The 71,536-nt window shown below is 38.7% G+C and overlaps 3 protein-coding genes across 14 annotated transcripts in view; all 3 read right to left on the bottom strand.

Moving 5' to 3' along the window:
* The window catches only part of coro2aa (coronin 2Aa), a 41,037-nt gene extending 10,596 nt beyond the window's left edge, over window positions 1-30,441 (bottom strand). The window contains exons 1-3 of one of the 4 annotated variants that reach the window (XM_008422996.2): window positions 29,987-30,441; window positions 16,445-16,490; window positions 2,514-2,714 (exon numbers count right to left, since the gene is read on the bottom strand). In XM_008422996.2, the coding sequence (XP_008421218.1) occupies window positions 2,514-2,714 (201 nt within the window). In that variant the 5' untranslated portion in view covers window positions 16,445-16,490; window positions 29,987-30,441. Of the gene's footprint in view, window positions 1-2,513; window positions 2,715-10,456; window positions 10,743-16,444; window positions 16,491-18,615; window positions 18,702-29,986 lie in introns of those variants that run through there. The other 3 variants (XM_008422982.2, XM_008423003.2, XM_008422989.2) reach the window with 3 other exon arrangements.
* Window positions 30,442-33,265: 2,824 nt separating this feature from the next.
* On the bottom strand, window positions 33,266-52,167 carry uso1 (USO1 vesicle transport factor). 6 transcript variants are annotated; one of them, XM_008423026.2, is made up of 26 exons: window positions 51,939-52,167; window positions 50,868-50,954; window positions 50,714-50,778; window positions 50,111-50,187; window positions 49,852-49,863; window positions 48,570-48,670; window positions 48,379-48,481; window positions 47,717-47,772; window positions 47,506-47,626; window positions 46,613-46,791; window positions 46,374-46,514; window positions 45,553-45,641; window positions 45,323-45,477; window positions 44,648-44,853; window positions 44,525-44,545; window positions 41,147-41,257; window positions 39,695-39,813; window positions 38,945-39,126; window positions 38,735-38,856; window positions 37,675-37,813; window positions 37,344-37,504; window positions 36,430-36,489; window positions 35,669-35,767; window positions 34,640-34,741; window positions 34,350-34,544; window positions 33,266-33,925 (listed from the first exon to the last, which is right to left on the bottom strand). In XM_008423026.2, exons 1-26 carry the CDS (start codon window positions 52,002-52,004, stop codon window positions 33,863-33,865), a joined length of 2,832 nt encoding a protein of 943 aa, XP_008421248.1. In that variant the 5' UTR covers window positions 52,005-52,167; the 3' UTR covers window positions 33,266-33,862. The 6 variants fall into 6 exon arrangements, with proteins under 6 accessions (XP_008421248.1, XP_008421239.1, XP_017163055.1 ...); XM_008423017.2 differs by lacking the exon at window positions 33,266-33,925 and adding an exon at window positions 34,236-34,288 and having other exon boundaries at window positions 34,319-34,544; XM_017307566.1 differs by lacking the exons at window positions 33,266-33,925; window positions 44,525-44,545 and adding exons at window positions 34,236-34,288; window positions 42,031-42,045 and having other exon boundaries at window positions 34,319-34,544.
* Window positions 52,168-53,619: 1,452 nt separating this feature from the next.
* g3bp2a (G3BP stress granule assembly factor 2a) lies at window positions 53,620-70,144 on the bottom strand. 4 transcript variants are annotated; one of them, XM_008423067.2, is made up of 13 exons: window positions 69,969-70,144; window positions 67,415-67,533; window positions 67,250-67,331; window positions 66,852-67,025; window positions 65,799-65,889; window positions 65,573-65,678; window positions 62,583-62,763; window positions 60,951-61,052; window positions 59,914-60,016; window positions 59,774-59,833; window positions 59,173-59,301; window positions 58,965-59,092; window positions 53,620-57,062 (listed from the first exon to the last, which is right to left on the bottom strand). In XM_008423067.2, exons 2-13 carry the CDS (start codon window positions 67,507-67,509, stop codon window positions 56,784-56,786), a joined length of 1,530 nt encoding a protein of 509 aa, XP_008421289.1. In that variant the 5' UTR covers window positions 67,510-67,533; window positions 69,969-70,144; the 3' UTR covers window positions 53,620-56,783. The 4 variants fall into 4 exon arrangements, with proteins under 4 accessions (XP_008421289.1, XP_008421298.1, XP_008421304.1 ...); XM_008423076.2 differs by having other exon boundaries at window positions 58,974-59,092; XM_008423082.2 differs by lacking the exon at window positions 59,774-59,833.
* Window positions 70,145-71,536: the final 1,392 nt, after the last annotated feature.

Below are 71,536 nucleotides of genomic sequence, written 5' to 3'. Positions count from 1 at the left end.
AAAAGAAAAGAGCTGGAATTGGATGAATCTCAGTTTGTCAGCCTTCAGTATTGGTAAATCTGTCCTTGATCGGCTTCGATTATTAATCTTCAAGTCAAATACTGCAAGATAAACTAATTTCTGTTCATTAAATTCACAAAAACTGGAAATTCCCTCTTTCTATTTATGAAAAACAACATAAGATTCCTGTAATTCTTGGTTTTTGGAGGAGAGATTGCTGCAAAGCTGAGACTGGATGCCGCTGACGCGAACACTGAGCTCCTGTCTGCTACCTGAATCATTTCACACACAATCTGAAAATATGTAATTACATTTTTAACAAAATGACCAACTCAAATATGACGATTTCGCTTTTAAAAATGTTTGATTATTTCACATAGTTGTGGCAATAAAACAAATGTAACTTTTACACACAGGTTTCTGTTAAATAGAAGAAACGCCTGACATCTGATCGGCCACTAAGAGTCTGATCTGGTTTGCAAAGTTTGATTTGACAAATTAGTTTAAATTCAGAAACAATTCAAAGTCAAAGCAGCTAATCTGTGTTTATGACATTTGGTAATAAATGGCCAGTTTTGGATGATGTTACCAAATTCAGCCAGTTTTTCCACAGAAGGCGACCTAACGACGATCCACGTTTTTTTTCCTGTTTGCACCTCCAGAGAAATCCAGACATGTTGACACAGATGTACGGTTTGGTTTGGAGGTAAAAGAAAAAACTCCTCTCCAACTTTCAAACATATGCCAGGTATTTTTTTATTGTGAGCTCCGTGCAGCATTGCTCAGATTAATGTCCCTGCAAGGCATTTATTAGACTTCACCAGACCTGACAGATCCAGACACGCAACACGGCTTTCTGCTGCCTCATTCCACATAAATCAGCAAAAATCCTTTTGGCAGAAATGAAAATTTAAAAAATTAAGATAATTATGAGTGAAAAGCCAGTCAGCCTGATGCTCAGGGAGAATGGAGATGGATTCCTGTTTTGACACCAAAACAAAACTTTGACATCTCCCTCCATATCAGATCAAACTGAGGCTGAAACTGGCATTTATGTGGGAGCAGAGCGTTCCCTGAACCCCAGGCCTGCAGGTCGAGTCGGCCTTCAGACCACCAGTTTATGTGGCTTACATGTTTGTTTCTATCTGCAGACTGATTGCACGCAGCGGTGGGATGGTGAAGAGAGAAAGTTTCACCTCCTCGAGACACAGGGGAGGGTCGAGAGATGAGTTAAGTCATTCCTGAGCTCCTATGCAACCGTGAGCCGTGCCAGGAGGCTGGTGCAAACTCACAGGAAGAAAGAAAGAAGAGCTCTGCACCATAAATCCCTCTAATCTGGAGATAAACACAAAACTCCCCCAGTCACCTCAGGTTTTTTTTTCCTTGATATTTTGTAATAATGACTGATGAATCTCGCTGGGGAAAAAGTGCAAAAGGGGCAACATTCTAACCTGCGAGAACGAGGAGGAGTCGATAAAAATGCTGATCAAACTGATCATAAAATATCTCACCACAAAACGGGGATTTAGTTTGTGATTAAAAATTCACACCGTTTTAACTCCACTGCCCTCCAGCTACGACAGGAAACTGGGGAATAAAACCACAGCAAGAAACTTTTACGGTTTTCCACATTTTTGAGCAGAAATCGATAAATTGTGACACTGAAATGTCAAGAGGGGAGGACTAATGAAACATAACGAGTATTTCTTTAAAGCTGTTGTATATAATTTCATGAAAACATTTTTCTTTAAACTGTCACTATGTCATGACGGTGCAGTACGAGATCGATAATCCACTATTTAAAGAATCCTTCTCCCACTGTCATCCAGAAACAACCAGGATTTTTGGAATTTTGGTATTTTTAAAAGACCAAAATGAAAATAATTCACACAAATAAATGACAAAATCAGAAAGATTTTTCCAAATCAGTTTCTTTCAATAAAAACTTGTTTTAAAAAAACTGCAGATTGTGTCTTGTGAATATTTGGTCAAAATATGTTTGGTCTTGATTCAGTGAAGTTACTCAAAGTGGGAAAAGAATCCAGAAATATTACTCAAGAAAGAGCAGTGATGCTTCCCAATAACATTTCTCTAATATGGGTAATAAGTACAGCATGGTAAAAATGCTAATAAAAGCACATTTTTACAAAAAGGCAACATGAGTAAATGCAACCAGTTAAAACCCAACTATCTCCATCCACTCTCCCATAAAAACCATCTTTCTTGAGTACTTGACTAAAAGTTATTCTCAAACAAACCTCAAGCATTTATCGAACGGCTGCATCAATGCTGAGATTAAATTAACGGTGCTGCATGACTTGTACAGACGCCAATCTCACAGATGCTTCCAGCTCTTTCATCTCAGATTTTTATGGACAGTCCTTTGTAATTATTAAACTCGCTCTGGTTCCATTTATTCAGCTCCCATCCGAACCGTTCGTGAATTTATAAAGCAGGACAGGTGCAGCAGCCGTCCCCTCCGTGTCTTCCCAGCTAAATCGGTGCAAACTCACATGGTTGACCGACAGGACCAGGAAGGCTCCGCCCCCGGCGCACTCCGTGATGATGGCGACGAAGCGAGGGTTGACGGCGCAGAAGTGGTTGTCCTGGACGCTGCGTGTGATCGGCACGCCATCGAAGCAGTTCTCCTTAGTGGCAGCTTTCCCGAACACGTGGCGAAACTTGGAGCTGCGGTACTGAGGACGCCATGTCATCTGAGAGGAGGAGGAGGAGGAGGGAGAAACATGGAGGTCAGAGAGGGAGAAACGACGCTACGTCTGCTTAAACCACGAGTCTACAAAGACATTCACCACCAATTCAAACATGCCATTTGTTAAAGTTTAAACTCTAAGAAATTCTGATAATAGATAATTTATTGCTTCAAATGGAATTTAGGAAAATACTCAACTAAATAAAAGATTCAATTTAACAGAGTGAAATTACTTTTCTGACACTTTTTTTAGTCAATTACATCAGTAAAGGATGAAAATGTTCAGAAACTGAACAAAAATAAGTGCATTTGTGACTGAGTGATAAATCAATTTTGTTGATTAAATTAAATCTTAAACATACTAAACATGTTTTAAAAACAACTCATCAGTTCAGTCAGAGCAATTAGGATAAATAAAGAAGCTGTCAGAAATAACAGGTTGACTAGTTCGGTCAAATAAACTGCAACAAATTTAAATGGTTCAGAAAGAAGAATCCTAAATATAAAATAAATAAAGCACAGAATTAGACTGACTTATGGATCAGGACCGATACCTGATCAAGACTTTTTCCAATATCAGGACCAATACAGATATCGTTTTCACAACTATACCAAAATATTGCAATACTAATTAAATTTATTTAAAAACATTTAATTTCTTCAACTAATTTAAAAAATATATTGTTGAAATAAATAAAGTAATTTTAATTACAAATAATTCTAAAAATGTATAAATTTTTGGATAATCTTTGTTTTACTTCAGATCATTTGCGATCGAACAAATAACTCAGCACTTAAACCATGATGGCAGAAAAAGCCTTCCTGAATCCTGAGGCTCTTTTTAGCCCATTTCCTCGACTTGCTGGTCGATGCATATGTTGTTACAGAGAGAGATGAGAGGCTGCGGTCCACCGGGACGAGCCTCGGCCAGCCGGCATGTCTGCTCTGCCGCCTGCTGAAGCTCATTACTTATGAATAAAGGGTGGAGGCCGACGTTAACGAGATGCTACGGCTTTAAAAAAAAACAACCTGCAGGAGAAACGGTCAGCACAAGGTGTGATCTCATCACAACTTTCTGTTTCCAGACAGATCCAACAATGACCTAATTCTAATGAGCAGCTCTGATGATGATGGCCAAATAAATAAAGGTTAGCCTGATGGTGGTGGTGCTGACAGGACGAGTCCGGCTAAAGGAAAAGACACGCAGCCGTGACTTCATGTCTCAGTTTAGGCTTCAGCCTCTCACCTCCTGGCCTGAGGGCGTCAAAACGAGCTAACCGCTAACGCTGCGCCTCCATGCCTACAGAGAGCTGCACAAAAACGTTCCTGTCGGCTAAACCTTCAACACAACCGGACCGGCAGCGCCGACAGAAACACAGATAAAACAGCAGCAAACATCTTTGATCTCATGAGAGTCATGAATCTGGCTTGGTTTTATAAAAGAAAAGCTTAAGTAACATCATCATCACATTTAGTTTGATCCAAAAGTTTAAATCTCTTTTCTCTACATTTTGGTAATCTTATAATCCTCTGAAGTTGTTCTGATGGATTCTTCTCCAGGTCTTTCTGAGTTTATTTGGACTTCATTTCCTCTAATTCAGGCGTGAAATGGCTGCTAAGCCCAACGGATGAGCAGCTGTTGTGTTGACAGAATAATTTAAATTGAGATTCACGTCTTTGTTTTTGATGGGTGTGGCGTCTCCTCTGCTCCCCTCGGCATGCACAGCGCTGGAATAAAAACAGCCTTCAGCTTGTACAGATGCTGATCTGAGAGCTTTATGGACCTTTTTTTTTAAATTACAGAAATACAGACAATTTGGCAAGAAAATCCTCTTCATTTAAAATAGTAAAAGTACAGAAAAGAGGCTTCCTGTCTAATAAACAGATGAGGTAAAGCAGACCGATCCATCAGAAGAGAAGAGGAGGAAGATCATTTTCATCAGAAACGGAAATTTAAAACGGAGAACCGTTGTTTGCTTATCTGAAGTCAGAATTTGGATCTGAAAGGGAACAGAGTCCAGTTCAACTGGTTAAAAACCAGTGAGATCCCAGTTCAAAGTGAAACCATGAAACTGCCATGAAGGATGAACGGATAACAAGTTATTTTATTAACAGATGATGAATGGATGAATAAACAAAGAACCAAGTTGAAGGACGCACAGATGGATGAATGAACAGACGGATGGATGGATAGATGAATGATCATCCAACCAAATAGACATATAGATGGAATAACACCTGGACGGATGACCAGATGGATGGATGGGAGGATGGATAAACAACCAGGTGGATGGATGAACAGATAAATGGATGGATGAACAGATACATGGATGGATGAACAGATAACCAAATTCTGTCTGTCCAACTAGAGAAACCCTTCATCATCTTATATTAACACATGGAGCTTCATTAGCCTTTAATCTGCTGTAAACACAGATTAACTAGATTATTAATCAATAAAGTAACAACTTCAACTCAACTTTGGAGGATAAAACAAAATATCAGGCAGAAAAATCATAAAGTGATCACATATTTCCACCTGCTGCGCTCCAGCCTAACCAACAAACCCTGAACCAACACTGAAGCTAAGCTTAGCATCTCCGGTGTCCGTTCTGGACGGCTCCATCTGATGATCCGTGTCAGATAAACGCCCAGTTTGCTGCATGGGGTCAGATCTGCTCTCATCAGCAGTCATGTCCTGCTGAGGCTTACAGCAGCAGCAGCTGATCGTAATCAGGCCATTGGCAGCTGCAGGTCCACGGCGGATGCTGACGACCCAAACGCCGACCTGCCTATTTATACACCGACGTCTTGCTGATCAAACGCCGGCGAGGCGCGCTCGGTGACAGCAGGAAATTTGTTTTATTCCCAAGAGAGAGAAGAAACGGAGACGCTGTCTGTTCTGCTGGAGGGAAATGTATTTTAGTCGTGTTACGGGGCTGTAAAAAAAACCACAGCAAGCAGTCGTAAAACTGAACTGAAAACACAGATTGGATTTACAGAATGGTGCGAAAATATTTTTAAAACAAACTCTGATTTTACTAAAACGTTCCTGAAATCTGTGAAAGAAGTCTCCATCGGGATTTCTTCAGGACTTTCAATCGTTTCCACGACTCGGTCAATAAAGTACAGGCGTAAAGAAAGAACACCATCTGCAGAATACCATCTCCGCTGCCTGGATATCGAGCTGTTAGCATGTTAGCATGACCGTTGTCTTATAGCAACAGTCTTCAGTCAGAGGCTTCTTGAGATTCATTGCAACACTGACTGCTACTGGAGATCCTCCATGCCCTTAGCATCACCATCTATGGCGACTCTTTGAATTTAATTTTCCTTTGGGTAAATAAAGAGTCTTTGAATTGAATCAAGTCTCTACTTTCGTCTGCCTCATTAAAAAACATTGTTCTAGAAGTTTTTACAAACCTAAACAGGGTTTCCGTAATCTAAATTAGCTAAATGAGAGTCTGAGACGTTTTTGGGGTTTTTTCCTGCCTTTCCTCTGATCTTGGACTAAACTTTATAGGATTTCACACCCAGGAAGCTCATCAACCAGGAGCCATGAAATGTTTCTCCTCTTGTAAATAAATCTTCCTTAAAGTCATTGCTGATGTCTTTCCATCTAGAACAAAATGCAGTAAACGGACAAAACAATTTAATTCAAAAATGAATTATTAATCCCAATTAAATAGCAACTCCAGCTTCTATAATGGTGCTCATGGTTGCTTAACCAAACTCCTAGCTTACTGCCTGTTCAAAGTAATGACTCAGCACTATGAAGCAGCTGGACATACTCACCTCTGCCTCACCTTGGCTGACACTCCTCTCTCTACCTGTCTAGACTACTGCTGGACTTTTTCTATTCTGGTCTGTTGCAGATCTGGAAGTACAATCAAAACCTTTAAAGCCAAAGTCCAAACCGCATCAATTTGTCAATACAGCAGGAAACGTTCCCGAAACTTGTGACAGGAGCCACGTTACGACGGCGTATTACGGCCGTTAAAGAGAGAAACAAGAGGAGTAAACTTACTAATTTTCTAGAATAAAGTAAGGACAGAAAAAACAAAAAAACAGAAGTTTCAACAGTTGAAAAGTTGCTAGAAAAATATGTTTGAAATTAAACTCAGATCTGAGAAAAAAAATAAAGAAATTAGATTTTTTTTTTCAAGTTTTTGACATTTCAAACTCAAATTTCCAATTTTTTTTCCTCAAAGATTTTCTTAGATTAACTTGAAAATTATTTTTTTCTAGCAAACTGATGGCTTCAAACTCAGAAATTTACATTTTTTGCTAAAAACAATTTGAGATTAACCTCAACATTTAAAACATATTTTTTTCTTCGCACTTTTAATTTTCAAAATCTAATGATCTAGAAAAAAGAAATTTCTGAGATTAACCTCAAAATTAATTTTTTTCCATCGTATTTTTGACTTTTCTAATTCATATTTCCATGTTTTCTTTTTCCTCCAAAATTTCTGAGATTAACCTAAAAATTTCTTGTAAATTTTCAACTTTTCAAAATCAGAAATCTCCTCGTTTCTCTGAAAAATTTAGAAGTTAATCTCAAAATCTTCTGATTTTTTTCTAGCAAATTTTAAACTTTTCAAGCTCACAAATTTCCTTGTCGTTTTCCTCACTTTTCCCAAGTTTTTGGCAGAAATGTTCAAGGCTGTGCCTCTCCTGACTGGAGGTGGGATGTTTTCCCAACTCTCAGGGTGAAATCCAAGACGAGGAATGCACAGGTGTGAACGCATGTCGTGGCGTATCTGCACACAGGTATGAATGGCTGCCGCTGCCTGATGTCGTCCACACCTGACAGCTTACAAACTGAGCGGTAATAGGATAACAGGCGATAATCCCAGGCTGCTTCATTACAGCAGGGAACACGTTTGAGGGGATGAGACGGGATAAACGTCTGCATGTACCTGACAGAAAACATCTTAAAGCTCAGTCATGCACAAAACAATCGCAGAAATCCCACTTTGTTTCAATAAAACCCTGGAAACGCTCAGCTACTCTCACTTCCTGTATTTACGCTCCATTTCTTCAGTTTGGCTCGTGACAGATTTTATTCTGGCAGTTTTACTGCAGAGTGATTTAATGACAAGACAAAGCAGGGTAATGATTAGCGAGCGCAGCCGTCTGCTGGACGGGGCGTGGAGCACCTGAGTGGGCGCACAGCAGGGAACAAACTTCCTGCTTTCAAGCTTTCATTCATGTTCGATTAACACATCTCCACCTTTTCAACACGTTTTAACCCTCATCCACCATCTGCAAACATTTCAGGAAACTCGGTACATTTTTAAATTGCTCCACTTCTCTTATCTAACTCAAAGAAACACGCCTTATGAATGTTTGACGATCGCCAGCAACTCCCAGCAGCTCGCAGCACAGTAGCGGCTCGTCATTCACGTCCTGAGTGACGTGGAAATCGGCCCACTCAACGTTGGCACCATGTTTGACCAACACTTCAGGGGGAAGAGAATCTCATTTTTTACAACAGAGTTTTAGGGCCGAGTTAAGAAAAGATAATTAAATAATTACAATAAAGTCATAATTCAAAAAAAAAATGAAAATAAAGTTGTAATAATACGAGAACTGAGTTATACGAGAATGAAGCTGTATGACAGCAAGTTGAAATATAAAAGAATAAAGTCGTAATTCTACAAGATGAAGTCATAATACCAGACAACAAGAAGTCGTGATTATACATGGAATTAGTTGTAATATCACAAGAATAAAGTATCAAAGTCAAAATAAGACGTGTCAGATATCAACTTTCTTGTATTTTTATATCTTTCTTCTGGTAACATTGCTCCTTTGTCATTACTTTCACAATATCACTTTATTTATCCGTAATGTAAAAAAATATTTAAATCTCTGGGCCTATTTGGTCACATTTCTTAACTTTCTTAAATATTAGCAGAACAAAACGCTTTTCCATCTCTGACAGAACAAAACATCTGTCGTTCTGGGAGTCTAAAGATGACTTAGTTGAGCCGTCTGCTCCGGTACAGCCTGCAGTCAGCCACTTGCAATCATAATCTTTTAGTTTAGCTGACCTGCAGTGCTCAGCAACGTGTGGAGGAGGGGCAGCCCTACATATGAAAACGTCAGTGACAGCTGGACTTTCTGTGACATTGAAATCAGAGCTAAATTAGAATACATTATTGTAAATCAGAAAGCAGGAATCTTCAGGAATCAGATGCGTTGTGGTTGAGATTAAAAATATAAATCAAATTAATTAACGAAGGAGAACGAGGAATCAGAAATCATCCGCAAACTGTCGCCAAAAAGATAAAGAACCAAATATTAAAAAACACCTTCAACAAAAGCAGGTTTTCATCATTTTCCACAAATAATATCTCAGAAGAAAAAGTCTACACCATCTTCCTGCAGAAGCTGCATGTTTCTCTTTATTTTAAAGCTGAAAAATGGAACATTTATCAGATTTCAGCGATTCTAAACATGTTTTATTCAGTTGGACTGAAGGTAAAAACAGATCTTAAAGGTCTAAAGTGCAGATCACGAGTTTACTCCTCCATTAGCCGTCTCTGCACAAGCTTTCAGGCCATTAGCTGCTGAATCTCATCACTGATGTTTATGAAAGTGATTCCACCGAAGCTGCTTTACCGCAAGTCGACAAGACGTGAAAAAATAAAAAACTCAGACACCCGACAAGAGATGGAGGTGAGTTGGAGAAATTAGCCAATTCTTGATCACGACAAATGACAGCCGTTCAAACTAGGGATGCACCGATTACAGTTTTCTGGCCGATTGCTGATCACAAATCTTTAAAAAGTCAATTTTGGTCGATAACTTTTTTTATTGCTAAACATAGCAAGGAAGCTGCTGAGCTGTTAACAGTTGGGTCAAACATGAACTGATGGGCCGGTCCATCAGTCAAACCTCTCAAACAGGCAGAGCAGAAAAAGACAGTGGTTGATTTTTAGACCTTTGCTCAGGTGGATAAGATCGGCTTCACATGCAAGAATCGGCCAATCAACAATCTCTTAAGGAAATCGGCTGGCTGATAAATCGGCTGGCTGATAAATCGGCTGGCTGATAAATCGGCTGGCTGATAAATCGGCTGGCTGATAAATCGGCTGGCTGATAAATCGGTGCACATCTTGTCCAAACCACCGCCTGCATTTTGAACACTGCAAAAACACAAAATTACAGCAAGTAATTTTAGTCTAGCTTCTAGTGCAAATATCTTAGTACAGTTAAAATTAACTTACAAACTTTTTCAGCAACATATGAGCTTGTTTTAAGCCAATAATTCCTTAAAGTTGATGAAAAGTACTAGATCAATTGGCAGATTATTTAACATCTGCCAATTTTCTCATGTTATAAGTAAAATAATCTGTCACTTTTTTATCAGTATTAAGGAATTAATGACTTAAACAAGTTCCTATATCTTGCTGAAAAGTTACTTGTAATTCAGTCTGATTTCATTTCAAACTACCAAGACATTTGCAGTAGAAACTATACCAACATGTGTTTTTGCACCCGCTGACTTGATCAAGTCGTTTGATCGTGAGGTCATTTGCTCTGCTCTTCATATTAACAATACTTAATCATAAAAAACAGAAAACAGAAGTTGAATAAAAAAAGAAAACGAAGCCTTCAGCTCATCTCAGACATGCTCTAAAGTTTGAATCCTGAGGGAAAATGAGTAAAAACTTGAGATGACACTCAGACTAAAAAGGTCTGAAGTGTGAAAAATGAATGTCCTGCAGCACTCACCCTGCTGAGCGAGTCGTCAGCGTCCGGAGGAGCAGCGGCGCGTCCCGAGGTCAGAAAAACTCACTCCGGTTGTCCAAACAGCAAAACCAAAAAGAAAACAAAACGGCTGGCAGAGGCTCGACTAACGGATCGACGCTGCTGCCAAAAACTCAGACTCTCCAGTTCAAACTCCCCCGTTAGTCCGGGTTAAAACCAGGGGAGAAGGTCAGTGTGTGTGTGGGTGTGTGTGTGTGCAGCGGGAGGCAGAGTGCATGTGTGAACAAGCAAAGGGAGTGAGCAGGATATGTACACTCCCAGAGAGGGAGGCGACTGAGAGGAGCAGCAGGTAATCACACTCAGTCACTCCGCCGCAGTTAACTCAACCATTTACCTAATCAGAGAGAGAGAGAGAGAGAGGGAGGAGAGAGAGAGGGAAGAGAGGGAGGGAACAGAGAGGGAGGAAGAGAGAGAGGCAGCAGAAAGAGAGAGAGGGAGAGAGAGAGAGGGAAGGGAGAGGGAGCAATTGAGAAAAAAAGAGGAGAGAAAAGAAAAAGGAAAGAGGCAGACACTCCCTCTTTACTCTTGTTGCGTAAAAATCAAACATTCCTTTGTGTGAAATATTTGCGAGTAAAAACTGAGACGTTTCATCTCTTCTGTGTTCAGATGTTAAAAAGGTTAAAAAAAAATAATTAAAACTTTTGTTTTGCTAAAATATTCAAACCCCTTTATCTTTTCCACATTTAGTTGCATCTAGGCTGAAGCGATTCATCGCAGGGCCGGCCAAAGCTTCTTTGAGGCCCTTAGCCGATTTTCATTTTTGGCCCCCCCACACCAACATAACACACCCGCTAGCATTAGCATCGTTTATAATTAGCTTACACCGTACAAGTGTTATTATTGCAGTTCATTTTAAGCTTACTGGAGTAGCTAACAAAATGTATTTATTTTTTCTCGCTCTCTGTGTCAGCTAAGCAATAGAGACCTGTTGCCATAGCAACTGACTGACAGCAGCTCCACTAGCATTTCCCACACAAACAGCAGAACATTCAGTCGGTTACAGTTTTCTGTTTTCAGGCTTGATGTTTATGGCAGATGATCGTCTGAACACAGCAGGTGGTCGATTAGTGAATTTGAACTCCTGCTCTACTGATGGTCTGTCAGAGTCGCTGTCAGAGAGGTCGACTTAAAAAAAAATGTAAAATGAATTCTGCAGCACATCTACATGCTAAGGGTGTCAAAGTCAAGCTAGCATAACTGACCCACTACCCTCACCATTTTTTTAAAAAACCAATACCGTTTCCTGATCTTGTCACCTACTTGTCACAGAGTTGACCATTAGCAGCAAATCGCTCTGTCCCTTTTCCTATTAGCAGTCGGTAGCGGCTAGCGGCTTTTGCCCTCCAGCTGAGAAATCAGGGCGGGAACCTTGCATGTGTGACTTCACGCCGCAACATGCTTATTCCACCTTTTCAACTCTTTGTTTCAGTCCGGATCGACTTGTTCAGTCTGAATCCAGGCTTCAGAGAGGCTGCAGTAAGAGGTTAACTACAGAAAAGGTTTGCAGAAATGTTCTTCCATCTGAGAAATCTCCCGCAGCATTTCCAGACAGATCAGCTCGGATATAAACTGTAAACCTGAACATCTGTGTTCAGTTTCAGCCCGTTTGGTTTCTCATGTCCTGAGGGAACATCTGTAAACTTCTGTCAGGGACTCGTTTGGTGACACGTCTCCCAGATCACGTTTCCATCTGCAAGATAAACCTGTAAACAAATCCTCATACTGTCGCCTTGCAGCAACAAACACAGCTTACAAATAATGACGACTGAAAGGCTGAAAAAAAAACTCCTTAGACTTCTGCATCATTAGATGGACCAAAATATGAATTTAAGTGGAAATGTTTGGTACTTTAAGGATGAAAAGGACAATAATTCATACAAGTAACAAAAATAACAGTTTCTTTCAATAAAAAAAACTTATGAAACTTTAACAGACACTGCAGGTGTGTGTCTGCTGAATCTTTGGTTAAAACATGTTTCATTCGGTGGGTAAAAAACTATCAAGAAATTTTACTTTAGAGTAGAAAGACTTCATTAAAAAAATACTCGAAAGTAAAAAGTACAGCGTAGTAAAAACTAAAAGTACAGTTTTCCAAAACAATTAAGCTGAAGCCGATCTGGGCCTCTGCTGGCGTGCAGGAGGTCACGTTTGTGCCGCGGCGATCATTGATCCCCTCGTTAGGCCAACATGTCAACATCCAGCTCTTCCACTCGTATCGATCCGGTTAGCCGCTAAAGCTAACCGTTACATAACGGGTCCGTCCGCTTTGGCGCGACGGCTGCAGCTGGGAATGTGAAAATAAGAAGCAAGTCTGTCAAACACCACAGCTGCTTTAGTTTTGATGAAATATTTCTGCATTTTATCATAAAGTAAAAGGTTTGAACTGTCGGAGAAAAGATGGTTTTATATTTGGACTTTATTTGGTACCGGGACTTTGGCACAGAATAAATGTTTCAGGTTGTGAAACAAAGTGGAGAAGCAGCTAACACTAAATATCAATAAAGTTTAGGACAATAAGCAATAAATAAAAATGATAAGTCAAAATGAGATCAATAACTCCCTTTTGCATGATTTATCGTTTCTCTTCTCTCTTTCAAGCAAAAACTGGATGTTTTGGTTTCAACCAGTCTTTGTTTTGAAGGATAATTTAATTTACAGACTTCATAATTCACTTTATTTTATTTTTTGTTGATTTTAAATGATTAAAATGTCTTCCGGCTCCAGGGTTAAATGTTCATTACAATATTAAGCTTATTGGTCTTGAAGGACATACTAGCATTATTATGTCATTACCATTATGTTACATGAAAATGGTCTCAGAAACAACAATATTACCGTTTATCTGAAATTATCGTCCAGGAAGATTTGTGATTGTGACGGGCCTAATGAAGACCGATAACTTTTTGACCCAACAGAAGCGGCCAAGTCCTCCGGATGCATCATTCAGCTCTGCAGTGGCCCGGGAACCAACTATTCATTTAAAGCAGACCCATTATGCAAAATTCACATTTTACACATTTTTATGTTTCCATTTGGGTCCGAACTGCTTCTGCATAAAGGCAAGATGCTGTAAAACAAAACAAACCAATAAGTTCATGTTTTTTGGTGTCTGGAAAATGAGTTGATTCAAAAACATCCTGATTGTTGAGTCACGCTGCACCGTAACCTAGCAACCCCAGCCAAGCCAGTTGCCTAGCAACTCAAGCGGCATTCCAGGATGTTTGGGCGGCTGGTTTTACGTCTGTATGCGCTGTACAATGGCTGCTGGAAAAGACAAGTGTTTTGTTGTTGACTCACCATCCAGGAACCATTTTCTGCATTCTTGTTGGTTATGCAGGAGGCTCCAAGTCTGCTTTTCAAAGGTGTACAGTCGTATAAATGCACATCTGTTTGCAGCCATTTTCATGCTGCGTGTGAATGTTGAGTGGCCAGCGGCAGCTTATGTGGATTTAAAGTGACAAGACGTCCTAAAACAGCTCAACTAGGACAGAACTGAAGAGACTGAAATCTCATTTTCTAAAGAATATTTCATGCAAAAACTGTAATGAGCATGATTTTTATAACCCATAGATCTATTACAACCTGTTCAAGACTGAATAATAGGTCATATTTACTCCATCTAAAAGCTGCAGGATGGTAACCCAGTGATTGGATTGATCTAGAAGCTCCAATAGAACCAGAACAATTTATGTTTGTAGTTGCATTGATGAACAAAATGAAGAAAATTTCATTTTTTTCCAGTTCAGTCTCATTATATTCAACATTTCTGTCCTCTTGGAATGCAATAAATGCCAAACCGATTAGTCTATAACCCGGCCATGTTCTGACAGGTTCTGATCCAGTACATGCACTGCGGTGCCAACTCAGCTTCCATTCCACATTTATGCCTCAGTGTTTGCAAACAACATGCGGCATAGCAACGCCGCCGCATCATTCCCACCCAGCTGCCGTCAGCACAGCAAACTGAGGCCGAGTTGCATCAGGAGCTTCACAGAAATACACACACGCTGCAAAAACGGAAGAAAACAAGAGCATGCGAGCTGGAAATAATGACAAATTTCACATAAAAACAATCAAAGTCCATCTGCCATAAAGCATCTCTGAGATAAGACAGAAGGTGGCCTCCACTATCAGTTTGGATCATTTTCAAAATCACAACATCCAATAAACACGCCGAGCTTTCAACCAGGAAACAGAGGCGTTCAGTCAAAGGTTCAAATAAATAAACATTTTATCTGAGCAGATAGGAATTTATGGCTCTTTTGTTCCAGAACCAGAACCGTTCTGGGTACCATGACCAATGAAAACGGGTCAGGAGTCCCTAAGGCTTCCAGCTATTGATGAGACATTCACAAATGATTTGATTCCTTTGAACAGTTCTTTTCTGTGAATGACAACTTCATTCTACGACGAACAGGACAGAATGACAGATTCTGTTCAATTAAAAAGGCAACAACAAGGCTCCTCTTTTAGGTGGCTACTAAACAGTTTGTAGATGTTAATTCATCTATAAGCACTTTATAAGTCATAAATAACTGCTTACTATGCATTAATTAAGAGTGATAATGAGACTAAATGCTAAGACAAATTATTATTGTGCTTACAAATGAAATGTTTAGTATAAACTTCAAATTAAAATACAGATTTGGCTCATTTGGCGGCCTTAATTAACGCATAGTAAACACTTATGATTTAGACATGATTTATTAACTATTCATCCTTAAGGAGAGACTTATTGGTACCAATTTAAATTAATTTAACAGGTGAATAAATAAAATAAGCACACAAATCACCACTGCTCATTTTGTTGTTGTTGTGCGTCATGGCGGTGCTTTTCGCTCCTTCTTGCTTTTTGGTCGTTTATAGTTCAACCATTAGTGCTTTATTAGTTATAATAAGAGCAGAAGAGGATATTAAGCAACTTTAATACACTTTTTTCTTCTACGGTTTGTTATATTTTTATAAATGGCACTTAAACGTACCGAACCCTCCGGGGGGGATGTGTATTTATGTGCGTTTATTAATGTACCCGTTGGTCAATGTGGCATCTTGAATTCTGCTACTATATCAGGCTTTTTGTAAAGGTTTTCCATGTAAATATCTTGTTAGTGAGACATCTTAAATTTTCATCATTTTCCTTTAGGATACAACAAACTTGGAGCAAAATGCAAAGGCAAAACAGGTCAAACATGAAGTTTCCATCCCTTCCAAGACAAACAGAAACTTTCCAGAAAAAGGGGCAAATAAATAAATTCTGTTTGGACTATTTGATTCATTTTCACAGGGTAAATAAAGGGCCGTTTTCATGCAGTCTTTACACAATCAGTTGATTTTTAATCAGTTTTCTGCACTAGAGTTAAGAACATATAAACATGTTTTCACTGAGGCTCTTTAAAAGTATTTGCAACTTAAAATTGACATTGACCAGGTGGATTTACTAATTTATTGCTAGGAACATAATACTTTAGGAAATCTTTACATGTCTTTGTACTTAGAACATTATTTACTTAATGCAGACTTTCTGCGAGTTTCATCCACAAAATGATTTAAAATAAGACGATATTGCGAATAAAATGGTTTGACCCTGGAGACTCGGCTCTCTTCTCTGGGTGAAAGCAGGATGGAGATTTTCACGGCGTCCTTCAGTCTTGGCCGTGTTTTGACTGGGCAGCACCTGGTTTCCCCTCGAGGCCGTCGGGTTTCAGCTCTGCTTCTCCTTTTGTTCTGCACGCGCCCTGCGGTCCGACAGCACAAACAACGCTCCGCAGTTCAAATGTACGTTTATGTGAGCAGGTGCAGCAGTCAGCAGGTGAAGCAGCTGCAGTTTACGCAGGAAGCTCCATGAAAAACGGGAATTTTACGAGGTGCTGAGAGTTTTTCTAACTTGACGTTACTGAGAGTTTGCAGTGCAGCGAGTTTTTTTCTGCTCAACATACATTTGCATGGTTTTACCTGCGTTGTGGTTTTATTGCACCACTGTGCAAATCAGGAGCCGCACCTGTCCAGAAGCAAACAACAGAGCAAACCTGATCAGAGGACATGGAAAACATGCGATTTATTCTGACGGCTTACATAAACAACCACTTCAGGTTATTAAACCATTCACACGTTCTGATCAGTGCTGGGAATGTTTTGTGGACATTATGTCATAATGTTAACAGTTCCCAAACCGAGGTGCGAGTCCCGCCTGGAGGGGATCAAGGCTCATTTCTTTCATTTCCCCTCCAGGCAAAACAGATGTAATATTTTCATATGGTTATAATAAATATCCATCCATTTTCTTTACACCCTTGTCCCTTGGTGGGGTCGGGAGGGTTGCTGGTGCCGATCTCCAGCTAATGTTCCGGGCGAGAGGCGGGGTCACCTGGACAGGTCGCCAGTCTGTCGCAGGGCAACACAGAGACACACAACCATCCACACACACACTCACACCTAGGGACAATTTGGAGAGGCCAATAAACCTGACAGTCATGTTTTTGGACTGTGGGAGGAAACCGGAGTACCCGGAGAAAACCCACCATGCACAGGGAGAACATGGAGACTCCATGCAGAAAGACCGGGGCTGGGAATCGAACCCAGAACCTTCTTGCTGCAAGGCAACAGCTCTACCAACTGCGCCACTGTGCAGCCCGTTATACTAGTTATTTGCATTTTCTCAAAGTGAACATGTGGAGTGTGATTAAAAACAAGGAAAGAAGTCAAAGAGGCAAACTTTCTGAAATTATTCGCTTTAAAAACAGAAAAGGTTAAAAAGTTACGTTTTCAGAGCATCTAGTATAAAAATACTTCTAGTTACACATCAAGTATCAGTTTCAGGGTTTTTAACGTGAGAAAATGTGTCTGATGGTTGTAATTAGTCCAAATGTTTTCATCTCTTCATTAAAAATAGTAAAAATTTTTTTTTAAAAAACAGGAAAGTGGGACACATTTAGAGGATTATTTCCCCCTCAAGAAACTAATTGAGCAAGTAGGTGTTAGGAAAAGTTAAAAGTAAAAAAAATGTACAAAGTTTCATTAAATCTATGGTTGAGGTCAGAAGGTTGTACTTTCATGATCCTTTTTTCCTTTTTAACTGGACAAATTTAGCCAAATTTCCTCTAAATCTGAACAAAACAGAACAAATTTCCTCTGAAACAAAAGAGGAAATCTAAGATCAGTTGCAACACAAACCAAAAAAAGAAAAAAGACACAACAACAAAAGTATTTTGATGAAATATGTTCAGTCGCATTGAGCAAGCCTGCACACGAAAAACTAAGAGATCATCACTTCTTCATGAATTACAACATCAGAAACCAGAAACAAAATGACTCAACACACTGAGAGCGTTTTGCTCCAGTCGCGTGAAAACAGGTCAGTTATCGCGTGTAAAAATCTGTTTCCGACACACAAACCAGCTGGATGGGAACGCCGCTGCTTGGGAAATACGTTTAGGTTTTAGGAGGAAGCAGACGGACGAACTCCGGTCAACTTTCTGCTCCTCCACCGTCCACTGGAGCGAGTCGAGATGCAAATCCGTAGACATGACGGTAGCAGAGCACCTGATCATTTAATGGTCAAAATATTTCACGGTATTAAGACAAATGCTTAAGTGTTGATCTCACCCTCAGCTTACATTCAACATGACTCACATGTCTGCGTGTCCGTGCAGCACACTTCGTTCCTTCACGTTTGATTCATTTCCTTTGGAACGCGGTCCTGTTCTTCATCATCATCATCATCACACCTTCACCCACCTGATTACATCAACTGTGTCAGCCAATAAACCCGAACACCAGAGGAGACTTTAAAAAGTCCAAACGAGACGCAGACCAGAGCCAGAAATCGACTCCACGCCCTTAAAGCCGAAACACGGTTTCAGGCCAAACGGAAAGGAAAGCAGCATTTCACCAAAACACACAGATCTGCATCTGAGCAGATCAACAAGCTGCAATGTGTCCAAAATTATTCGTTTATCGTTATTGTACAAGAAAACAATGAAATGTTAAAACGGCAGCTCTCAAAGGAACTGCATTAGACCATGACAGCTTCAGTTATTTCAGATGGAAACTAAAGATCAGGCCAGAAATCTGGGAGTAGTGATGACCTCTGACCTGAACCTTCACAGCCACATGAAGACACTTACAAAGTCGGTCTTCCGTCACCTGAAGAGCATTTCCAGGATGAGAGGTTCAACGTCTCATCCAGGGTTTATCTTTGAATATTCCAACACTAACTGAGCTTCCTTTACAAATGTGTGGAAATCTGTCAGGATTCAAAGAAAAGCAGAAAATCTCACAAATCCGGTGTTTTCATTAAATAAGAAACAAAGTCATACGTGAATAAGTCTGCTCACACAGATGTAAACCGTTAATTCAGCGCTCAAACATGGTCAGCTGACGTTTTACTCAGGCCTTGGAGCAACAAGCTCCGCCTTCTTGGTAGCGGCTACGTCTGCAGTGTTTTGGGGAAACGAACCTGTTTTTACAGGACAGTAATGGATTCAGTGCATTCAAATGACTCAGAACTGGTTTGTCTTCGATTAAAGAATTAATCAAACTAACATCCTCCAGCTACTTCCTGTCATCTTTGCGAGTAGCAACATCCGGCTGTCGATCGTGTGACTCGTGAAATGAGAAAGAAAGTGTCCACTGGAGATTTGCGAAATAAACCAATTTCATACGACTGAAGAACCTCATACCAGCGCCAGAACCTTTTGCTGAAAAATGAGTTTTTTTCTTTTTAATCTGCATATCTCCATTAAGCACTTATTTTTCAAAATGTCAAATTCCACAATTATCTGGCCAATGGAAACACAGCTACTGCCTTCACAGGTCTGTGTTGTAAAGAAACAACAAAAAGACACGATCCAAACGCTGCTGCTGGCGTTCTGACTAAAACCAGGAAGGTGGAGAACATCGACCAGCTCTACATCGCCTAGCTCTACATCACATCGCCCAGCTCTACATCACGCCGCCCAGCTCTACATCACGCCGCCCAGCTCTACAATCCTTCCTCCGGCTCCCTGCAGCTCAGAGGATAAGACTTTAAAATGCTCTTAGTTTATAAATCACTGAATGTCTTAGGACCAGAATACGTTAAAGATTTGCTGTTGTCATAGCAACGTTCCAGACCAATCACATCTTCTGGTTCTGGATCCAGAACCAAACATGGAGAAGCAGCTTTCAGCTTCTATGCACCACAAATCTGGAACAAACTTCCTGAAAACTGCAAAGCAGCCGAAACACTGAGTTCCTTTAAATCTAGACTAAAAACCCACCTGGTCAGAATTGATTTTAAAACATAAATGGATCAATGCGTTTGGTGTGTTTTCATGATGGTTCTGGATAAAATGTAAAATGTTTGCTTGTTTCATAATTGGTTAGGATTTTTTTTGTATATGGTGTGAAACACTTTGAAATGATTTGTTCCTGAAATTCTGTACAAATAAATTTAACTTAAAAAAAAAACATGAGACAAAAACCCATCATCACCTTTCCTTTCATTTCTCTGCCTGCTCATCCAGTTTGTAAAATCTCCCATTCATCCCCAAAATGTTCTACTCGATATGAACGTTTAGATTTTCTCCATTTTATAATCTCAAATGTCCTGACAAACCAAACAAACCAAAACAAAAACCAAGCCATCGTCACCTTTTCTCAAAATGCAACAGCCGAAACCAAAAGCAAAATCTGTGCATGAGTCAAGAGTCTTCCGCTCACACAAACCAGAAATTTCGACATTTTTTTCTGCAGAAGTCTAAACCTGAAAACATTTTTGTGATGACGACGTGTAGAAATGTGTTTCCAACCAACCCACCGCTGCTTAGGAACTCTGCTGCTGCTGCTGCTGGCAAAACGTTTTGGCTTCAGGAGGAAGCAGACGGATGGACGGATGGATGGACGGTCAGAGTTTCTGCTGCTGTTAGGTCGAAAGTTACCATTAAAGTCACCGTTTATGAATGCAGAAACAGGATCTATGTAAACAAGATCTAGGGTGGAAATGGATAAAACAAAAAAATTAGAATAAACTCATTTATTCTGAGCTTCCGTCTGTAAAGTTAGTGAACAATAGAACAGCAATAATTTGCGTGTTTTATATATATATGTCTATTTTAAATAGTTTTCCCAGACTAAATAGTAAATATTTGGCAGACTAAATATTTAGTTTGAATACTAAATAGTTTGAAGCAATTTATTTCATGAGGAAGCTAACTACTTAGCTCCAAACTAAAATGGAAAAAATGCTTAATAAGTTTCAACTATCTAGCTACTTATCTAGTTAGAAAGTTAAATATTTAGTTTACAAACTGGCTCTCAACTAAATATTTTGACAGTATTTAAGTGCAGACTAAATATTTAGTTTGAAGCAAGATATTTCAGGAGGAAGCTAACTACTTAGCTCCAAACTAAAATAGCAAGAAAGCTAACTATTTAGCTTCAGACTATTTAGCTAGGCTTGGGGTTAGATGTGTGTAAATCTGACCCAGATTGGCCAACATACATTATTTTGTTCTCAATTAATCGTTTCTTATGTGGTGAGCAGAATAAACCAAGCTCAGCAGAAAAGCTAAGATTTTCCAGATCGTGTCACTTCTTTGCTCCAGAGAGACGAGAACAACGGCTGGGTTTCTGTAATCTCGAGTTAATCACGTCTGCATAAAGCTGCTCCCCTGACAGCGACGGCTCTGCAGAAGACGATAAAAATATCCAGCATCAAAGAACCAGGAGAAGAAAAAGGTAAAATAGATGCAGCTGCAGGAAGGAATTAGGTCTGTGGGTCTAAATTTAGCTCAGCCGTTTTTGCTGCAGAAATAACCGGCTCCAACATATGCATAATAAATGACAGAAAACCTGATGAATTAGTAATTATCCAGAGAGTTTCTCCCGCTGGCCTAAAACGATATCAGCGGGTCATAAGTAGTGACTGTAGTCAAGGTGAGGAGCTGGAGGGGATTAGCTTAGCTTTTATATAAACAGCTCACAGCCGTCAGATCGCTCCCAGTATTTAACCGCATCAACATGCAGAGACCAACACACATTGGTTCATTTCAGGCCTTCGCAGAAACACAATCAGATCCAACGAAGCAAAATAAACAACATGAACCTTTAACATCTCATCAAAACAGCCCGTTATTCTCCTAAAAACACTAAATCCTACCAAGTAATTTGGTCGAGTTTCAACTGCAAATCTCCTAATCGACTTCAAATAAGACAAACGTTTTCAATAAGATACAAGATTTTGTTCTAAATACGAAATATTTTCATTGCTGTTCTTAAAACAGCAAGAATTTCCACATAACTTTATATTTTGGTCCGTCTGGTGATGCCATTTTTAAATATGAAGTGATTATTGTTTTGATCAGTTATTGTAGATTTTTTACCAGATACTTTTTTTTTTTTTGAGTAATTTCTTGGACGGCTGCTTTTTACTTTAGTAATTTTTTGGTTACTCTATCCACCTCTAGCAATGGATAAATGTAAACGTTTTCCTTTCTGAATCAAGAAATATGAAACTTTTTACATTATTTAATCTTTTTTGGCTCTCGTTTGCTCATGTAGCTTCCAGCATCTTTCATTAGACATGATGTCATTTTATGAGGCCATAAATTAGAGAAGTTAGACAGCAGAGTTTAATTAAAGTTTTCAAGTGAAGCTTTTTGTAGCTGCAGTCGCAGTGTTACCAGAATAAACTTCTGATTTTAACCCAGCCCTCTGGGTCGGTCCGTTGTTAACAGGAACACAAAACATGTGAAGCTTTTCTGGTCAGTTTCAGAATTTCTGCAGTAAATTAAAAAAACCCACCAAAGTCCAGCAGGACCGGTCCAACGTTTGGGTTTTTCATCGCAGCAGGTAAACAATCAATAAGTTAAAACCACAGCGGAGCAGGTTGACCACCAACACTCATTAATAATGGATCAGACTCTGCTGCATAATTAAGACACAAACGACATGTACACAGCTGTCGCCACCTCAGCAGGAATCTTTAAATATTTTGTAGGAATCAGTCATTTAAGTTATTTTTTTTATTGGTTTTTGCTGACAGAGAATTTGAAATATTCATCTTTTTTCACCAAGCTGTGATTTTCTTACCGTCACAAATACTTTCAGTATAAAAACCAAAAGATTTGACCTTTTACACACCAATTTGCATCTCACTCATGTAAAGTTTATGGTGCAAGAAAACAAAAGTTTACATTTGTTGGCTTAGAGAATTATAGGGTGTAAATGGAGCAATTTTCCTAAATTAAGACATTTTTGGCGGCTAGTCAAGAACCGTTTCCCTAAGCAATGCCAGTACCTCATCAGGGCTATAACCTCCATTTTTATATTTATTCCTGCAGCTACAACATTCAGTTGTTGATGCATTTTATGTTAAACTGTGAATTAACAGACGCTGGACAAAAAAGGAAGAAAAACTACAAACAGATTGAAATAAAAAAAAAAACACAAAATGCAGAAAGATTTAAAATCTGATCAAATCAGATGTAAAGACGTTTGATCCACCAGAGGACACCGGCTCTCTGCTCAGTTCCATTTTTAAAGTAATCCCTCCATCTAAGCCCACGTGGGCGCGGATTATCCTCAGACGGTCGGACAGATGTCGCGTCAGAAACGCACCGGACCGACCCGCTGCGGGGCGGCGCCGAAAACCGAAAGCTGGCCGTGAAACTCCGGCGAGTCTCGGTGTTAAAAGGTCGTTAATCCAGACGACGATACCTGCAGAGGCATGGAGCCGTTTGAGGAAAATCTGTTTTCAGGACAACAACCAGGGTCAAAGGTCGCATGCAAATCCGGCTGTTATGCAACAGCATTTTAGGATTTTCATCCAATGTCAGGATATTAAAGAAACCATCGTTTACATCCATCAGCATATTGGTAAAAACAACAACTGGTCTTTAGTCGCATTAAAAATAAAATTACCAATTTGACAAGATGAAACTGCAAACAGCTTCTGACCTGGAGAAAAGTCCAGATGCATCCAAACACTGAACTGAGCTGCAAAAATAAACTTGACTGAAAGTTTCAAACGTAGATTTTACGACTCAGAAATGCCACCGTCAAGATTTCTGAGTCTGAAAATCTTCTGAGTTTCTTCTTAATTTTTGTCAGTTTCAGAAATGTTCCTGTTTTTTCTAGAAAATTTCTGAAATTAATCTAAAACATTTTTTGTTATTTTTGACTTTTCTAGCTGAGAAATGTTCCTGTTTTTCTTGAAAAATTCTGAGATTAATTTCAAACTCAGTATTAATAAAGTTGGTGTAAAAGGTGTGAAGGTTTTTCTGTGGCACATTTTTGGTTAACTTACGATTGTTCTTTCTTCACTGAAGTTACCTGAGTATCCAGAAATTTCACACAAAAGAGCATCAATAGTTCATAGTACCATTACTCGAGTAAAATGTACATTACTCCGAAAGTAAACCTTATGAAATCGTTACTCCAGTAACACTCATCGCTGCGTCTTGTGGAAGATCAACACCTGCAGGATCAGAGTCTGGGAAACAAAGGCAAAGCAGAAACATGACATTACCTCATGCAGCTGCAGGCAGTTTCTAATTAAATCTGCACTACAATCCAAACAGGCGAATGCTGTAAGGAAAAACTCGCAGTCAATAAAGATTCATTTGACTTTGCTGTGAAACACGTCCAACCTCATGGCCTCCTCCAGCTTTTGTCTGCCTAACCCAGCAGTTTGACTCAAAGTCGCTTTCTGAACTGTTCAGGCATGAAGTCGATGCGCTCTGTTGTGTAAACATCATAATTGGAATATGGTCCCATTTAAAATCCGGGTTAATTGTGGGAATAGTCCCGACGTTGCAAACCGAGGGGTTTCCCCAGGATGCCGTCCAGCCGCTGCTGCGTCCGGTTTGACCTGACCTCCGGCGGCGGGTCGGTTTGTTCGCTGAACCGATCCCCGCCGGGGTTTTGTGGTGCAGCCAGGCGCGGCGTGGATCTGAACGCAATTAAATGATCATTTCCCCGTCGATTGCTGCGCAACACGGATGACCTCATAATCAGAGCCCTGCTGCAAAACAGACGCTTTAATGTGAGGGAAAATAAATCTGAGGCTCAGGTAATAAAAAAATCTACATTTCTTTTATTTGAACGCAATCTGACCTCATCCTGATTACATAAACCGATTATCTTTATTGCTTTATGTAATCTGAGACGTTTCCCTGAAGATTTATTGATCCAAATCACTTTAAAAGACGGCAAGACAATAAAACAGCTGAGACGTTAAAAACAATGTGAATAGAAGAGAACTCACACTCTACTCGAGTAGAAATACTTGTATGAAAAAATACTGAAATAAAGGTAAAAGTTTAACTGTTTTACTGAAATGAAAGTAGAAAAGTACAAGAAGTAAAAAGTAGTCTAAAGTATTTACCTTGGGGCTAAATGTTTTGTTAAGCTTAGTTGCCAAGTATATCAAATATTATTGCTAACCAGCATGTGTTAGCAATGCTCGCTAATGGAATGTGTTAGCACTGGTGCTAAGTGCTAAATACTTAGCACCAGTGCTAAGTACTTAGCACAGTACGTAGCAGCCGAACTACCCATTTAGTTTGGTTGCTAAGTATATCAAATATTATTGCTAACCAGCATGTGTTAGCAATGCTGGTTAGCCCAATGTGTTAGCACTGGTGCTAAGTACTTAGCACCGGTGCTAAGTACTTAGCACTGGCTGCTAAGTACAGTGCTAAGTACTGGTGCTAAGTACTTAGCACTGGTGCTAAGTACTTAGCACAGTACTTAGCAGCCGAACTACCCATTTAGTTTGGTTGCTAAGTATTTAGTTAGTTGTTAAACGCGCGTTAGCAACATGTTGGTTGGAATATTTACCAACTAAATATTTGGTTGCTAATATTGGCCAAGAACCAGAACCAGCAACTAAACAAAACATTTAACTCCAAAATAAATGTCTTGCTTTCTTGCCAAATATTTAGTTTGTGAATTAAATATTTAGCTTAACGCATGAATGAAATGGTGAAAATATGACCATCCCCAACACTGTTCTTCAGGCTAAATAACAAAATATGACAATTTTTTAATTCTGTAATCCATAATCAGATTTTTGTGCATTTGACCAACTGATCGCCGGCCGATCGATGATTTCACGTCACATCAGGCTGACAGACACGTTTCAGCGTCTCAACGCCGCAGCTGAATGTCCGCTCTGCAGCATTCCTGTAGCCATTATAGGAGCCGTCAGGTGAATAAATAATCTGAGTGACAGACAGATGTCAAGATAACACAAAAACTTCCTTTTCACGTCAAAAGAGAAAACATTTGCGCCGACATTCTGAAGAAACGATCCTGAACACAGCAAACCGCCCAGATCACCGATTGGACAGAGACTGGGAATCTGAGGAATGTGTGTGATGGCGTGCCAGAGGCGCATGTTGGCGTTTCACGGCGTAACGTAGAAGTGCAACAAGATTTTATTAGAAATTCTACAAAAACTCATCTTTCTTTCACCATAAGACTTCCTGGAAAACAGTTTAATATTCGGGTTATTCAGAGCAGCGGAGATAAGCAGCCAGGCCGTTAGTGTTTGGCAGACAGTCAGGAGTTCTGGTGTTGCGCCAACTTGGACAGAAAGTGTTGGCCCGACACCTCCTGAACTACATAATGATTCGAGTTACTCAGAGCTGCTCAGGTTGGATAATAAAAGGCAGGAGGATAAAACACCCCTGAGGACTTCAGCGCCACGCAAAACTATTTACACCGCCTGCAAGTTCCTGTGTTTAAACGCAGTAAAACCAGGAAAACTTAGCCAGGAGTCTACATAATAAACAAAAGGAATTAATTATTGTAAACTGATGGAAAAATGTTGCATAGGATTCAAATTCTGTTTCATAGATGATCTGGAAAGTGTGGCATGCATCTCACCAAATCGATACGTAGAAGAAATTACGAATGAAAGTCTCAAAGGGTGGTATAAACTATGTTTTCCAGGCACATAGAGACATTTTATAGCACAATTAAGTAATTAAATTACCTTCTGTTTAAAACAAGCTGATTAAATATTTCAAAGAAAATTTACTTCCTGATTTAATGCCTTGAAATTGGGCCTCTGTCTCTTTAAAACCTTCTGCTCTTTCTGAAACTCCACCTTCAGGAAGTCATCGCATCATCACTCCTCTATTAACCCTTTCATTACGTTTTTACCTCATTTAGCTCAGCAGTTCCACCAGGTGTTTGCTAGTTGCTGCTGGCTAGTCTGAAGGAGCTGGTTGGGGAGGAGCTGCGCCTTGAAGGCGGAGCTACGTCCAACACAGCGTTTTTCACAGCTGAATGGTTGCCATGGAGATTAAAGAATTTCTCAAACATGCATGGAAGAATCAAATCAACACTTCAAGTTTGTTTTTGTTGAGGAAACAACATTAAAACATGAAGTAACGCTAAAAATTAAAAAGTTGACGTTAATTACTGCTGCCGGCTTTGTGTCCCTTCCTGCTTGTCAGACTGGATGGAGATCATCTGAGCTCATCACGTTTCAAACTTGTTGGTTCATCATAAACACAATGAAATGCACTGAAGTTTGTCTTTCTTCTGGCCGGCGTGAAAATTTGCATTCGACCACAACTGAGCAGAAACCGACCGCGTTTCATCTCCTGACATAAAACCTGCAGGCAGTATCTATTTCTTAATTTCTATGCTAATGTCTTCTAAAGTTTCCTCACTTATGCAAATTTTTGCAACTAATAAAACTTCTCAAAAACTCAAAACCCGAGCAAGAGATTCAAATAAGTTGTAAAGCCGGGATTCTAAGGGGGAGCAACTAAAGATGCGTGGATAATTGAAACTCCCTCTAAAATCTTTTTTAACTACCTATTTCAGTAGTTCACACCAAATTTACCTTAAAATGCATCGACAGTGTAAACTACGACTCTGCACTGTTAGGACCAGTGCAGATAGAAAAGACAAAATATATTTGAGATTGAAAAATTAAAAATTTTCTAGAAAAAAAAAAAAACCCCTTAAAACTTTAGATTAATCTTTCAAAAATATTTAAATAAGAAAAAAAAAAAACTTAGAAATTTGGATTAGTCTGAAAAAAATGGACATTTGAGCTTGAAAAGTGGGAAATTTGGTAGAAAAAACCCCCATTGAGATTAATCTCAAGACATTTTCTTGCCTGTCAGGCTGGATGGAGAACATCTGAGCTCCAGTTGAGCTCCTGAAGGTGAAAATTTCCTTAAAAAATAAATAAATGAAAGAACATCGTTTTGAACAAGGACATTTCTGAGCTCCAAAAGTGAAAAATTTGCTGGAAAACTTTGAAATTCTTAGATTAATCTCAAACATTTGAGTTTTTTTCCTGCAAGTTTTCAACTTTTAAAGCTCAGAAACTTCCATATTTTTCTAGAAGATTTCTGAGATTAATCCCACAATGTTTTTAATTTGAGAAAAAAATCCCTCCTTTCCATCTACGTTGGCTCTAAAACGCCGCCATAGGAAACCATCATATTGTTACCACAGGAGCTAGTTTCACCCCAACTAGAAATATGCTGCAGGTAAATATAAAATACTGCAGAAGTATTTTGTTAAATATGTAAATTACAAAGAGTTAACCCTGAAAATATCTCGGTTTGTACATTTCCTCATGGTGAATTGCCAAAGGAGAGCAGAAAACCAGCAAAACGTCTTTAAATTGTGGCCGTGCACCGTTACACTCGGCTCATTAAGCACAGATCTGTCCACTGGTTTGTCCATTGTCTCCAGTTTGTTTACATTCAGACAGCAGAGTGAAACAATGGATGGGAAGCATACAGCGACCCAGTGGGGGGTCAAAGTTCAGCCACATACTGTAACCCAGGAAATGCAACTTTTCATGAGCAGAGACGCTGATGATGCAGACTTTCATTCCCCCTGGCCAACATGTTGATATTTTTGACTGTTTAAGCTGCAAGATATATTAAAAAATGTCAAAACTAACCAGTTAATCTGCGTTTTAGTGAGTGCAGTAGATCCACATGACTGCATGTCTTTCCATTTTCAAGCCAACAACTTTCTGAAGTTTTTTTTGCCTCTTTTTGCAAACTTTCAGCCTAATCTGTGCAGCCAAATATGAGAAAATACTACGTCTGCTTAAAGATGAGAAAAATCAAGAGTAAAAAAACAAACTAAATTTAAAAAAAAAAATCAACGTTGAGGAGAGCCAAAGCTGTCAGCGCAACTGAAGAAGCTCTGGAGACTTTGGTTTAAAACAATTCAACTTCCAAAACTGTCAGACACTTAATAATTAACCTTCTTTAAAAACATGTAACAATAAAACAAAAACATTTCATTTGCAACTGAAAAACTGCCGACGTTGAACCTGATGTGAGAAAGTTGCCAGTTTGATCATTTTTTTGTGGAAATTTGTTATGCAGAGAAGGAACAAAAAATCCAAGTGTTTATCATTTTCAGTAGAAACGAATTTATATCAAATTAAAACCCAAATATTCAGGTTCTCAGCAGATTAGAGAGATTTACATCAGACCAACTGAAAAATCTATGAACCGAACTGAATGCGCTGCGTTTTTATTGCACAATTTGACATTTTGAATATACATTTGCTGAATGTAAAAACGGTAATTAAAATAAAAACTCTTTAAATATATATATATATATATATATATATATATATAAAGTTTTGACAGTAGGTTGAGGTAGTTTTTGTTTTGACCGTTTCTAAAATTGTTTTACTTTGCAGAATTGCAATGGATAAACACTCCTTCCACACACACACACACACACACACACACACACACACACACACGGATGTTACTCCTGGTGGAAACCACAAAGAAGACAACAGGAAGTAGGAGGAGGATCGCGACACTGCTGCTGTTTTTTAATGACTTATCATGTAAACAAACTTTTTCACGTGTGATTTTAATTGAGTTCCTTATTTACTGGAAAAACAGCAACTGCAAAATTGTGGGATTTTTTCGATTAGCAAAATATAGACAAATTTTCGCTCATTTATTGTGGAAATGCAGCTCATGTGTGTATGTTTTGTTAATATCCTTAAAACTGATGACTGGATCTGATGAAGTCACACAGGTACAGTTACCTGTTGATATGTGAAAGGGTGTCACTTTCACAATATTTACCCCAACTTTTTTCTTCCACTTAACTTTACATTAATCGGCTTAATCACATCGCGGAAACTGTGCAAAACATTTCTGCTCTGAAAATTATTCAACTCTAATTTTCAGATACATTTTTCATTAGCTTCAAGCAAAAAATAAAAATAAAAAATACATGTAAATTTACAGAAAATAAACCCTTGGATAATACATTTACTTTATTTTTTCGATGATGCAGCAGTATGACTGACCGCGTTCATCCATCGTGCAACAGTGAAGGTTAAAAACGCTCATCCTGATGTTAAAGCCTGTTATTCCCGCAGCCGCATGGCAGCTCTGCAGCTCAGACTCTGCAAAGCTCCAGAAATAATCCCTCCACAGAAACACCTGCAACTTTAAATGACACCAATAAAAATAACAACCCAGGCGAACTCACCTTTGAGACGGTCATGTGCTGGTTTCTCCTGGAAGAGGACTCTGCTGGTGCTGCTGGACTTGGATCCGGATCCGGTGGCACTTTGCGGCGTCGTTAGATCATCGGTGGCAGCTGCATGGCGGCCGCTGGAAAAGTCACAATGTCCGGATTCACCTTGTGAGCCGCACAAGTCCGTCTGGAAAACGGAAAAAAACAACTAAAAATCTGCAGAAACTGCAAGACAGGACGGGTTCGGCGTCCTGACAGACTGCTGGAGCCCGGAGAGGAAGAGGAGGAGGAGGATGCGACGACGGCAGGAGGAAGAGGAGGGAGGGGCGAGGGCATCAGGTGCAACTCCAGGAAATTAGGGTTAGAAACAATAAAGCTGCTATAAATGGATGAAAGTCCATTCTGCAAGAAAAACAAACATATTTAATCTTAAAATACGTTAAAAATTAATAAGCTGATTAAAGAAAGATAATTATCAGGGAAAGTGGTGAATTATTTTGACTCCATTATTGCATTAATGACAGCTGAAACGGATGTGTCGGCTTGATTACTGACCGAGTTTAACAAAGGTCCAGGTGTGACCCTAAACTTTCTGGGTCCAGGGGCGACCCTAACCCTGCTGGCCCCCCTGCCCCCCAATCGTTCCTTCTGTTATTTTTTTATTTTTGCATAACTTTGGTTGTGTTGATGCAAAAGCCTAAAGTTTTGCCAGGTTGTGCATTTTGGGATTAATTTATTTTGTTATTTTGTCCATTCCCCACCCTCTTTATGTGTTTTTAAACTAAATAGAACAGTCTATGTCCCTTTGACAAGATTATTTTTTAGAGCACTATGTTTTGCTGTTTCCACAACATTTTGCATAAATTGAAATATGAGTGGGGAAAGCTACTTTCTTGAATCATTAATTTTGTGCAAAGGGTTATAAATAAACCTCAGTCAGTGTCAAAGCTATTTTTCCAATGGGTTAAAAAGTAAGAACAACTAAAACTGACTCAAAAGGAGTTATATTTCAGAAAATTAATCACTTTTTGGTAAATTGTGATGAAGTCAATAGCAACATTTACCAAGAAAAAATAACAATATATTGAACAATAATATTTTTATAACAATCCTTACAAGAGCTTTCATTTTAAGGAACCAGGTGGAACAAATTATTTAAATATGCTTTTGCATAATAAACAAATGATGATTAGAAACCATCCATCCATCGTCTTATGTTCCTCCAAAATCAGGTCGAGGGCATAATAGGTCCAGGACTGTCAGAAATAGTTTAACACTCCTAGCCCCCACAATCATTTTAAAACACTAGATGAGAAAAATATTTTTGCACAGTGAGTTTTACTTTTTTTTTTTTAAACTGTGCTTTGTCACTTCCTGTTGGAGCTAGCTGTGCTGCAATGCTAAAATGAGCTTATACACTATAACAAGTGGAGATTTACTTCTTTGTCTTCTTCTCTGACCTGCTTCTCCTGAGGGCTAAGCCCCCCTTGTCCTTAAAGCCTTGTGACGCCCCTGCCTGCCCCAGCTAAGATCTATCTGTGGCCTAGATAAAGCCCTTAAATGAGGCTATATAGTTTAATCATTGTACATTCCGGTTCATTTATGGAGGTGTGAATGTGCAAGTGGACTCTGGTCTTCCTACAAACCTCGTTCTCAGATCGGTTGAAGTGAACTCTGGTGCGGTTCAAACGCATAAGAGAACGCCAAGCGGACCAGACCGCTCCAAAAGCAGGAGGCGGCCTGAAACGCAGGGCATTCTGGGTAAATACAACCAAAACAATCGCGCTAGTCTAGCGCTAGAGAGAGAAATGACTTCTGGTCCTGTACCAAGGACAAAAGAGAAATCCTACAATCGCCAGACTCGGACTATACTCCATCTTTATTTACATTTTGTGAAGGATGAAGATGCGCTCAGTGTCTTCTTTTTGTGTTGTTTCCTTGAGCAGGTCTTGGTGCAGCGCCTCCACAGGCGGGGAGGGCACAGTGTGAAAGTGAACCGCAGCAGCTGAAAACATAACAAATATTGCAACTTCGATCCCCAATCAAACCGAGCGCACCGGACAGTCAACAGAAAACAGTGATTGTTGCGAAGTTTACACCTCAACTTGACTGTAGGCGGCTGATCGATCCATTGCTTTGGATATTAATCAGACTGTGATTAGATTCTATATGAGTGGACATGGATGTTTGTTTTATTCAGTGTGTTGCGAACTGGTTCTGTTTTAATGAATGGGTTCTGGATCTTTCATCACAGCCGATCGGTGATGAAATGCTGACGTGTGCAGAACAGAGCGGAGACGCGTCGAGTCACATCATTTGCATGGATAATATTGTACCTTCCAGCTGGTTCACCTTTTACTCAGAGATCTGAATGGACGGAGACGCTCACGTGACGATGACGTAATGTAGAACCAGGATGTTTGCATCTTAACTGTAGGTGGGAACCAGTTTATCATTAGTGTGGTTTTGAACGTTCTTATTAATGTGAACAACATATGAAGTCATGTAGGATGTCAGGATATTTGACGCCCCCTTCTGACCAAATAACTCAATTACAGAGTAATTCATCTAAAAAAAGGGAGAATGCTGATTACTCGCCTTTTAAGTAAAATATTTTCAATTTAAGGGGCATTCTGTTGCAGTTTTTGATATTGACATAAAAAAAATTCTGATTTAGTTAAGTGTTAATTGAGGGAAAAAGTACTTTTAGGAGTATTTTTACTACTCTGTACTTTTTACTTTGAGTAATTTTATTATAAAGTATTGCTAGTCTTGAGTACAATTTCTGGATTTTCTGCCCACTGAATGAAAAACAAACGTGTTGTAACCAAACTTTCACCAGACTCAGACACACACCTGCAGTTTTTATTAAAGTTTCATGAGTTTTTTATTGAAAGAAACTGATTTAGAGAAAAAAAAAAGTCTAATTTTGTTCTTTTTTGTTACTTATATGAATTATCGTCATGTTGGTCCTTGAAATACCAACATTTCCACTTAATTTTAAATGTTGGTCTGTTTGATTATGTAATTTATAAATATTAAATTGATCATTTAATCAGTTACTCGAGTAGATTTTTCACCAAATGCATTTTTGCTTCTGACTGCCGTTAAAGTGGCTTTAATTGTGTTTCTTATTTAATGTAAATTATAATTATTGACAAAGTTTTGAGGATGTTTGTAATGGAAATGCAGCTAATACAGGATATTTCTATTCTAATTTCCTGTAATGAAAGGTGCCTTGTAAATAAATTTATCTTCCCGGAAAAATCGGCGAAAAACAAACACAAAATATCTTGGGTTGTAGATTTAGTAAAATTTAATTTATCTACAAATATTTTTTCCATACGGCATACAGATAGATTATTAATTCTTTTCAATGTGGCTCTTAAATTGATAAGTTACACAGTATCATACAGAAGCTGGATGCCAGAACTGCACAAAAAGTTGAAAAAATACGTCTTATTTTCCGCGGTCTTTACATGTTTTTCAGTGTTTTGCAGCATATCGTAGAGCGGTTTAGCCGTCGAGGTGAAATGGAGAAAAACCAGGTGAAGTGTGCTACTTTCCAAACTCCTCCACAGCCGATTTCCCGCTTCGATGATGTTAAAATCAACCTAGGCTCGTTGTTTTTGATTAGAAAACGTAGAACAGCAGAATAAAATAAAATACAGACGGGGGAACACTGTGGAGATGAACGCGCTGACGAGCTTAAACCTCTGAGAAGAACCTCAGCTTGAACACGGAAACGTCCAGAAACTCAACACGCGGGGAAACGAAGACAACATGGCAGCCGGGAGGAGAAACCGGATCAGCGAGCGCGAAGCCGGTCCTCCGGTTCTCAGACAGGAAGTCTCTTCTTCTTCTTCTTCTCCCTGTAGTGTTTCCTCTCTAATCCTCGTCTTCGTCATCTTCGTCGGAGGTCTGGTCCCGCAGGTCGTCTTCATCTTCCACCTGTAAGGGAAGGGCCACAGTCTAACTAGAGCACACAGACAGAACAGAGCCGGGTCAGACGGCGACCTCTGACCCCTGGGAGGCCGTGACAGAGATTCATGTTTCTGATGGAGAAACTTCTCAGAGGATTAAAACAAGGAAGGATGTAAAGAAGGGAGGGAAGAAACAAACTAAGGAAGGAAGAATAGAAGGAATCAACAAAGGGAAGTGAGGAAGGAACTAACAAAACTAGGAAATAAAGAAGAAACAAAAACCCAGAAAATATGCAAAGAATGGAGGAAGGAAGAACGGAAAGGAAGGAAACGAGGAAAGGAGGAGAAAGGAATCAAGGAAGGGAAGGAAGGAGGGAAGTAAAGGTTTGATCTGGTTTGACCTCCAGTGAAGTTTTATGACCTTGTTTGACCTCCAGTGAATGTTTCCGTACCATCTCTCCCAGGTCTTTGAGTCTCTGCTTGAGGCTGTGGATCTTCTGGTCCTGGTCCGCCAGCAGCATCAGCAGGTCGTCCTGCTCCTTCTTGGACTCCTGGACCTCCGTCTGCAGCTTGGCCTTCTCCGTCTGCAAGATGGCCGCCGTGCTGGTGGCCGCCGCCAGCTGCTGCTCCAGTCCTGATCGACTCTCCTGAATAAGCGCCGAGGAGGAGAAAGAGAGAGACGGTAGGAGAGATGCGGCGGCTGATTCACACGGAGAGAAAGACAAAGATCCGATCGTCACACCTTCAGCTGCTCCATCTCCGCCGTCTGAGCCGCCAGTCGGTTCTCCAGTTCTGCCTTGGCTGCATCTGAGGAGCCGTCAGTAGGGGGCGCTGTGTCAGAGGGCTGCAAGAAGACGTCACAAATTAAACATCTGGGATTAACACTCCAACAGCAAAAGTATTTCTGTCTAGTTTTTAGTGCAAATATCTTATTATATTTGAAATAAGATCAAACTGATTTAAAAGCAACTTTTTAGCAAGAAATAAGAGCTTAATTTGAGTCAATAATTCTTGAATGTTAATTAAAAAGTACTAGTTCTACTAGCAAAACTTTTTACGTACATTTACTCCAAAATAATAACTTTTTTATCACAATCCCCTCTTTTGATTTTAAGAAAATCTGTAATATTTTATAGTAATCACATATTTTTTTTATTCCCCACAGTTCTCATGTTTTCCAGTTCCTTTCTTCTTTTTCTCACGTTTCCATTTCTTTCTTGCTACATAATTCAGAAAATGTTTTTTTCTGAATTTGACCAGCAGCCAATCAGAAAATGAGAATCGGAAATAACATTTAAATCAATAACTTGTATAAAAAAACTACTGAACAAAAAACAAAAATTATGACAAAAAATGTAAGATGGCAAAAATGAAAAACATTGAATCCCATAAACGTCACTTTCAACTTTCTGAGGCCCCCATAGCGCCCCCTGGTGGCCCCACTTTGAAAAACACGGGATTAGAACACTTGAAATAAGAAAACTGACTTAACTATTTAGCAAGAGCTTGTTTTAAGTTAATAATTCTTGAATAATGATTAAAAAGTTCTAGTTCCACTGTGAAAAACGTCTGGCTATAAGTGGAAACTTTTAATCGATATTCAAGTATTGTTTACTTACAACCAGCTCCTACATCTGGCTGAAAAGCTACTTCTAAGTTAGTTTTGTCTCATTTCGAGCGTATTAACATGTTTGCAGACAGAAACACTTGGTAAGATTTGGTGTTTTTGCGTCCTGAACTTCACATCGTTATAATTTTCGATGACCTTTACCCCTGCTTCCGCTCTCCTCAGCAGCTCCTGCCTCTCGGCCTTCAGGTGGCCGATTTCTGCCAAATGGGCCTGAACCTGGTTCTTTAATGCCTCCAGTTCCTGCGACACAGAAATAAAGACAAAACTCGGGTTCATTTTAAAACATCACTCAAAAGAAACATCATAAGTTCAAAACGGTCAAAGATTATATATTGTAATTTGTTTTTTGATTATCAAACTAGACGTACAATCAAAGGTAGATTTATATTTCCAAAAGTTCACATTTTCTGTAGATGGAATAATTTACTGAAAAATGTATTAGAGATACATCAGAATAATTAATTTGAGAAAGTATCTAGAAAAAAACAGCTGCAGTAATTCAAAATTATTCAGTTTCATTCTTCATGTTAATTTATGATGTTATTGATTAATCGCTTAACAACGATGCTGAATGATTCTTATTAATCTTATGCTGTGTTTTCCCGTATAATTGTTGCTTAACATATGGAAGTAAATGTCCTTTCGTAGGTTTTCAAGCAGCATCATTCGTTTGTTTTGAGCTTTGTTTTTATTTTGAACGTATGTGATCAATCTGTGTTATACATTTGTAGTTGTTTTTGCTGAATGTTTCAACCAGAAGACAATCAAATGCAGGGACTTGCAACTAGTAGGGATAAAATAAATAAAGCTAAAAGCTTATTTTACTTCCTGAGATTAAGGTTTTCCTTCTAAAGTAAAGCTGAAGTTTGGGAAGAGGTTAAAGTTGAGGTCATGAATCCCACCTGGAGAAGCTCAGTGTTGCCTGATCCTGCTGGACCCTCAGCTGCTTTTGCTGCCGACTTCTGCATTAAAAACACAAAAAAACATTTAAAAACTCCACATGCAGAGCTGCACACAAATATGACAAATATGATGCAAATGTAAAGATTTTTCTTTTTAACACACATCCAGGTTGGGAAATTATGTAAATCCCATTTTAAACTAATTAATGTTGCCTAGTTGCTGCCACAGCTTTAAAAGGATCAGTGATTAGTTTTAACATTAGAATTTGAGTAAAAAATTATTTTAAAAAACTGCACGGTAAAAAAATACTTAAGGCCTTTTAGTTTTTATAAATAAAAAATACATAGTAATTTTGTTTAAGCTGAAATTCATTCTGTATAGATGACGTATGCTAGGTGCTACGGCGCTAGCTCCGTCCAGCCAGAGCAGTCATTCCAATCAACGAGTTTCGTTCAGACAGAAATAAAGGAAAAGCAGAAATGAGAAGGAGAAATAGAAAATGAGGAGAAAATCAGAAGAAAAATCCAGCATGTGTGCAGCTGCTGCTTGGAAATGGCAATCCAAGAGTTTGAAGCTCCAGTTTCTAACTCAAACTGTTTACGTTAGCATCAGGATCAAAACATTTTCTCTCATAATTTACAACAGGGCATTACAAAGACTTAAAGAATGCTTCAATATCACTTAAACACTCACTGATTTCCTTCCAATTTAGTTTGATTTTGCGTTAGCTCGCGCTAATGGCCTTAGCTAACGGCGTTAGCTCCTGCTAACATCACACAGCCACTGCTAAAGGTGTGAGATCCTCACAATCACATCAGCTACTGCTAATGGTGTAATGAAATAACACGAATAGAAGATGCAAAATGTAACATTTAAGGTAACTTGAACAGCTGAGCAGCGCCATGCTACTGACCAGGCTGTCGATTAGCGCATCTTTCTCGCTGAGCTGCGTCTGCAGGAGCGTCTGTTGCCTCCGGAGCTCCTCCAGCTCCTCCCTGAGCTGAGAAAGCTCCTCCGTCTGCAGCCCGTTCACCTGAGTGTCCCCCTGGCTAGATTGACTCTGGCTTTCCTTACCTGAACACAAAGACCAAAAACTGTCAGACAAATTATGTTCCTTTATATGAAAAATATGATTTTATGTTCAGGAGCATGAATTAAGCCAATTAAATTAGATTGATTCTGAATAAAATCAGGTAGAGACAGACCATCACCCTCCTCATTTAGACACCACCAGACGAACCCACCTAGCTTGAGTTTCAGGATGTTGTACTGGTCTTTGTGCTGCTGGATCTGGGACTGCTGCTGACTGACTGTAGCCTGCAGCTGTTCGGTCTGAGTCGTCATCGATGAAACTTTCTCCTTCAGCTCCTGAATCTGAGCGTCCTGATCATCGAACACAAAGAGACTCAACATGCTGGCGAAGAAAAAACGTCCGAGGCAAAAACAATAAATCTTACCAAGTAATTTTCATCTAGTTTCTAGTGAAAATATCTTGGTACAAATAAATAAGACGAAATTAACTTACAAGTAACTTTTCAGCAAGATATAGATCCCTGGCAGCAAAAATAAAAAATGGCGACCTAATCACCAGCTCTGACAGATCCTCAGTAGAGCAGGCGTTTAGACGAGCTAATCTACTGCTGTGGTAGATTAGCTAGTAGCAGCAAGTAGCTAATCTAACACAGCATCACTTATTATTCACCGCAAAATAGACACCAAGCCTAAAAACATGAAACTGTAACGGACCAAATGTTCTGTTCTTTGTGTGGGAAATGTCTGGATCCTGATACATATGGTGTCGTTGTCGTCAGCTGCTATGGCAACGAGTCTGTGTGTAGCGTAGCTGACACAGAGAGTGACAAAAAAAAGGAATACCAGTGGTTTTGAGTTGTTCAACGGTTTTTCTGCGTTATTTTTCCCTTTGTTGTGGCGCACTGCACTAAATTAATAATATTTACATCTCCAAGTTTCATTTTGTTAACAGGATTGTTCCCCTGCAGCAGCGCGATGGCAAAAGAATCGTCTGTTTGCCCTCCAGTGCTGTGATTGATTATTGATGATTATTTCACTTGCAGCAAAACATTTTTCCCATAAGTGAAATAATATGCCAATGGAATAAGTTCTTCTAAGTATTATTTTTTCTCAATAATACAGAATTATTGGAAACAAAGCTCCTGTTTCTAGCTGAAAAGTAATTTCTAACTTAGTTTTGTCTTATTTAAAGTGAGCTAAGAAACTAAACCACAATTACTTGGTAAGATTTTGTATTTTTGCAGTGAATTGTTTATAGATTTCAGGAGTTACCTGTTCTCTGATCAACTCTTTGTACTGAGTTACAATGTTGTCATGTTGCTCCAACGTCTTCTTCACCTCCTCTTCCTTCTTCTCCTCCTCACTGGACTTGTGAACAGCTTTGGTTATCAGACCTGTGTGCAGCAGAAAGAGAACGCTGCATCTCTTCCGTCTGGTTGAATAAAAACCTTCCAGAAGGGCCGGTCTGCAGTGAGGACGGACCTTCCAGCTCTTTGACCAGCCGGGTGAACTCGTGGTCAAACAGCATCTGTTCCGGAGACGGGAAAACGGGCTGCGGCTTCAGCGCCGCCCGCGAATACAGCTCATGTTTGGTGATGAAGCCGAGCTTCTCCACAAAGTTCTCCTTCCCGATGCGCTTCTCGATCAGCTGCTTTAGCTTCTCCCTGAACGAGAAAATGAAAACTCTGAACAGGTTGTTTTAAAGGAACATTCCAGACTTTTATAAAGCCTCTTGATGCTGATCTATTATAAACTAAAACAGTCTATGGTCAGGAGGTGGTGCTTTTTCTATCCAATCTTTACTGTTGTAGGCCCGTCGAAATTATAAATTCATTAATTGCAACATGAATTAAAACAAACTCTGTCATTTCCATTTGCATCATTTATAGTTTTTCCTCTTTCTACCAAAAACTGGATGATAAAACTCTTCAGTCTGGTGCTTTGGTCTCAACTAGCTCCTTAATTTGAAGGGCAATTTTGTTTACAAAGACTTCATTATTCATTTCAGTTGTTTTTTCTGTTTTGTTCATTTATTTTGGAGATTTAAAATGTCTTCCAGTTCCACTGCAAAAACAAAAAAATCTTACCAGGTTATTTTTGGGACAAATTTGCTAACCAGTAACTTTCTGGACAGTCGATGGCCGATAACAGACATGGAAAAGGCAACATTTGCATTCGGTCTTTCTGAGAAGACAGCTCATCGTGTTCGCTCTCTGACACAGGGACACTTACTTGGTGTAGTTTTCCAGTGAGTTGTCGTTATAGTAGATGCAGATCCCAAGCAGGAGAGCGCAGAGACCCTGAACGAGCCGCTCGTCTTCTCCCAGGTTCTCCGAGATCTGAGCCGTCAGCTGCAGCAGCCCCAACGTCAAGGACCAACCCTCAGGATGAGCGCTGCCGCAGGTTAACGCCGACATTTCAAACAAATCAAACTTATTCTCGCATAACTTTGGATAATTTGACCATGTTGAGTATTTTGGAGGCATTTTCTGTTTGTTTTAGTAATTAGAGCAACAAGTGAAGCTTTGACATCATTTATGCAGCCAGGTCGCCGCTATTATAATTTATTCTCTTGTAGAAATTAATGCTGCAAAGAATTATTTCATTAAGTATTCTGACCATTAATTTAGATAAAAAACTGACATATTCTGCAGTTTTTTCATTTTGCTACATATTTATACAATATTAGAAATATATTAAAAAGATCCAAATTAATTAAATTCCTATTTAAATACAAAAAACATTTTGCTGCCTAAAATACAACAGCATAGCATTCCTTTAAGCTTCTAACATCAGCATGTGAAAAGTTCAGTCATTTCTGCTCGACTTGACATTAATACAGTGTAGGAATAATCTGGTGATTAATTTTGGATTAACAGATTAATAAGCGGATAGCAAAAGGTGCTTAACAGGAGATTCTTCAAAGTTTTGGTGTTTTTTGTTTTTTTTTTAACAGAAATTGAACCAGGTGAAGCTAAAACTGCCACTTGAGTTTTGATGGGGGTTTTTTACATCTTAAATGCAAAATGTGTATATTTGTATAATTTTGGCTTAATTACTGCTCAGCAAATGGCCTTTTTAGAGTCTGGGTTACTAAATTAGTTAACGGTTATTTCAATAATTGATTCATCACGATTAATCATATTGTTTCATTCCTACTTGGATTGACAGATACATTTTTCCTAGTTCAGAAGTTCTGCATGTGCAGCACCATTCATGTTTCAACAATCCCTGTTACTTTACAATGCCTATAAAAAGTATTCACCTCCCCCCAATGTTTTACTCTTGTTATTGGTTATGCAAATCAACCATTAGCACCAGAATTTTGCTTTTTTAATAAAAAATTACACAACAATCTCCTTTAGTGTCACAGTGAAAACCGGGTCCTGCAGTTTTCCTCCATCCTTCCTGCTAAACTTTGCCAGTCCAGCAGAAGTTAGTGACTTATAGCTTTTCATAAACATAATTTACTAGAATCCGGGTTGCTAATAATTTTTAACACTCCTAGGCTTAGATAATACCCTCAGATTCTTGATTTGAACAAAAAGAAAGACTGAGACCTTGAGAATTGGCCCTTATTAAGGGTGAAAACCTAAACAACCTGTCCAGGACGAACCCAACATGCCACAGACCGAGCAGCAGACCCGAGTGTAAAGCAGCAAAGGCGTTTGAAATGAAGGATACGAAGGGAACATTATCCTGGTTGTGCAGGAAGTGTGTGACAGCGATGGGACAGTTGCTGATCCACGTGCAGAGCAGCATGAGGAGGCCCACTCTGGTCTGTACTTTGCTGCCCTGCAGAAAGAGAGGAAGAGGAAACACACGTTTACAAACGTCAGTGAGCTGCCAAAGAACAATCCCACCATTTTGTTGTAAAAACACTTCTTCATAAGGAAATGTGATAAAATTGAAGACTTTCAAGTAATAGGAGGCTATATTTCTTAAAAAATGGACAGAGTAGCAAAAACGATAAAAAAGTATTAAATAATAAAACAAAATGTGTTCAATTTATTATCCTGACATAAAGGAGGTAAAGCCAATGTGACTAAATAAACAAAAAGTTTTTGGGGGGTTTTTCAGTCTGCAGGATCGAGTTAATGTATCAAAGCAATGCTTCAAACTGTTAATATGGTTATAATTAGCTAAAACAGGTTAGCATGCAGGCCTACAGGGTAAAACTCACTTTAAAAGGATCACAAATTCAAAAATGTTATTGTTTTGCAAATTAAAACTGAATGTTTAATTTGTAGCAAAACATGCAAAACAAAATCAACTAAATATGCTTTTCAGAAAGGAATCAATTAAACCCTATTATTTTCTGTATATTTTAAGCAGAAAAGAAGCTGTAGTAAAAAAAAGGTGCCGTGATGTAAAAATAAAAAATGCCGTATAAGCTGCATCCTGATGCATTAAAAACGCTCAGCATGCTTTAAGACGAGGAGAAACACGTTTCCTGCTGTGAAAACAATGGTAGACAAGCGTGATTAACGACAATCTGAGCAACGGAAGAGCAGAGGGAAAAATAAAACTTATCTGCTTTAAGTAATACAACAACTTTGAAAAGTCACCTTCTCAGCTTTAGTCTCCAAATGTGACGAAATGCAAAAAAATGAGGAAACAAAAAAATGAAAACAAGAATCAAATAAGCAAACTATAACGTGTTCCAAGTTTAAAGGCCATAAACAAAAACTTGAATCGGTTTATTTCATGTGGACGATCAGAATTAACTTTTATTTTCATCAAAATAGCAGCAAAACTTTCTTTAACTTCCAGAATCAAGTTTACGCAAATCCGACCAAAACCCGATTTTTTCACGGCAGTTTGAACGACCCAATGCTGATCTGTTCACCACAACAAAACAAAAAAAAAAGATTTGTGCCACTTCCATGGTGGTATTAATTCTGATACGTGTCCAGTTATTTTCAACGCGTCTGCAGTCAGAACGGTCGTATCGCAGCTGGTCTGACTTTTTGAACCATCGTGTTTCTCAGAATGAAATCGGTTGGTTCAAACCAAAAATGCACCAGAGAGACAAAGGCACACAGTTTATGTGAAAGTGAGACCTCTTGTTTATACACCAGCTTTGTTTGGTTACCTGCTGAACTATTTGGAGTTCAAGTAAAGTCAACACCATAAAAATTTACTGTACATATGCTTCCCTGCCTAACAAATGTACACTACCTTCTGTAAGTACTACTTTTTAAATTGAAAAAAACTATTTGAAAAAGTTATTTTTCTAACTTAATTTGTTATCTTTGAATGATGTTATTAATTTTTCATTTTAACCTTTAAAATACCAGAATCTGTTCATAACTTTTGTAGTTTGGTTCTTCTGATTGACATTTTAAATATTAAATCAGTTTTATTTCAGCTTCGTTTGCCAACACGCGACCTCGTCATCCAACATGTCTGGGGCTTGGAAAAATTTCACATCAGTTTCTGCTGAGGCGACAGTGAAAGCGCTAAACAGACAAATACGATGAGTTCCCAGGATGGGAATACTGCAGACTAAAAAGAACGTCATTTGTCAGGCAGGTGTCTAAAACAGACTCTGCAGATTTAGTGTGTTGTGAAGGTTTAGCATTTATAAATTTGCATTTGTTTGCATCTTCTGGTCAGTGAATGCACCAGTGAATAAAATGTCCTAAGTTGTGTAACAGTCATAATCAAGTTAAAGAAGAGAAGTGCTTCTTCCCACAAAGGTTCTGTGGGAACCCACTGGAATCTAAAAAGTAACTTGTGAAAAAAAGACTTGAATAATTAAGAACAGTAACAGTAAAAGCTCCTAAGCTGAAGAGGAAAAGACCCCAGATTAGCCACAGCACAAACTTCCTCAGAGCTGGTAGCACAGAGACAACCGACATGATGCCGACTCCGCCCCCACGAGAAAGTAAAGCAAAGCCCCAACAAACAAACAGTGTGGTAATAGCAGAGGTAGTGGTACCAAAGACATGCGTTGAGTAATTTTTGCCTTATCAGCCAACACTGAGTCAAAGATGAAGGCCCAAAAAATAAATTTAAAAAAGTCATATATCATGTCTATAATGTTTTTAATCGAGAAACAACGGAGAAATAAATGATAAAGCCCAAGAGGAAAAATGATGAGGGACATAAAGCCTCATTGGATGAGAGTCTGAACGCATTTTACACGTACAAAACGGGTAATAACGTAAATGAAACCGGCTTGTGAAAATCTGCCTTCAGGAAAATGCTCAAAAAATAAACAGTAGCATAAAACGTTGCTTAAATGTAAATACCGCAGTTACTGCAGCACGTTTACATGCTGCCATAGAGCCAACATTGGAATCTACACATAAAATCAAGCAGAACTACCTTCGCTTATTCATCTTTTTTTTTTTATTTAAATGTTTTGTTGGCTCTAGTGGCCTTTATTTGAAAGTAGTTTGACAGGAAGGAGGGTTATGTGAGAGGGGGAAGACATGTGGCGAATGTCACTGGGCCGGGAATCGAACCTGCAACCACCGCCACGAGGACCAAGACCTCAATGCATGGGTTGTGCTTTGCCCCTGCGCCACCACAGCACCCCAGTAATCTTTGATTCGACTATCAATAAGTGTCGCTAAGACAAAAAAATTGTTATGCAACTTAAGACCCTTTATGAACATGTGGTAGATGCAGCTGATCACAGCTTCATTTAACTGGACATGAGGTCGGCTGCAGGAATTGATCCATTTCTTCTCCAGATTCTGGTGGATTGTTCTACGTCCACATGAGGGTGAAGTCGGCGTCATGTCAATTCAGCTGTCAGGACGACAACCACCACCAGCAGCAGCAGCAGTTTCTGTTGCTCTCCTGTGTTGCTCTCCTGTCTACCCCTCTTGTTCTCTGTGCGTTTCTGTGGTCAGTCGATGCAACCAAAACGTCTGTGTTACACTACCGAGGCTTTACATTAGGGGCAAAGCAGGGCACTAAAAGGTTAAAGGGAAGCAAGTTTCACCAACATGTGGGGCACAGAGACCCCTACTATTCAGGCCAAGCCAAAAACGACCACCCAAAGACTCAAAAACACACACATACACACTACAGAGGCACTTTACTCACCCGCCGGACGATCTTATCACCCTGAAAAACCACAACTTCATTGAGCTTCACATTTCAGAGTTACAGCTACGCTACCCAGAAGCACCCAGCCTGAAGGAGGCGAAGGCCAGAGACGTTCTCTACCTGAGACAGGATGTTGGTGCACTGCTGCAGCAGCGAGACAGGCGGCTTGCCCAGGCTGGTGGCGAGCTGCACCCTGAGCAGCTGCTCCTTCTGGGTCAGGTTGTCTTGCAGCGTGTGAGCCAAAGCCACAGCTGCACACCAGTTAGACAGAGAGTCCGCCGAGAACAGGCCGCCGCACAGCAGCTGGCCGGCTGAGATGGAGTTAGCTGCAGGAAACAAAGAGGAAGAATGAGTAAGGGTGCGTTCACACCAGCCCCGTTTGGTCCACTTTAATCAAACTCCAGTCCGTTTGTCTTGGAAGTCTGGTTCAGATGGGGAGGTGTGAATCCCCAATCCACCAAAAACATCAACTCTGGTTAGCCTAAAAACCCTCAATCTCAGTTCGGTAGAAGTGAACTCTGCCGTGTTCACTTCTGCCGAAGTGAACTCGGCAGGGAATTATGGGTAAATACAACCAAAACAAACATCACATAGTCAATTGTTGACTTTGTGATGTGTTTATAATGTTTCATGTTTTTATGATGTAAAGCACTTTGAACTAGGGGTGCACCAATTCATCGGCCAGCCAATTTCCTTCATTTTGGGAGATCGGTGATGGGCTGATACTTACATAAAAGTCTAACAATCAACCACTGTCCTAAGTCGAACCATGAAGGATGTGAACCGGAAACGTACCGTCGATGGTGGAGGGCAGCAGGGTTGCGACAATCTCCCCCTGACCTTTCTGGTTCTTGAAAAGGAAACACTGGAAGCAGTAGAGGACAGCGCAGCGCAGCACGAACGGCTGCCTCTCGTTCACCATGGACATCAGCAGAACCACAATGGCCGGCCTGAAACACAAACATCCCTGAAGGAAAACCAGGCAGAAGCGGGTGGAAGCTTCAAAACATGGCGGCCGCGTTTACCTCGGAGGGTTCGACGGGGCGTTGACAGAAGCAAAGTAGTCCTGGTTGACCTGTGACCCCCTGATGACCTCGGAAACTGTGTTTATTGTCTGGGAGGAAAAACGGCCGAATCAGAACATGGAAACGTTTTGGAACGTCTTCACATTTCAGTCATGTATTAATGGAGAATTCAAGGTATTTTATTGAGATATGATGCAAAGGTCCAACTTGGATCTGAAAAGTGTGGCAAGCATGTGCATTCACACCCTAGAATGAACAGAACTAGTTATAGATGCAACCTTGCACATCTAAAGACACAAAATATCTCAAAGCACAGTTAAGCCTCTCGCAATTAATCGCATATTAAATTAAAATTCTGATTAATATTTCTTGAAGAGTAATTTTGGTTTTAATTAATTTTATTTATGGTTTTAAGTAGATCCCCCCCCATTTAAATGATAATTTTTGTTTCTTTTATATTTTGAATATTTAAAATATCTTCCAGCTCCGGTCTTAAGTGTTCTTAACAATATGAAAGTTTACTGGTCTTTGAGAGGGTGTACTTACATTAATATGCCATTACCAACAAATTACTAGAAAATGGTCTCAAAACAATATTATCACTTATCACCAGCCATCTGTCCCTCAAGGATTTTGCAACTATTTTTGTGATTTTTCTAAAATCAAAAACACTGATTTTGTTGTGCTACTTTAGAAATATTTTAAATCGGTTACTAAAGTACATTTTCATGGCAGGCCTCGTCACAACATGGTAAATGTCACATAGCTTTGCCAGGTGGGGTTATGAATGTGTAATCTGAGAGTCCTGTTGGGATTATTACCTCTGTGAGGATGTCAGCAGGGACACCGGTCGCCATGAGGATGGTACACAGCTGCTGCAACAGGCCACACTGATACATGCACTTCTGACAGCTGGCTGTGGCTCCAGGTGAGTTCACAGGTGACACCATCACTCGCACCAGCTGGGATAATGCAAATGTAGAAAAAAAAAACAGTCATATGTGCTGCTAAATCTAATCTGGTTGCTAATTTAGATTGAAAGCAACAGATTGTGCGCTACCTGCAGCATGAGGTGGAGGTTTGTGACTTTCTGTGCTGACCAGCCGGAGTTATCGTCCCCGACTTCGAACCACGGCTTCATCCTCTGGATGTAGGAGCCCTCCTTGAAGAAGTTCTGGTTGGAGCTGTTGTTCTTCAGCAGGTTCAGAAGCAACAGCAAACAATCCTCAACCACGATGCCTGGACACAGAGACGACAACGGATCAGGAAATGACGAGGAGCCTCCAAGACGTCTGGTTTCAAGTCGTTTTATCAACAGTTTCTGAGCATTCTGAGGAAAATTCAAAGTTCCTGTTTGACATTTGCCCCACAATCAACTTGGTGATATTTTAAAGATTTAACTACACAAATTGTGTCCAAAAATACAATTTAAAATGGGTTCTGTGCTAAATTGTTTGGTGTGCTGACAACACTGGCAAATCCTTGAATTTTTTTAAAGCTAAATGATTAATGACCAGAGTAAAACAAAAAACACCCACAGAAAATCATCAGATGCTGGTTTGAATGTGTGCAAAAGCCAAGACCATTTTAAGATATAAAACTGATGCTCATTGAAAGAACAATATGCTGTGCCTTTAAATTGTTTATTTTTGTAAACTATCTTGGTGAAAAAAGCCAAATTCTTACGCTCAAGACTGATCTACAAAAGCAAATAAAAGGATAACATCCACGGTATAAAATAAACCTAGGTGCATGATTTTTATTATTATTATAATTCAAAGATCCCTCTCCTAAATGTTTGTGACGTTACTGGTGAAAGCAGATAAGAACAAGTCACAATGAAACATTCATTTTTGCCTATATCTACTTATGCCTACCAATGATGTATTTCTACTGAAAATATGTCATCATATGGAACAAAAACCAACTTTAACCGTTCAGGAGTCTTTTCACCTCCATCGCTGCTGCCTTCTTCTGTGATGATATCCAGCAGACGTTCGAAGGCGTTCTCAAACGCCACGATCTTCTGAATGGCTGCGTTGCCTTTGGTCAGCTGCTGAAGCAGCAATAAGCCCTGTAGGAAACGGAGAGCAAGCAACATTTAGCGGCTGTCGCAGATCCGTTCAGACATCTACCTTCTGAAGAACTTCACAAATATACTCACATCATTACGAATTACTTCCCTCGAGTCGGCCAAAAGGTCCATTAACCTGGAAACACCTGTGGAAGGAAATAAATGTATTTCTCAATCAAATATGAATGAATATCAGCTTTCAAGTAAAGCTTAAGCAATTAAAAGGATTAATCGTGATCGATTATTGAAATAATCGTCAACTAATTTAGCAATCTATGACTGGAATAAACAAACCCAAAATCAGCAATTTGGTGAAAAAACACATCTGGAGCAGTAATTAATCCAAAACTCCACATTTAAAGTAAAAACATCTGAGTCCGCAAACATGTTTTAGCAAAACAACCTCAAGTGGCAGAGTTTTAGCTTCACGCTCTTCCTATTTACTAAAGGAATGGTATTTCATTTTCGGTATTGAAATGTTTGTTTTCTTATTTAAAAAGTAATTGAATTATTAATTTGCATCTTTTAATGCACTTTTGATACTGTATAAAAAAGGCTTACGTGGTTAAATTAAAAAAAATCTGTAGTATGTGCCATTTTTGAATCTGATTAATCGCCAGACCAATCTATTAAACGGCAAAAACAATTGATTAATCGCCATAATCAAGGTGAAATAAGGAGGAATTTGTTAACATAAGAACGACTCCTAAAGGCCTGGGAGTGAAAACATGAAGCGTTGGTAGGAAACTCACCCATCGGGCTGACGAGAATGATCCCCTGCACCTGGACACCCTGGCTCTTTAGGAGAGCAGTAAGCAGCTTTACGCCGGGCCAGCGCACATGGAAGTCAAACTCCTTTAAAACAAAAAACAATAAAACCAGTGCACTGAAGTGCAGACAGCTCTGCAGCTCAGACAAGGCCGGCGTGTTGCTACTGCCGTACCTCCAGCAGGGTGAGGAGCAGGGTTATATGCTCTGGGTCCTGGATGAACGTCTCTGTGAATTGGGTCCCAAGGTCGTCGGCCTGCTTCTGAGCATTTTCATCTGGCAAAAGGAAATTCCCCATCTCAGATAAGATTTTATTTAAATACTCTAAGAGGAAGCACACTTTCTGGAAGCTCCCATTTCTAAGGAACATGGTGGTAGTTTATAAAAAGCAGCTCCTCTTTGCGGGTTTCATGATGGAAATGGATCGTAAAAAAGGTTTCTTCCACAGTTATGAACAACTATATCAGTTCTGATCTGTGCTGATCTGTCATAACAAACTGTGTGGCTGAGCCAAGACGATACGGGACGAAATTCACACTCCACTGGACTACCAACTTTACATGGTTCAGTTTTCGCGGATTTTTTCTAAGGAATGTAATTAAGTTGTTCATGGATTTTTTTCAGATAAGTAGAGCGTACCTGAAAAAATGTAGTTTGGGAAGTTAAAATATTTAAGTGCAATGCTACTTCACATGCTACTGGCTGGTGCTTAGAAAGCAGCCAATCAAGGAGCACCATTCTTTTCTCTTGGTACTGATTTGCTGAACAATAGGAAGACTAGATATTAGCTTCTACAGCGTTGCTAAGACGGTTTCAATTCTGCATATTGGGATATATTTGGTTGATATATTTGGAATGTGGACAGATAAATATTTAGTTTCTGTTCCGGTAAATCCACAGATTTTAATAACTTAAAAAGCGAAACATATTTACAACTGAGATGATCTGAAAAAGTAAATACTTGACAAAGCAGTGAATAAATAAAAGATTAACTACATAAAAATATAAGCATTTACTGTAAAAAACAAAGAAAGACTAAGAACTTTGAGGAAAGATTCAGCAGAGAGCACTGTGGGGTTAGCAAAGCGTTGATGTTGCAACTCAAACACCTTCCTGGATTTTTAGCAAACTTGGTTACGTGTTTAGTAATGTATCAACAGCAAAGGTGCATTTATTTCAGTAATGAACAAACATAACATGGTTTCCTGTGACAGAGAGGGAAGAATGATAAGGAGGAAATGCTTTTAATGTATGCCACAGCTGACAGATTCTCATGAAGGCATGCCATAAAAACACATCTGAGTAATTCAAATGTTTTTTAGGATGCTCAAAGTGTAAAAAATCCCAACAAAAATAATAATGAGCTTCCTTCCACATCCAAAACAAAAGGATCATGGATAACTGGCAGGAGTTGGTGGTTAAAAGTGTTTGCATCATGCACAGTAAAATATTTTTACCTTCTGATTCATCTGTAGGGTTAACACATGAAAGAGAAGAGAGAGACACGAGTCTTTACATGACGCAGTCACGATCCATATATGGAGGAGAGGATGCAGACTGAATGTGGTCCAACTCAACACTTTTACACATGCAAACATAAAACTGAATCTGCAGCTGCCAAACGCTGAGGAGGAACAATATTCTGACTAGATTTTGTTTAATAGTGAAACTTTGCAATAATTTCTGCCTCATGTGACAAGATGAAACCAGTAGTACCTTGTTCTTCCTCCTCATCGTTGCTGATTACATTGTAGAGTGTGTCCAAAGCATATCCCAGGATTTCTGAGTCAGATCTGTTGAATTTAAAAGAGCAACATCATTTACTAAATGCATTTCATTTCTGAATTGTGGAACTAAGCAAATATAAACAATTGCTGCAACACACTGCATTAAAACTCCAGAAGCAGGCTCTCTGCTTCTGGATCAACATTTAACCTACAAAGAGCCTGTAGGTAAAATCATTGTTTGGTCAGCAGAAGATTTTTTTTTACTAAATAAAGTTGAAAATGGGAAAAGAAGAGCAAAAAGGAAGCCTATCTGGGGCAGCTACTTATCCAGTAGTTTGCTACAATCAGCGTGTGAATGAATGTAGCGAGAAGCACTTTGGAGGCCTGTGGACTTGATAAAATGCTATACAAGTGCAGGGCATTTGACAATCATCCTCCACATTAAAATGAATTCAAATGAATACAAATCAAGACTGCTTGGTTTTATGTGAACAACCTTAAAAACGGCAGCTTTGATCAAACACTTATTTCCTCCCTCCTGCAAAATCTGCTATTTTGAAATGCACAGTAATATTGCAGAACCTTTGCATACCTGTCAGTTTGCAGAATGTTTATCAAGTGATCCATTGACTGTGTGCCAACTTCCATGCGATATTTCTGCAAAGAGGTCAAAATTTCAGTGTCTGGAAACAGTACTCCATCGTACCACCTTTCAGAAAGATAACCACCTCTTTTTTTATTTTTACCTTCGAGAGAGACTTAAGCGCTCGGACGGCATCTCTGCGGTCTTCTAGTAGTGTTGAAGAGGCGACCCGGTCACACAGTTTCTGAATCTGATCACAGGGAGAAAAAATAATAATAATGATTTGTGAAATAAATTAATTTCTTCTACAACAGTATTGGTGTTATATTTAAATAACTTTTGGTGGCAGTTGATAAAATATGGGTGTATTTTCTTACTGTAAGCCTTAAGATGAGAGAAGTTGGGTGTTGATGTTTTAAACAAAAACATCAACAGTTTTTGTTGAAAAAATTGCTTAGTTTAAGTAAACCTATTTAAATACACTCTTATTTCATTACATTTACTATTTTTGTTAAGTATCGTTTATAGATTTTGACTGCTAGCTCCAACCTCTGTTTTTATAACCATTTATTATTTGACTAAATTCTGTTTAGAATGTATTCCCTTGCTCATATGAGAAGCGCTCTGTAAATAAAACCTGATAATTACATGATAATTATGGTAGTCAGCAAACAATTATTGGTTTTGAAATCAAAAGCACATGTAGCGTAAAAAGCTTCAGTACTTTGAACAGACTATGGCAGCAACACACACATCAATACTTTGCTGTAGACCTGCAGGGAAGAATCTGCTGATTATGTTTTTAGGTTTACAAAGCGGAATTACCAGTTGATCCATCTCTAGATCTGATCAAAGTTCTTAGAAACGTTTTTTTTATTTTCTGCTGGTGATACAGTTTGTGATTCAAATGAAATTAGAAATTAAACACTGGTGATATAAAACTTATTTTGCCCATTTTCTTCGACACAGCTTTAACAGTTAGCAGGTAAATTTCACGCATCAACAGCTAACTGACAGATTTGCTATCTTTGCTATGTAGCATGGCTAGCTTTCTGATTCAGAAAGGTCTGTCTCTCATAAGTAATTTGAATGGTATAAAGAAAAAAAAATAGAGGTTAACATTAAAAGACAAGTGCACGTTAGTGTGTCTACATTATTGAAAAATGTGTTTTTACTTTAGGTGAAATGTATGAGCCACAGACCGAACAAGCAGCTAATTGATTAGCATTCCTACCGTCTCCGCTCCTGACGGTTGCGGCCCGGCAGTCTGCCCTCCCATCACTCCCCTGAAGAAATTCATCCTGAATGTTAAATATCCAACGCTTCTGAGTGTTTAAAGGATGAACCTTGGGCCTCAGTGACAAGAAAGTGTTTATGAAGACGAGAAATGAAGGGCTTTGGTCGAATTTCCTTCACTGACCGAGCCCCGGAACACAAATGAGGCCAGTGCGCATGCGCGCAGACGTGGCGATACGTGGCCGATCAGCAGCTGAAGGAGCTGATTATTTAAAGGGCCAGTACACTCATCGATTTTTAAAAAGCTATTCCAGCCTGGATTGGTATATAAAATATATTGCAATCTTTAGAGTTAGTATTGTTTCTTTTGACTTTTATGCTCTGAAATAAATAATTGTTAAACCAATTCTCATTCATTTATAAAGTGATCAAAGATTAAAGCCTCTTCAGAAAACTTTAGTGGTGGTAATGAACTAATTTTCTTACCAGTCCTAACGAATATCGTGAAGTGAACCAGTAACAAAATTTGTAATGATCCAAATTAAAATTATTTCTCCATTTGCGTCTAATGACGCTGGTTGAGGAGCCATTGTTCCCCTAATAACTCCTCAGGTCAGACTAATTATTTTCTAAGTTAGTAGAAAGAAATTGGCAAGAAAGTAGTTACAAATTTCAACTGCATCTTAACTTTCTAAACTATGAATCTTGAATCACCTTACAACACTAAACAAGGTGATAATGTCTGAACTTTCGTTTAGATGCAGGTCCAGTGAAGCATTTAAAAGTGGGTAAACAAATACTGCAGTAAACAAATATTATTCCACCACCTGATAGTGAAATTTGGGTTGTAAGTTCAGAAAAAGATACCAGAAGACATAAATGTCATATCCTTACATTCTGTCGTTTCTATTTTAGGCACTGATATTTATCACAGTGGTTTAACCCTAACCCTTCATATGCAAGAAAACAGTCCTGATAACATTCACAAATATACATTCAGGTAAGCCAATGTTATTGAATATTATTTTATCAGTCAAGTAGTTTTATTTGTATATGGCCAGTTTACATTTATGTGAAAAGATGCTTAATATTGAATTTCAAGAAGTTTTCATCAAATACAGACACGCATATTCATTCATATTTTAAAGGTTTAACAGATAGTTTTATTGATATAGCTGCCTCAATTGGTCCTTTAAAGGTAAAGCAGATCATCTATAAGTCTAAAACGTTCTTAATAAAATCAAGAAAACCCTGAGCATCCTCTTCATGAGACTGTCTACAGTCAGAGCCTTCATCAGACTCCCTGGAATACAGACTGCTGCAGGAGATCCTTCCAAGTTCTTCAAAAACTTTTTAAAAAAATCTTGAATAAAATGAGTTACATTTAATTTCACTTTGGGACCAATAAAGAATGTTTTTATCTGATTTGTATACATTATCTCAGACTTCATAGCAATCCTGGTTCTAAGATGTGACACAGGATGACTGATGGGTCAATAAGGCATCCAGAACATTACAACCACAAAATTCACTTCATTTTATTTGAAAAGTACAAATTACAAACATCAACCTGGTTGTACTCTTTATGTTCTCAGGATGCTTTTTATCAGAAGTGCTGATTAAAACTTGTCAAGAGTCTGCAAAAAACTTCAGAATACAAATGCACGCCACACTTTCCAGATTTTTAACGTTTTAATTGCTATAAAAGAAAGCTAGTTATCATTTTTCTTCACAATTATAAACTGTTTATCACATGAAAGCCCAACAAAATGCTTTGAAGTTTGTGGTTGTAATGTGAAAAAAGGCAAAGTAAGCATAAAATTTAGGAATACTGTGTATCTTTCATACAGGCGAATCAAGTACAGAGCAGAGCTTTATTACATCACAGGAAGGAGAAAAAAAGAAACATTTTAACATTGTACGGCCTGTAGATGTCACTCACTCATTTAATGTTTAAATTTTCAGCACCACCTCTAAATTAGCTGTAAACACGACAATGTGAGCAGAGCTGTTATCAGTAGTTTATTGTATTTAATTCCAACACATTCAGGATTGCAAAAGCGGGAAAATAAAAGAAAATCTAAACTAAAAACAACTAAAAATGAAAGAACTCGCCACCTGCAACATTTTGCACTAGAATAAAAGTTAAAGGGTAAACACAGTAAAACTATGATGGCAGCCAGCTGTTCACTACAACTGCTAATGCCAGCAATTCATTTCCATTTTCACTCGGAAAGGGCTGGAATGGTTCGATTTAATGAGGGGGGATAAATTCACAGATTCACTTTTACCTTGGACAGGATTTGGACACAAAAGAACAATCTGGGAATCCTACGGACTGGAAATTTAACAACTTTTCCATTAGTAATATGTATTGTTCTGAAAGCATGATGGCTCTTCTTCACCCTCTCTCCTCTTGGACCACAGCTGTAATGTACGCGGATATGATGACAACAGTGACAAGTCCAGCTGTAAAACTGACAGATGTAAAGTTGAATTTCAGTGTTTCAGCTGTAAAGTCCAATTACCTTCCAGCCATGGTTTTAAGCTACTAAAATGACAGATGTACAAGCCAATTAGCTTAAAGCAATGACTGTGAGTGTGTTACAGCCATGGCTGTAAGCTGCAGTAAGTTGAATAAGTACAGTCCAGCTGTAAAACCTACAGCTGTAAAGTCTGATCAGCTTACAGAAACAGCTGTGAGCAACTATGACAGATGTAAAATCCAATTAGCTTACAGCCACATCTGTAAGCCATTATGAGAGTTGAACCAAGTCCAGCTGTAATCGAATGACAGATGTAAAGTCCAATTAGTTTACAGCCATCTCAAATATTAAGAGTTACGCCACGAGTGAGAGCAATCATTTCCACATTTTGCCTTTTCCATTGCTGGAGAAATTTTCTTGAAAGTCCTGTTGTTTAGATTGTCCCAAGAACCTTAAAATTAGTGCAACACCAGCCAGACGAGGAAGACCAAAGTATATTTGTCAAAGAATAAGGAAAAAAAGAAAAATGCTACATCATTTAACTTTTTCATTTCAGTGCAACACAAAATGATCACAAAAAAAAAGAAATTAAACGCTCATGTCTTCCTTTCCCCGACAGAAACCGAAGTCTTCCCTCCCTACCAGATGATTCAAAAGCAAAAATCTGATCCCTTCAGATGAGCGCAGCGCTGACTAGTTTGGCCATAAGCAGGAAAAACAAAACAAAAAGACGACTACAAATGAGCACAGTGAATGATCAGCATATGAAAATACAAATGCATTGACAATAGAAAAATGTCCACAATTATTTACTTGACTGAAGGCTGCAGGTACAAAACTGTTGGGAAACTTGTGAGTCCAAGGATTATCCAAAGTGCTGCCATGAGGTGCAAAAATAAAAAGGTTCAACAGTAAACCAAGCCCGTGTCGAGCCGCGATCTGGTAAACCGGGGTTAAACATTTCATCGTCACCATTGTTACTGTACCTTTTGTTTTTGGGAGGAGGGTAAAAAGTTCCTTAGATGCATTTATTAACCATTTAACAAAACTGCAGGCACCGGTTGTCTCTACAAAACCCAAAAGAAGACAAATTACAGCAAATAAAAATGTACAAAGCTCACAGCAGATCATCTTAGGTAGTCGAACAGTACAGAAAGAGTGAAATCTGCCCCTGAAGAACGTAAATCCTATGAATACTGTTATTTCCATCTGCTCCCAGCAAAGAATAGTTCAAAAAGAAGCAGCTCTTTTCACCCCAAACCGCTTTGCTCTTCAGTAAGACTTGAAAAGGTGAACTAGAAGGCACCATCATGCTGTTTTCTTTTTTTTTTTCATTAAAATTGAGTCGAGAGAAAATAAAAATTATACACAGAAAAGCAAAGCATACAGTAAACCGTGATTTTTGCTGTACATTTATTCGGTTACTCCGCACTCATGACAGGAAGGGAGGAAAGGTTTCGCTCATCCCCGATTCGCAGTCAAGAAAAACAAAAAGCTGGAATCAAAATATAAACAGCAAGCCGCCATCATCCATCTGTTGCTCCTCTGTCCCCCCCGCCCCACTCACTCATTTGGTAAAAGGTCAAGTCCAGGTTGAACTTAATTTACAAATGACAAAAATAAAATAAAAAATAAAAATGTTGTAGATTTGCTTGTCCATCCAGCAGTGACTGCAGAGTAGTTTTGGGTCAAACATTTGAGAAGTACATTGGTCACAGCAGCCAGGCTGTTAAGCTTCTCTCCAGCCGCGGTCCAACGAGGACGACAACGTAACGAGACAGAAGTACCTTTAGTGCATTATGCAATTCTGTAGCCGTGGTCTCTTTTTGTCTGAAAACAGGAAAAGATGAAAGGCTTTTCCTCTGAAACTGCAACCAATTCTGCATCTCACTCTTCCTCGACAATACCGGGCAGAAAACTACAATAGAAAATGTGCAATTGAGGAATTTCATGAATCAACACCTCAAGTTTAAGTCAAGGTTTATAATCTCTGAAAGTGATGGGCTGCACTGCTGTAGATTAAAAGTCTCATCAGTCCCTCCTAAATGTGGCAGATTAGTCCTGCTTGGGTTGCCTTTATTCACAAATTGACAAATTCAAGTTTGAACTCTTGAAATACCCCCAAAAAAAGGATGCTCAGCTCACAACTAATCAGCGAACAATTTTTTTTTCTGTTTGCTTGTTTTGTCTATTTCACAAAGTGGTTGACAGACTGTCACATTCCAAAGCAAGAAGAAGAAAAAAAAGCCAAAAAAACAGAAAAAGAATACACCACCAAATATATACTTTATACATTTATGAGTACGGCTGAGGATGAGGAACACGATACTACTTCCACACTACAGGTGGCGCTCTTCTCAGCGGCGCTGCGGGGGGAAGCGGTTCTCCCCCTGCCCACCGGAGCCTCTTCCGGGACCCATGCTGGGTTTGGGGGCCATGCCGCCTCGGGGCGGCGGGCCCCTCCCGTCGCGTTCGCGCATCATTCCGGGTCCCACGATGCCTCGCGGACCTCCAGGGCCCCGGTCGCTGCGCCGCATGTCCCGACGGTCGTCTCCGCCTCGGGTCTCCCGCTCGCGCACGGCCCTCGTCTTCTTCTCCTCCACGTTCAGACGCACCTCACCTCGGAACATGATGGGCTGCAGAAAGAGGGGGCAGTCACTACACTGGAACTGGGTTTGCACACAAGTTGGTCTCAAACTCAGTTTAAGCTGCATCACTAAATTTTATTTCAGGAGATAAAAATGTTCAAGGCCCAAACGTGGATTTGATACACAGCAGATTGGACCCAACCGGGACTCTCTTGTTCACACAGCAGGCAAACGTGACCCAGATCAGACTTTTTATGGCAGTCTGAACAAACCAATTCCAATCTTTTCACAACTTTCCCCCCAAAAGAAAGCAGATTTCTGTCTAAGCCAGTTGCAATAAATCAACTTATTGCATGATAAATTAAAACAAATTCATGAATTTTAATTTGGATGATTTAGCGTTTTGTTTTCTACCAAAAAACTGGAAGACAAAAGTCTTTAATCTGATGCTTTGGTTCAACTATCTTTTTTTTTTTTTAAGAATTTTGTTTTCAGACATTTCATAAGTCATTTCTTTTCCCATTTCTATTTTGTTTATTTTATATATTTGAAATGTCTTCCAGTTTTAAAGGTTCATTAGAATTTAAAGTTTATTCATCTTTGAGAAGGCATTTTGCTATATGAAAGTATTAATGAGAATAAGCCAAACCCTGTAAATCTGGACATTAACAACGGCTCAGAATTATAAAAATGAAAATGTGACAGTAGCTGATCGCGTGAACAAACTTATTCACGTCTCTTCAACTTCGTTTCTTATGAGATAGAAATTCAGCAATTGAAAAAGTGCGTTTTTTTTTTTTTTACATTATTATAATATGAATAAGGATTTGTAACAGAAACCCACTCTTGGTTCCGACTACACATCCAAACAGAAGTTGGAGTCAAAGCTCCACAAAATTATTGAATTAATAATATTATTTGTGTTTTCTTTTTAACTTCTTTTGTCTTATGATCACGTGACAACACCATCAGCTCCCCTCCTGAATAGACTTTAAAACGGATCCATACACGGAGGCGTCCATCGTTACTTCTGTAAACCGTGCGCTGCTGTATGACGTCGACGTTCTTCTGTGTATTCGGGTCGCTTTAAGGTCGTAAGCTGTTCACACAGAAGTCAAGTTCAGGTTGCATTTAATTAGAAGTATTAACGAAAAAAAGAAAATCATAATAGAGCATCAACACCTGCTGTGTGAACCTGGTCTAAGGAACCAATCCTTCACATTCAATTTTCAGGCTTCAATCTGAAGTTTTGAAAACCACAAATGTTTTCTAGAAATTTAAACCTGCTTGAACACACTTCACTGTTAAGATTGACTGAGTTAGTGGGAGAACCGGACAAAAACGATGCAAACTGACATTGATTTTACTTGGCAGCAGTGGCTAATAACAGCTTATGCTGCTTTGTGACGTTTTCTAAGGATGCACCAAATTTATCTGCTCCGATTTCCTTCATTTTGGGAGATTGGTGGTCGGCCAATACCGACATGTGAAGCCGATCTTCTCTACCTCAAAAGGTCTAAAAATCTTCTGCTCCTCAGTGAGAGTCTGACTGGATCATGTCTGCACATTTGGAGTTAACTGTAATCCCACTGTTGCCAACTCAGCATCTTTCTTGCCATGTTTAGCAACATTTAAACAAAAAAAGTGATATCTGCCAAAATCAGTATTGGCAGTTAAGGCTTTTTAAAGATCAGTAATTGGTAATCTGACAGAAAATTGGTGCACCCCTAGTTTTCTTCTTTTGAACTGATTTTGGAGACACTGTTGCACTGAAAAATGAAATAAAAATCTGGAAACAACAAAGTTCACAAATGATTCAAGCACAACATTCAGTATGAAAGCAATGAATAATCTACACACAAACGGGTAATGATATGAAGGGCTCAACTACTTAAGTATGTCACCACACCACCACCAAATGAAAGTGGGTAATGAAATGTTGATACATGCCCCTTCTACCTTGGCCCCCAGGATTCTCTGCACGGGATCAGAGTCGTCGAAGACCACAAATCCAAAGTTGGGCAGCTTTCCACCGACACCCTTGGTGTTGATTCGCAGCTCCACCACGTTGCCGTACGCTACAAGACAGAGCAAAAGGTTTCAGTCGGGAGTGCCGGATGAGCGCTACAGAAACCGAGGAGGATAAAAACAAACATACTCATGAAGAACTCCTTGAGCTCAGCCTCGTCGATGTCGTGCGGGAGGTTGCCGACAAAAAGCTGATGGCTGTCAGGGTACCGCATGATCCGTCTGCCGTCCATGTCTCCAGATTCAACATCTCTTCCACCTGCAAGTCAGCAAATCATCCTCGTCACAAATTAATCATCTTTTTACACTGCAAACAACACAGTCTTACCAAGTACTTTTGTCTAGATTCTAGTGAAAATATCTTAATACACCTGAAGACAAAACTCACTTACAAGTAACTTTTCAGCAAGAAATAAAAGCTAATTTTAAGTATTAAGTGTAATTTCTTGGTATTCATCGTAAGTAGTACTAGTTCCACTGGCAGATTATTTCACTTGAAACAAGGCAAGTGAAACAATCTGCCTGTGGTACTTTTTCATCAACATTAAGGAATTATTGACTTAAACCAAGCTCCAATTTCTTACTGAAAAATTATTTAGTTTATTTAGTTATTTCAAGTTTTCCACGGTATTTGTATTAGAAACTAGAGAAAAATATGTTCGACTTTGTTTTTTTGCAGTGTAAATGTTGTGAAGTCAGATAAGAGCAGAGCAAGCAGCAGATTTCTGTACCTTTGTTGACAAAACTTAGGTGAGGTTTCCCCGTTTGTGACTCTGAAGATGGAACACCGTCTGATGGTGACAGAGACGTGCAGATAGTGAGAAGAAGAAATAAGGAGGAAGAGAAAGGAAGTGGGTAGAGGGGTCATTACCGGGTCGGGGACCTCGCTGGGTGAAGGTCGGTCTGTCACGGGTCCGCTGGTCTCTGGGGCGGAGAGGAGTTGCCTGCGACTCCTGCTTGGCTTCAACCCGGGGCTGAACAAACATGACGTTAAAATAAATAAGCATGACATCATCAACTTTCACTTAAAAATCAGGTTATGCTTGGGGGTTTTAACTCTACAGAGAGATTTCCTTGATTTTATCTCCACAGTTGTGTGATTGACTCAACTATTTGTAGCATCTAAACAGATGTAATACGTTTATTTTCAACCCTTCCATTCACATGCCTAAATTTTATTCATTTAACATTTTGTTTTTTTTAAAGACATTCATTTATTTTGTGATAAACATGACATCAAATTGACCAAATTTACAAAATAAAAAACAAAAACCCTGAACAACACCACGTGATGATGATCTCCATTGTGAGACAAGTACCACCAGTTGGCTGAACCTCTGTTGAATTGGGTCAGTCACATAAAAGGGGGTGAATATTTATGCGATTACTAATTTTATGCTAAATATTTATATTTAATTATAATTATTTTGTGGAAAATCAGTTCTCTTTGACCTAAAAGACATTTTTTGTAAATTTGATCACAAACGCCAAATTGTGTTTAAAGTTGCACAAACATCCAAGGGGGTAAATACTTTTTAATAGCCACTATCAAATTGAAAAGAAAAACAGAAAACAGTCTTTCGTCATTAAATTGCTGAATCTATAATTGATCTCACTTTCGGCAAGGGGTCTTTTTTAATTAACCAAGATGACCAGGTTAAGCTATTTAAACATACAAACCCTTTAGTAACAATCTAAGTTATTTACTTTTCTATAAAAACCAAATCCAGGAGACAATCATAATTTATGATCAAATGATAAATGCTTGGTTGACATGAACATGGCTCCACACTCCTCCACCCATTTATACAAAGAGAGAAAAACAACAACAAAAAAAACCCCAAAAACAACAGAAAATAGCAAATCTAGTTTCTCAGTGATCAACAACACTCTGGACCAGATGTTTACCTGTGAGCTTGTGGCTTTAACAACATGTGGAGAGAGTCCAGAGGAGGTGACTGTGCCAGAAGGAGGCAGGTTTTTACTGGTCACCGAAGCCCAGGAGAAAGGCTGCAATGAATGCAACGACGCATCGTTAAGGCTGCACCAACTATGCGCCATAACACAACTTCAACTGCTGGACCTTTCAGCTCAGCCGTTACGTCGTCGGTATAAATTCACTACATTGTAATTAAACCAGTGGTCTAAAACTCCACTTTTCAAGGGCCGGTGTCCTGCAACTGTTAGACGTTTCTCTGTTTCAGCACACCTGGCTGTAATATTATCTCGTTAGAGCTGTGTAGCGCTGAACTGCATGCTAGTAAGGCAGTGTCGTCATTTAATTCAAGTGTGCAGGACCCTGGCCCTCGAGGAATGTAGTTTAACCCCTGAATTAGACTAATGAAAAAACAGGCATGTTTCCTCAATGCTTTCTTGCAAACTAAAAGTCCTTCTTCTCAGCTGCTAGTAACAATTATTTTAGTAATCAATCAACTGGATTTAAAAAAAAGAAAAAGAGGGATATTCTACAAGTTTTTCATTTAGCCACTTAAGCCTTTTCAATACTATATTAGAAATACATTAACAGATGAAAAACTAAATTACATTTCTTTTTTAAAATGAGAAAATAAACATTTTATTGTCTAAAATCCAACAACATTCCTTATTGAATCTGAACAGGGTGAAGTTAAGTTATTCCACTTTAATGGTTTTTGTTAAAACATGTTTTTAGGCAAAGGTGTTTTTACCTTAAAGGCGCAGTGTTATCAGTTATAGTGCCATTTTGTAGCACAGTCAAGTAACTATGTCACCTTCAGTTGCTATAAAAATGCTGTGTACATCAAATATGTCGTAGAAGAAACATGACCTCACAATTTCAAGTCTTGAAATTGGGTTTCTGTCTCTTTAAAAACTCGTGCTCTTTCTGAAACTCCACATATCCCCCTTTTTTTTTTTCTTTTTTTTTTTTTAAACCAGGATTTCACTGGGAAGTACCTCTTATAATGAGCTCAGCAGATGCATAGTTCCACCAGGTGTTTGCCAATTGCTGCTGGCTAGACTGAAGGAGCTGAGTGAGTGGGATTGTTCTGGGAGGTGGAAGCTTGTTAACTTGTAATCTGCAGCTCAGGGGAGGAGCTATGCCTCAAAGGCAGAGCTAAGTCCACCCAGGTGTTTTGCACAGCTGAATGGTTGCCATGGAGATTAAAGGATTTCTCTAGCATGCATGAAAGAATCAAGGCAACACTTCAAGTATGTTTTTGATGAAGGAATAGCATTATAGCATGAGGTAAAGCTAAACAAAAATAAATAAATAAATCTTACATAATACTACCTCTTTAAATTCAAAATGTGTATATTTTTTGTAGATTTGGCTTAATTACTGCACTTAATAGGGTTTTGTTTTCCCCACCAGATGACCTACTGTTGGTCAGTATACTCTACTTAACCATTTCAATAATTGAATTGATTCATCACGATTAATCCTTTCAGATCTACATACAACTGATTAATTAGATTTTTTTCTGAGTATTTGCTTAGGAAGACATAACATTTTCAGTAAATCCTGATGTTGTGTGGGTAGAATGAGGCAAATCAACCAACCTTGGCGGGCTCCTGGGCGTTCGGTGGAGACTCCACTGGCGCCGGTGAAGGCGCCTTCTCCTCCATTTCCTCCACCGCCTTTTCTTCTACCTCAGGTTTAACCTCCTCGACCTTTGGCTCCTGCTCAGGTTCTGGTTCCGGTTCTGGGGCTGGCTCCTCCATGGGCTCCTCCACACCATTACTGCAGGGAACAATTCAGAAAGTGGTCAAATAATGAAAATAGTCAAAATTGTCAAAACATACATTTTAAAACTAAAAATCTCTAGTCCCCCCCCCCCCCCAAGAAATATCACAAATTGACTATTGTAACTCATATCATCTAATTATCTGCAAACAGTCATTGTGGATGTAGGTTTGTCACAAACGTTTTGACAAAAACTTTAAATTACTGCAATAAACCATAATATTGTCATTTTGAGACCATTTTCAACCAATATAATGATAACGTAATAAAGCAAGTCCATTCTCCCAAAGATCAAAAAAACCATAATTTCTAAAGGAAAACCTAACATTAAAACTGGAAGACGTACTAAATATCTAAAAGAACAAAAATCAAAAACAATAAATAACAAAAACCTCCAAACTGAAACAATAAATAAAATGAATTATGAAATCTCTTTAAAAATTCCCCTTCAAAAACGATCATTGATGGGGAATAAGACTCTTGCCAATATGATGGATAGAAGAGATGGACTGAACTTCCTCTTCCTCTCTCTGCATCCATGAAGATTCTTTTTAAACTCTGGTCAATCATTTTGAGTTTCAGGCATTTTCTTTAACTTTCGAGATGCTAATCAGCTGCTCCCAGTTGTAACACCACTTTGTTGCCTGCCGCCTTTAACGCATCACAGCAACTGTTCAAACTTCAGAAGGTAAACGCACGGCATCCAAAACGAAAAGGAATAATTGTCCAAACATGCAACACCTCAACTGAAGGAACAAATCAGAGCTGCTCCAACATCCTGCCACCATTAGTGCCGTAATTAAAGAATTGAATTCCAGCTGAAATTGACTCATCTGCCCAGGCAACATTCTTCCAACCCGTTTTTGTTTAATTTTTATGAGCTTGTGTGAAATGTGGCCTCGGCTTCCTGTTCCAATCTCACAGCAATGGCAGCCAGACTGGTTTTATAGCCGGTTTGAACCTTCCCCTCAGACACTAGCGAGACGTTTTTAATACATACATCTTTGTGGTGCTTTTATACAAAGTCCCTTGTGGGTCAAATGTGACTTTTTCTTGAGTTATCTTGCAAAGGTTTTGCGTTTCCTTGTGATAGATTTGGCATTCTCTCGTAATAATGCGCCTGACGGCTCATATAAGGTTTTTGTAAGGATTTTCTGTGTATGTTAATCTTGAACATGCACCAATACATCCATTTTCAATCAGATTTTTGCACCAAAGAGTTAAGAATGTATAAACACATTTCCACTGAGGCTCTTAAAAGATATTTGCAATTTCAAGTTGACATTTGTCATCACTGTGACTGTGTACAAAATAGACCAGGGTATATTTGTTAATTTACTGTGAGGAAACGCAACAGAAAAAAATTCCCGCATGGCCCCTTGGTGCTTTTATTCTGAAAAATCAGCCAATCTGGCACCACCAATGACTATGCCACATTGAAAGCCACTTAACTCTCCTCATTCTGATAATTTGAACCTTTTAAGTCGTCTTCATCACGTCTACATGCCTAAATGTTTCAAGCTGCAGCCATCCGATTGGCTAATCGAGATGTGTCCTATAAACTGGCCAATGAGTTCAATTACAAATATTCGCAATTTATTCTAAAAAACAAATGAAAACTACATTTGAACCATATCCAATCATATTTATTACCACATATTTTTGTAGAATGATTATTTACCCAATACTAAATTAAAATTTCTGCTGTAATGTTCCTGCAGAAATTCAAACATAGCTATGCCATAATTAAGCCTAGCTGGTATTCATCAGGCTGGTAAACTAGTTTTCCATGCAACCGATTAGCCTCTCAGGGAGCAGCTAATGCTGCACATTTCTTTTCTCTTTCAACGTCACATTAACTAACTGAGTCATTCCAGCCAGAATTGTAAAAAAAAAAAAAATTCCCCTTATTGACTGGAGACTTGCGTCTGATAGCTGTGGAAAGAGTTTCAAGATCCATCCTGTTGCATTAAATGTTCATTTATTTAAAACTCTGTCAAGCTGTGCTTTCACAATGTTTGTCTTGAATGGCACCAAATCTAAAAAAAAAAAAAAAAAAAGCAATGATGCCGATATTATGAATAAACAGGAGCAGCAAAAGCAAATGAGGTGGATTAGCAGTAATTCACTACAACAGACGTTGTCATCAAGGACATGTTACTGTGGAAGATCATCTCCGCTGCCCAGAAAATTAGCTATTAGCACCATGAGACTGTCAAACAGCAACAGTCTACAATCAGAGGCCTCGTTAGGTGTGTTGTGACACTGACTGCTACTGGAGGTCCTTCATACTTACAGCATATCGTTAAAAATACTTGGATGAGATGAGTTACTACAGCATTTAATTTCTCTTTAGGATAAATTTTGACTTGAAATAATCAATATTTATAACTGATTCGAAGAGACAAACCCCAACACAAGGCTTCCTTAAACCATCTTGTACATCTTGTACCGATGAGTATTACCGTATCAATTGATTTCGACTGTATAGAAATTATAATTTAGATTGAATTAAGACAAAACTAGATGTGAATTAATTTTAGATTCTATATAAATTTGAATACTTTGTCATTGTAGGAACGTGAAATTATACTTAAACTGGTGTTACATATTTAAACTGAATTATAAAATGCAATAGAAGAGAATAAATATTTGTTAACCAGAAAACAAAGGAAAAAACCTAATCTTTTTCCACTTCGACTCTCATAATGACTTTAAGACTTGTTCCTGTAGCTAATTGAATAAATAATGGTAGAGTGGGTTTTGAAAACAACTTTAGTTGCTCAGATTTAAGGTCTTTTCTTACGCTACAGGGTGAGCTTCATAGTAGGTGGTGCTGTTGGGACTTTCCTGAAGCGGCTCGGGGGACGCCTGCCTCTCCTCCGGCTCCTCTTCAACCTCCTCCTCCGATTCTGGATGGGTCGAAGAAAAATCAATCAATGGCCAGATGTTTTTATTTATTCACTTCCATAAATATTGTATGGATGTAAATTAATTTTCCATTATGTAATAATTATTCAAAACAACCTTACCTTCATCAAGCTCAGCCTCAGAGTCTCCAAACACTTCGTCCTCATAGCAGAAGATGTCGTTGTGGACGTAGAACTTGTTCGCCACTGAACCCTAGCGACAAAGTATTTTTTGTAAAGGTTCGTGTTTTGTTTGGTTAAACAAGCGATCTCAGGAAGTAATCTCTCGAGCTTGACTTTACTGAACACAGTAATAAAAATTTAAAAAAAAAACCAACAAAGAAAATAAATTTAAAACAAACAAACAAAAGAGGAACAACAGTAAGGTGTATTGACATGTTCAAATGAGAGGGTAGAAGTATGAACTTATTTTTACCCCTCAGTAGCATCATCCAATTACTATTCACATCAACTTGGTTTTAACATTCTTAGTATTTTCCATGTCCATACCTACAACTAGTGCATTCATATTTGCATGCTATTATAAGCAAGCATCATTTTTAACATATTAAAATATTTCTAAATCAATACATAATACTACAATAATAATTGACAATTTCAATAGTTACAATAACATTGATAAAAACGGTAATAGGTAATTATTTCTCATGTTAATATGCAGTGAGTGTCATCTTAAATTACATTTTAAACTCTTTGTTTGGACATTGGTTGATTGCCTGATATACAAAATCTATTACTTGTGGTTCTGAATTTTGAACTTTTAAATTCACATTTTTCCTTAAATAATAAACACTTTCCTTTTTGGCTTTAAGCAAAAAAACTGATATTTCACTATGTCAGCAAATATTAACAGTTTAGATATTATGAGCAGGGCATTTGTATGATCCAAATAACCACACTTATCAATTACTATTATTGCAATGTTATTAATTATTGTAGTCAAGCTCTGTATTGATGCACAATAACTCTGTATTGATGCACAATAACTCAAATAAAGTAAAACTAGGGAACAAACCAGGACATGTTTGGCTTTATTTTATATCTAATTTGAGGTTTCCATGTTATTTTATCATCAGTAATCAATATACAAGTAATAATCACCCTTTCAACTCAGCCTTGAACATGTAAATTGTCCTGTATGATTGAGGCACTCACCTCTGGAGCCAGTACGAATGTTTGCATGAATTTCCTCATCGGTTGGCCGTTGTTGGACAATTCTCCAAGCACCTGCACCACGACTCCATCACTCAGCGTGGCGTGAGCGTCAACATGCCTGATTTTTGTGTGGCATTCACTGAACTGCAATGACATGACCTTCTTGTGGATTTCCTAAAACCGCATAGAGAAGAGAAAACAAAAGTTGAGACAAAATAGCTACTAAAAAACATCATCATTCAATGCCAGAGAATATTCTGTTCACATCAATTCATCTAATAGTAAAAAGATTTTTTAGCATAGTGTTCATTATTCAAACGTAGAATAGCATTTCCAAAAAGCCAAATCTCAATGCATCAACCACTTCAAAAATTAAATCACTGGACTGTGGTTCTTACCGCTTGCCCATACACAGCCTCTGCCAGCTTCCCACTTGGATCAATTCCTCCATGAACATATGAAGAGTTCCTCCCATAAAACCTAATGACATAACAGTTAAGAGTATACACAACACTTAGGAGCTGATGTCCAGAAAAACTACCACATTACAGTGATGTAATTACCTGTGCAGAAAATCGGGTGCCTTGTTCAAAAGTGTGTAATACTGCCTCACAAACTCCCGCCCTACAAGCAGGGGACTTGGCTTCTCCATCACCATTTCTTTGGTAAACAATATTAAGTGCTGAAACAGAAAGAAAAAAAGCAAAATATTATTGCTATTCATTGAAAAAGATTCATTACAGTAGACTTTGTTACATTCAGGTCTGAAAAACTTGGATCTGATAATTCAGACTAAATGTTTGAAAAACTATTTAAGTTGTAGTTAGATGTTAGACAGAGGGGCTGGGTTTTTATTAGTGGTTCTGGGACACCAATAAAACGTTTCTCAATGCAGGAAATGGCTCCACAATATTTGATTTTTCATTCATTAAGCATTTACTCTGGACAAAAATGTTATATGTGGCTGGTCAGAGAACCTGGTCTAGATTCTAAAGTTCAGAGAGTCGTAGAAACATTGATGTTGGAAAAGAACGAGGAAAATATGGGTTTATCTCAACCTGTATAGTCATCACAATACTGATTATGGCAACATTAAGTGTTCATAATATTATGCAGAACATGTAATCTTAAAAAAATAAATCACTCGTCAGTCCTGCACATTTTAACCAATACCAAGATAAAGAATTAATTCACTATTGGATACAGGGGACAAACCAGCAGTAAAATGTGATAAAAATGGTAACTTGAAACGAAAGAGTGAAGTAACCCAGAGCAGCTGAAAAAAGCCAAAACTCGTTGATTTTAATCCAGGTCTGTTTATAATTGAACTTCCAGGTGAATTAATCTACATCAAGCGTGTGCTTGCCCATCTAGCAAAAGGAAGTACAGGACCAGGTATTCCAGATGTGTCCTATTAATAAGGAAAATACTTTTTTTGTCCGGTTCCATTTTTAAACAAGGTTTTACCTGTAATACTACATACAGGCAACAACATCTGATACAATTTAAATCAAAATAGCTATTAAGCATGCATCATTTACAGTTTCATACTATAACATAAAAAAAATAAAAAATACATGTCAACTGTCAACATAGCATTTAATGAAAAACAATGACCTTCAAAATAAATAACTGATACATTTTACTAGCTATAACTCAATGGCAGGTCATTTGACAACATCTGATAAGAGTTGTTGGAACTACAGTTTAAATGAACATGCAATAAAGAACAATACATCTGAGTCAATCTACATCATGAAAGAGTTCAGTTCTGTCTGGGATAACAGGAATACATTTTTCCAGCCAGTAAAGGATCACATCAGGTGTTTTCTTCCAACAAAAACACTTTCACTTTTTTCCTCTTTTTGTCTCTGACCTAATTTACCAAACAGGTAGTGAAATCTAAGAATAAAACGTTTAATTCTGTTATTTCAAACACGTTTGCATGCCTTGTTTCCCCAGTACTAATGGCTTTGAAAGAAAAGCTGACCCATTTAAATATTTAATTTTTAAAAGCTATATAGCAAGAGTCTAAAGTTGTATATGTCATTTGTAGATTATTTAATCTAGGGTTTACAGGTCACAACTTTTGAGAGACAGGCAAAATTATAATTCCGACTATAAATCAACCCTGCATTACCACAACTGGAAGCTTACTGAATAAAAAGATGAGAAAAATGAAAGAGAACATAATTTAAACAACATCCAAAACTGAACGGTCCCGTAAAATTCTTCACAGTGGCTAACATGTTAGCCATCACTGAACTGCGCCATCAGATTCATGCTAGAAGACAAAGAGGGGAAACCGGCTGTAGATGAAAAGAGGAAGCGACCTGTGCAGTCGTTCATGTTCTTAAGTAGGTAAAACGATCTGTACCATCATTAAAACATCGCTATTAAAGCTGCGTCACACACCTGAGCAGCGTTTTTGTGCATAAATAAATGGCCTGGTGCTTGAGGCCTTTCATGTATTCGCCTGACAACACTTTGGCACATCTCGCACATTTGTCGCATGTTCACAGACGACAAGACGTGACAGATTCACGTCTTTCACGAGTGTCCTCAGGTAGGAGAGATTTCAGGTGAAGAGTGCCAACACTGCGTAGTAACCCTACATCATCCAGATGGCATACAAGGAGACTGTTAGTGCTAATAAATCGGCCTTTTCACTGTCGAAACAACAGCAACTCTGAGGTTGCTACAAGGCAAGCTAACACTGGCGCTTTCCAACTTGTGGCGTCGTCGCATTTCCTCCAGCCGTGGGTATTTTTTATAGTCCAAGGAAGGGTTTCATGTCATTAAACATTAAAGGTTCGCAAAATAACACTGAAAATCGGCATCAAATATGTGCTTTTTACACGAAACGCCACAATGGAACAAGTTGTACGCTATCTTGCTTGAAGACAACAAAGGAAGGCAGACTGACAAAGCTACTCAAAATGCCCATATAAATACATAATTATGCGTTTCATATAAACAGTAACACATCGACTTTTAAACTTCGAACGATAACTGTTAGAAATCGACCAGTTGTGATTTGGACTAGACAATGCAGCTAACATTAAGCTAGTTAACACGGCTAGCTCGCCGGGTCGTCCTGTAGCAGTGCTAACTTACCTTTTGAGGGACCTATCTATGCAGACAGAAGTAAATGTAATAAATAAGTACAAGTAACCGGCTGTAAACTGCTCTGAAATACAAAGTATCCCAGGCGAAATATTCAATATTTCCCACACTGCTCTCTGAGTGCCAGTGTGGTCCCTACTGAACCACAGATTGCAGATTTTTAAAGTGATACGTTCCGTTTATTTTTTTACCCCTGCAATCTGGACCTGGGAACCCCGGTGCACTGATTCAGCCAATGGGCTGCTTACACTAGGCGACATAAAATGTGACGTTAAACGATTAGCCCCATAGCCCTGCCCATGAAAAACTTTCTCCAGGAACGGGTTCGCTCTTTCCTGATAGAGGACATAGAACAGAATAGAATAGAATAGAATAGAATAGAATAGAATAGAATAGAATAGAATAGAATAATGTCCCTCCATGTGGAAATTCAGGTGTACCAGCAGTAAAGTGACAGAGAAGTTGAAGCATGAATATAAAGAAAAAAAAAGATCAAAACAGAAAGCAAGAATAGCAGACTGTACAGTAAGGGTGAATTGACAGTAGCTATAAGGAAACAAATACTTTGCAGTTGTTAAAAATATCTTACACTGATTCAAATAAATGGGCATCTGAGTAGGATAATCGCAAAACTTACAAAATGTGGACAACATCTTCCTGCAAAGTGTTTTATTTTATGAGTAAATTGTTAATATTGTGTATGAAAGTGTTTTATTTTATGGTTGGAGAGTGAAAGAAAAATGTGCACTTTGGTGGATAGTAAAGTTTTATCCTATCCCATCCCATCTTAATAGTAGCATAACGGATGAACATTGTTGTGATGATGGGCAGAAGGCGGAGTATCAGAAAGAGTAAAAGCTTCTTGAAGATACAACTTTCTTTTTTATATAAAAACTGAAGGTAACGTAGTTAATTGATTGTTCTATAAAATGGCAAAATATGTGCTAAACATATATTAGTTATTGCAGTTATAGTAAAGTTATCTGTAACATTGTTTTATTTTTGATATATAGAATTCCACCAACACATAAAATAAATATTAAATTGAGTTGCCACTTTTTTACGTATTACTTTACCTCTTTGCTTTTTTGCTCTCCAGTCAGTAAGGGGAAGTGTAAGCTGATTTCAGTCAGTTGACCATCAGGGAGCAGCAACAGGAGCGAGAAAGCTGGTGACGTGTTATTTATTCAGTCTGCAAACTGGATTTAAATCGGAGTACGGATAGATAAGTAGTTTAACCAAAGAATGTCTGAGATCAAAGGTAGTTATTTGTAATAACCAAATCAAAGTTCCCATCTTAACCTAATAATCTAATAAAGATGTTTTGGTGAGCTAGAGAAAAGTCAGAAGATCATGTGAAGGAAACCAACTCACAGATTCAGAGCTAAAAGAAACAGACATGAAAACAAGAATCAAGTTGTACTGAAGAACTGGAAACAGAAATACCTGGAAGGATGACTAATCAGCAGAACCTGTTTCAAGAAAGAACTGAGAACATCTGCACATCTAGTGCAGGTGAACTTTTAAAACTATACAAATAAACAGACGCAAGGAGCAAG

Source organism: Poecilia reticulata, linkage group LG1 (genome assembly GCF_000633615.1).
Source record: "Poecilia reticulata strain Guanapo linkage group LG1, Guppy_female_1.0+MT, whole genome shotgun sequence".
NCBI lineage: Eukaryota > Metazoa > Chordata > Actinopteri > Cyprinodontiformes > Poeciliidae > Poecilia > Poecilia reticulata.
Note: the sequence above shows the minus strand (reverse complement) of the source record. Positions and strands in the feature narration are given on the sequence as shown.

What these genes read in the sequence shown, in the direction of transcription:
- uso1 (XM_008423017.2), bottom strand. Translation starts at nt 52,004, where the DNA reads ATGAATTTCTTCAGGGGAGTGATGGGAGGGCAGACTGCCGGGCCGCAA. An exon ending in GCACCAACATCCTGTCTCAG is followed by an intron (nt 44,546 to 44,647) that starts GTAGAGAACGTC and finishes GTGGTTTTTCAG; the next exon opens with GGTGATAAGATCGTCCGGCG. An exon ending in ACCAGGATAATGTTCCCTTC is followed by an intron (nt 39,814 to 41,146) that starts GTATCCTTCATT and finishes GGGCTGCTGCAG; the next exon opens with CTGACGGCTCAGATCTCGGA.
- g3bp2a (XM_008423067.2), bottom strand. Translation starts at nt 67,509, where the DNA reads ATGGTGATGGAGAAGCCAAGTCCCCTGCTTGTAGGGCGGGAGTTTGTG. An exon ending in GCACCCGATTTTCTGCACAG is followed by an intron (nt 67,332 to 67,414) that starts GTAATTACATCA and finishes TTATGTCATTAG; the next exon opens with GTTTTATGGGAGGAACTCTT. An exon ending in AGGCTGTGTATGGGCAAGCG is followed by an intron (nt 67,026 to 67,249) that starts GTAAGAACCACA and finishes ATGCGGTTTTAG; the next exon opens with GAAATCCACAAGAAGGTCAT.